This window comes from Rattus norvegicus, chromosome 18, assembly GCF_036323735.1.
Source record: "Rattus norvegicus strain BN/NHsdMcwi chromosome 18, GRCr8, whole genome shotgun sequence".
Lineage (NCBI taxonomy): Eukaryota > Metazoa > Chordata > Mammalia > Rodentia > Muridae > Rattus > Rattus norvegicus.
The window spans coordinates 78,427,734-78,499,822 of NC_086036.1; the positions used below are offsets into that span (position 1 = coordinate 78,427,734).

At 47.6% G+C, this 72,089-nt stretch overlaps 2 long non-coding RNA genes and 1 other non-coding gene across 18 annotated transcripts; all 3 read right to left on the bottom strand.

Moving 5' to 3' along the window:
* Nucleotides 1-448: 448 nt before the first annotated feature.
* On the bottom strand, nt 449-529 carry Trnat-agu23 (transfer RNA threonine (anticodon AGU) 23). Its single transcript has one exon. It is a non-coding gene; the product is annotated as a tRNA-Thr (tRNA).
* A 9,598-nt stretch (nt 530-10,127) lies between these two features.
* Nucleotides 10,128-18,210, bottom strand: LOC103694251 (uncharacterized). The gene is made up of 5 exons (XR_597081.4): nt 15,537-18,210; nt 14,269-14,322; nt 13,694-13,818; nt 12,533-12,762; nt 10,128-12,173 (listed from the first exon to the last, which is right to left on the bottom strand). It is a non-coding gene; the product is annotated as an uncharacterized LOC103694251 (long non-coding RNA).
* Nucleotides 18,211-18,419: 209 nt separating this feature from the next.
* Nucleotides 18,420-45,767, bottom strand: LOC102552357 (uncharacterized). 16 transcript variants are annotated; one of them, XR_010059923.1, is made up of 7 exons: nt 45,467-45,727; nt 29,321-29,391; nt 29,123-29,209; nt 24,580-24,727; nt 24,037-24,183; nt 23,677-23,757; nt 19,449-20,352 (listed from the first exon to the last, which is right to left on the bottom strand). It is a non-coding gene; the product is annotated as an uncharacterized LOC102552357 (long non-coding RNA). The 16 variants fall into 16 exon arrangements; XR_010059926.1 differs by lacking the exon at nt 45,467-45,727 and adding an exon at nt 31,523-32,204; XR_010059922.1 differs by lacking the exon at nt 45,467-45,727 and adding an exon at nt 30,169-31,509.
* Nucleotides 45,768-72,089: the final 26,322 nt, after the last annotated feature.

Consider the following 72,089-nt stretch of genomic DNA (forward strand, 5'->3'; position numbering starts at 1 on the left):
ATTCTAAAGAGGGTGTGACGTTAATTTGAAGGAAGGATTTTGCCACCTGGGAGACAAAACTCTTTGAGTATGGCTGTAAGGAGGGCTCGAGATTGGGTTGAGGGAAGACAAAACTCTTTCCTAAATGTGAGTAGCGCCATTCTGCCGGCTGTGGTCCCAAAAGGGGAGAACAAGCTGAGCCTCAAGACTCATCATTGGCTGCTCCCGGCCGTGGACACAGTGTGGCCACTTCTCCCGACCGCGAGCTGCCTCACACCTGCTACCACAATGCCTTCCCCACCGTAACAGACTGTTTGCTTGAGAACTGTAAGGCAAAATAATCTTCTCCCTCCTTCTACATTTTTTGCCTCATCAGTGATACAAGAGACAAAAGGTGAATTCCCATGCCTTGGGAAAAGAGGAATTTCAAGGATCTTTTTTTTTTCTTTTTCTTTTTCCTTTTTCTTTTTTTCGGAGCTGGGGACCGAACCCAGGGCCTTGTGCTTACTAGGCAAGCGCTCTACCACTGAGCTAAATCCCCAACCCCGAACTTCAAGGATCTTGACCAAGCAGACCATCAACAATGCAGGGCTAACCCAGAGCCCAGGATTCTGTGACCCTACAACTTTCTCCCTCTCCACAGACTGTTGAAGTCAGTATTGGAAACAGATTCTGCTGCGACGATGGCAGCAGGCAAGTCCTGCACCATATAGGGAGGGGAGAAAACCCAAACCACAGCAGACTAATGGGGCTGCGAGGGGCTGGGAAGTGGAGCTCACATCAATGTCAGCATTGTGAGGTGGTAATGGCTGTACATCCCGTGTATGTGGTAAAACACAGGGAACTCTGTGAATTCAGCTAACGTGGGCTATGCTTCAGTAATCCTGACTCACCCTGAAGTCAGGGTTTTTCCTTAGATGCATCATCTGCATATCGTTCCGATGATAGCCAAAACGGGACTCAGTCACAATTCAGGGTCTGTTTACTTTCTCACCCCCCACAAAAAACGTAGGTGACACCAGCTGTTGTTAAAAAGAAAAAAACTCCAAATCATAAGCCCAGTCGCCCTGAGATATGAAAGTTAAAAAGGCAGCTTCCCTTATTTCTTTCTCTTGTCTCTCCCAATTTCTCAGCTCTTCTCACAGTTACAAAAATGTACAGCACATACCTTAGGGTTTCCATTGCTGTGAACAGACACCGTGACCATGACAACTCTTTTTTTTTAAGATTTATTTGTTTGTTTGTTTGTTTGTTTATTATAAGTACACTGTAGCTGTTCGGACACACCAGAAGAGGGCACTGGATCCCATTACAGATGGTTGTGAGCCACCATGTGGTTGTTGAGCCATCTTTCCAGCCCCGACCATGACCACTCTTATAAAGACAAACATTTAACTGGGGCTGGCTTACAGGTTCAGAGGTTCAGCCCATCATCATCATAGCAGGAAGCATGGCAGCATCCAGGCAGGCATAGTGCTGGAGAAGGAGCTGAGAGAGTTCCGCATCTTGATTTGAAGGCAACCAGGAGAGACTGGCATCCTCAGGCAGCTAGGAGGAAGGAGGAGCCCAGGCATAGGGAGACCTCCAAGGCCCATCCCAACAGTGACACACTTCCTCTGACAAGGCCACACCTCCTAACACTTCTCCCTATGGACCAAGTATATTCAAACCACCAAAGCGCTGTACCGAAAACTCTTTTAAGTTTTCTCCTAAATTAGGAAACGTTACCTGTGACACTATGGGAGGAGAATGGTGACGTTGCAAGCAGGTGGTGGCAGTGCTGTGCTCCAGAATGGTGTAGGTTGAAGCAGTAGAGATACTTAGTGCTTTCAAACCGCATGGACCTCCAACAGGCAACGTGGACACTGATTATAAAACACATGGAAGGATGCCTTTTGTTCACAGTAACACAGCTCTAACAGGAGAGCCATGGCTTTGAACTATTTGTGGGAAACCCCCACATTTTGTTATATCTGAGCCAGAGGTGAACTTACAAAGAGAGAGAAGAGAAAAACTGCAACACCACAAAAAGTGGGAATAAAGGGAGCTTTGAGGGCAGCCCTCCTTAATCTCTCCAGCAACTCCCAGGTTCCCATCAACTCCCAGGGAGAAAAATCAACCTTCTCTCCCTCAGTGTAGTCATCCAGAGACTCAGGCTGGCGCTCAGGGGACTATAGATTAGCTGCACATTTTACTGTTAGTCCTCATTGGGTGTTCATTTTGGAACTCCTGGAAGAGTCCTCATGCTCAGTGCCCTAGGCTGTATCTGGCCTGAACCCCCTGTTTTGCTGTCAGGCAGCATCTGGCTGGAGAAGGCTTGTCCATTATGGTTCACCTGGGTTCCGTGTCGCCAGTGATCAGCATGTTCCTTAGGGAAAAAAAAAACCATTATTATTTTGAGAATTTCACCCGTGACTACTGTACTTACTTACTTTCCATCCCACAGTATTCCCTTCAGCTCCTTTCCACAGCCCCTGCTCACTTCCTGTCAATCTTATGACCTCCTTTTTCATCATCATCATCATCATCATCATCATCATCATCATTATTATTATTATATAGGTATCATATATAAAGACAAACTGATGAGTCCACTTAGAATTTAAGCAACAGTTCTTCCAGCGCTATGAGGCAGGAGGAAGGGATAATTTCCCTCTGGAATCAGACACAGGACTCTGGATGGTCCGATGCCCAGAGAACAGAGGCTGTGAGGGTTTGACAGGCCAAGCCAGGGCGTAGAAAAGTACCAGATTCATCCTGGGAGGCCAACGGTAGCCCACAGAGGGAGCTGAGGGCCTGCATACTGCATACTGTAACATCAGGCGATGCAAGGGCTACAAGAGATCCTGGACCGACAAGATGAAGAGCATCTTGAAGCTCCGCCCTGTGGGGGGCGGCTTCCCTGCATTCAGCCCACCCCAGGCTGTGGGGTAATGTGGGGACTCTAGTGAAGAGGCCCGACTCTGCATAGTGAAGAGGCCAGTATGGACTCTTTGGAAACTTCGCAAGGAAAAAGCAGTTCTGTGAGTGAGGAAGGGAGATCCTCAAGGCAGCCTGAAAGGATTTTGTCCTAAAAGGAAGGTTTGGGCTAGCTTGGAAGGGCGAGAGGAGGTCGGCCTCTGGCAGAGCAGGGCAGGAGGACCATGCGTGGAGGGACCTACAACTCCAGTACCCAAGGAATAAATGGGTGATATGGAGAATCATGGAGGGAACTCCCGCCTGCAGGGGGAGCTTGACCCTGCTTCTGCAGTCAGTTCACTTGGAACCTCCCTATTCAGGAGGATGGTCTTGCTATACTGGGCTTTCCAGTGTGGGTACATTATAACAAGCAGTCCCAGGAAACTGCACTCCTCTACCTTAGCACATCAAGCATGAAAACACGGACACATCTACCTAGATGTGTTACCAGCGCTTTGTCGATAGCTTTAAAAAAAAGGGGGGGGGGTGGGGATTTAGCTCAGTGGTAGAGCGCTTGCCTAGGAAGCGCAAGGCCCTGGGTTCGGTCCCCAGCTCCAAAAAAAAAAAAAAAAAAAAAAAAAAAAAGGAAAAAAAATCGTGTCTCCTCGTAGAAAATACTTAAGAAGGAAATCAGCTACTACCCATGACTTAGTGGATTGTCCAGTGTCGTCTCTCTTAGCTGAGAAAGCTGCCTGTGTCTCTCTAGGAGAAAGGCAGGGCTCAGTTTGTACTGCAGCAGAATGAGAGGATGAGAGGTAACAACTGGCTAAGGCACATGGAGAAAACCATCACAGGATGACAATGTGAACCAACTTCAGCAAACGAGGAAGACTTAGCCCTGCCCTTGTTCCTCATCTGTGACCTTGGCCATGTCACTTCCCCTGAACTCCTGTCCTTTATCTCTCAGATGGATCTTACAATGGCTTTCCAGCCTCCCAGGACTCTTTAATGTAGAAACAAATACAGAGGTTGTTTGTGGGCTGGAAAAGACAGCTCAAATCCTCATCACTTAGCCTCCTGGCACAGAGAAGAGCCACAGTGAAAACAAAGGAAGGACTGAGAGAGGTATCTTTCTTATCTGCCTTGTAGCATACATTTGGTGTGTTTCTAAAGGTGTCAGCAGTGTTTAAAACGTAGACTCTCCAGGCGTGGGCACATCCTATTTCCACCTGTGCTGGCATTGAATTGCAAATTTATATAGGAACAAGAACTCCAGATCAAGGTTGGGCTGGATCATCTGATGTCATAGAGGGTTAATTTTAGCCCCTGGTAGGAGGGCGATTTTCTTTCAACTGAGATTACTTGGACCTGTATCAAAAGGTTGGGTAATGTAGTTGTCATGATGGATAAAACAATTTTGCATTTTAGCTGGGAGTCCACAATGCACCTGGAAAACTACAGAGAGAAGTGATATTTCCCTCCCCTTCCCAGAAAGGACAGAGAGGGACTCTGGACTCAAACCAGGGCTGGCTCTACCAGTTCACCAAGAAAGGAAATGGAGAGTCTATGACAAGAGCAGACATCCCCAGAGTTTCTTTATCTGCCCGTGACGAACAGGACATCATCTCTGGTACTTTTCCCCTAGGGTCATCACTGTCCAAGACTAAGGTGCTGAGTCTGACTCAGCTTTGGCAGTGAGGATGTGGTACGGTTCCTACCCTGGGAACAGAGCTAGCAGGCTGTGGGCCTCCACGAGTGTCAATGCTTGCTGTGGACGTAAGGCTTGTTTGTATAAAAATATGTACTTTTTACTTCGTGTTCCTCCTCTGAGGAATGTCCTCTCTGCCAAGGTTAATGACACCATGATAATCAGAGACAGCATGAGTCTGGGAGGTGAAGCTGTAGCTAATGCCTCAGCAAAATGGTAAATGTCAAGACCTTCAGGACAGCCCTTAAGGCTGTGGGAAACAACTGTGAAAACTCGAGTTCAAAAATACATGATTTCTCGACTATGCAAAGTAAAAGGATGCAATATGAATTGTATAAGGAGCCTCACAGGTTGAAAGGAACAGAGGCAGCTGCACTTTGAATTAGTTTGTTGGAAAGATACTAAGGAAGGAAATAGATATAGGGAATGTTGACCACAGGGCAAGATCCCACCCAGCTAAGTTTATAAAGGCAGGGAGATCTCTGAGTTCTTTTGCAATGTTTAAAAAAAGGGGGGGTGTCTTTTGGCCTCTTCCTGAGATCATAGGATGCAAATTCATGGACTAATCTTTACCTGGGGTAATGACTGAATTGATATGTAAAAGACTGGGTTTTTTGGTGTGTAATAGATGAGCTATCGAGAGAGTTTTTAGAATTGGAAAAAAAAAAAAGCTGTACTGAACAGAGAGCTGTCTGGAGATCTCCAGAGAAGGCTGATGGGGCAAGGGTGGGGGCAGTCTGGAAAGCTCTCTCAAGCCCCCACAGTGGGCAGGGTGACACCTGCATATGTTCACATCATCCTCTAACTAGGATGTTCATTGCTGAGATACACACGTCTTCTGCTGCTTATATACAAACTTTAGGTCAGTGAAAGCAGAGGGTAGCAAGGAGCTAAGAGAGCCACAGACTCCTCCAAGGGAGGTCAGAGCCTTCGCGGCTGCCTAGGAAATGAGATGGACCCAGTGTTCTATTCTCCCATGCTTGCCTGCCTGAGGTCCCAGACAAGACAACCTGTGTCGTTTCATTTCCTGTAGGTTTATTGCCTGTCAGGCTCATCTAGCGCCAAGCCCACCTTCCTTGATAAACAGTATCTATTACTGTAGTAAGGGGCAAAGAGGCAGGGAGGGAGTGGATGCCAAACCTTGCCTGGTCCTGCTGAACACAAAGCTAAGTGCATCCACACACATGACACTGAGAAAGATTTCTGCCAGGTCTCTTTGTGAGTGCTAAGCGTATGCATAGGCAAACCATATTGCCTAGATCCCCTTCAACCTAAGAACTCAAAGAAAGCAAGCCCAGTGCCTAAATGTCTTAGTTTAGTTAGAAGGGTCTTTTGGGGAGCAATAACTGCTCACCTGATAGGAGGGGGAGTGGGAAACAACTCTGTGTGGTTGGATTCAAACAAACTAGCAAGAGGAAGCATAACCTAGATCATGTGCTTGCACTTTCGGCCTCATGAACTTCTTTTACAGTAATAGCTGACCTCAGAAACCTGGGGAATTCTGAGAGCCATACTGACAGTTTTGCCTGGTGTGAAGAAGCAATTCTATGTTTTTAAAAAAGTATGTATCAATGTGGCATTAAGGATTGCAACATTATTTTGATATACATTCTGGTTATTCTTTTTTTTTTTTTTTGTTCTTTTTTTCCGGAGCTGGGGACTGAACCCAGGGCCTTGCGCTTCCTAAGTAAGCGCTCTACCACTGAGCTAAATCCCCAGCCCCATTCTGGTTATTCTTACAATATATGCACAGGTGTTCCAACTGCTTCCGTCGAAACAGTGGATAATTAACTTTAAGATACTTTGTGATTAAAATCATGATTTTATTGATGCCTTTTAAGGCAAGATACTGTATCTTGTTTGGTTTTGATGCATTCCTTGTTCAAAAATGTAGATAGGCATTTAATTTGATGTTGCAACATTAAAACCAGATGCAAAGCACTTGGGATTCTTGAATTTTGTCCCTTAGTAACCGACTGGTTTGTCTTACAGTATGTAATTCATATGGCCACTAACCATCACTTGGGTGTAGATAAAATGCCCCACAGAAAGGCCCCCAAAATGATTGTCTTCAATAGAATTTGACAACATTGTCTTATGTTGTGACTTTTTTTAAAGAAATAAAAATGTAATTACCAGTTAGCCACATGACCGTCCTCCAGCATTTTCTTGTTGCTGGGATGATGAATTACTCTTGTGACAGTAGTTTGGAGTGTTAATAGCAGCTCGCATTGGTGTCTGGGCTGCAGGAGAGGCCGCCAGAGGGTCTCAGCTGCCAACTGGCTTACCTCTCCCATGAAGAATTACAAAGTTTTAGAAAAGAGCAGAACTGAAGGGGATACTTGGTTATGACCTCACTGTGTGCCCCTACCAAGAGATATAATAGTGCACTCTTCCAGGGCAAGAAAAGAATGTTATGTTTATTCAAAGATTTGTCAGAAGTGGGAAATCCATACCTTTCTCAGCAGCGAATGTCAAAAGCTGCCATTTCAGCACAGTCTTCAAAAAGCGAAGTCAAGTCTATAGGAATCCTGCCCTCATAGAGAATACCTACTGGAGCAGGCGACCTCAGGCCCTCTCCTTGGACAACAGAAACAACATAAAATAAGAGCAAAGTAGAAGGACAGGGAAAGAAAAAAGTTGGAATAAATGCAGAAACCAGGCACAGGGTTTTACGTTTCGTTTTGCTTTGGTTCGTTTTTAAAAGCAAAACTGAAAACAGCCTCAAACAGCCTGGTAACCAGGTGCCTTAGTTAGGGTTTGATTGCCATGAAGAGACACCATGACCAAAGCAACTCTTAGAGTGGAGAACATGTAATTGGGGCTGGTTTACAGATTCAGAGGTTTAAGCCATTAGAATCATGGTGGGAAGTATGACAGCATGTGGGCAGATTGGATGCTGGGAAGAGCCAAGAATTCTACATCTTAATTAGAGGGACAGCCAGGAGGAGATTGTCTTCCACCCTGGGTAAAACCTAACCGTACAAGAACTCTAAGCCTGTCCTGACAGTGACACACTTCCTCCAACAAGACAACACCTACTCCAACAAGGACACACCTCCTAATAGTGCTTCTCCCCGTAGGTCAAGCATTCACATACATTGGACTCTGGGGGTCGAACCTATTCAAACCACCATTCCAGCTTTAGGATGCTTCTTTCCAAAGGTCCCCCCAATCCCCCCCCCCAAAAAAAAGACTGAGTTAGCCTGGGGAGCACAGCTCTGGCACCAAGGAGACTAACAGGCCTAAACTGCATGGAGGCTTTCTGGTCCAGCTACCATATCCCTCCTCTGGTCTCTCTGGGATTAGAATACAGGCGTGTTCTTTCCCAGCTTTGGTCATGTGACAATTCCTTCTTAGACTGTGAGGCTGTTTGTAGAGAATTTTAGTTTCTTAAAGGTAGGTAGGTAGATAGATAGATAGATAGATAGATAGATAGATAGATAGATAGATAGGCAGGCAGGCATTCGAGGTTGTGTTGCCATTTTCTTAGTTAAATAAATAGCATTCCTTCTAGTGCTCAAAGCACTATCATAGAAGTAGAGACAGAGCCCTAATCAACAAACCTGCCAAAACCAAAAACCAAACCAAACCAAAGCCCAGCCGTATTGTGTGAACATGCTTTTGTTTTAGTTCCAGGTGTGGGAGAGCAGGCTGCTTCACAGCAGGTGACTATGATTTGCCTCCTACACCAGCAGGAACGTGGCCCTTGCCAGTTGCAGATCGTTTAATTCAGGGAACTCTGGAGAGAGTATAAATGAGAAATCCCTGAGTGGGCCCGCGGCGGCGGCTGCTCCTGGGTGCTGCTGTTGTGGTTCGATGAAAAGAAGAAGTTGGAGATATCCTAATGACAACGATTGGACTGTCCCCAAGAAACACAACGTCCCTAATTAGCAGGAAGGAGTCTAAAGAGGTCTACATACCCTTTCCCCTCTAACCTTTCTCTCCTACCTAGCACTGGGGGCTTGGAAGGTATCAGGGTGAAATAAGGGTTGGAAGGATGGTAGATATAAGAACCTGATAAGATAGATTAAAAAAAAAAAACCAAAAACAGGGACAACACCTTCGGACTCACATATAAGTAGTGAAACCATGGGGCTGAAGAGATGGGTCAGTGGTTAGAGCACCTGCTGTTCTTGCAGAAGACATAGGCTGAGTTCCCAGCACCCACACGGTGGCCTACAATTATCTGTAACTCCAATATTCTTTTGTTCTTTTCTGATCTCCATGAGTACCAGGTACATATGTGGTTCCTCTCTCTCTCTCTCTCTCTCTCTCTCTCTCTCTCTCTCTCTCTGTGTGTGTGTGTGTGTGTGTGTATGTGCAGGCAAAACAGTAATATTACATTAAATAAATGAATCTAAAATGAAAAAATGTAAACAGCATAGCAATTCAGTGTCAGGCAGTGCTTTATAAGTTACCTCTTGGGCTCAGTTATGAAACGCTCTGATTGCAGGGACCTAAGTTTTATTAGAATCCATAGGGTGGAGGTGTTGGTAGAAAAGAGAGCTAAGTGTTATTTCATATGCCTCATATTTCATAATACAATTCCCAGAGTGGAAGAGGTCAGGACAGCAGATTCCTGACCAGCCTAGCCTACCCAGAGGTAGCCAGACCAGCAGGAGACCCTGTATAAAAAAATAAGACGGGTGTTGCCTGAGGAGCAACACCTGCCATTGGCCTCTCGTTTCCACCCAACACGCAAACATGCACACGTATACACGTGTGAACATCCCGCATGTGAGCACCCCTACTAAAACTCACACTCTCCTTTTTAACTGCTGTTACCTGTATGGGAATTAGTCGGTGCTCCTTTTTGTGATCCATCCTGAATTGCAGAACACCACCAAACCTTCTTTGTCACCTCAGAGGAATCCATTTACGCCCTGTCTGAACATTCCCTGTGCTGTCTGTGCTCATCTCACTGTTCCCATGATCAGTTGATGTCTCTTTACCCAGGAACTCAGGAGGGGCTTACTGTCCTTGAAGTATTTAGCTGGTTTGTTTTTTTAAAACCAACTGGCACATGTGTGCGTTCGTGCGTGTGTTTTAGAAAGGAAGTTGCAAACACAGAAGAAGTCCTGAGTGTCCTGAGTGTCATCTCTCCCACTGCTGAAACCTTAACTGTGACCCGAGACCTGGAAGCTGGTGCTAGTGTCACGTCTGGGTTGTTCTGCTGGTCTCACCTGGAGTGGCTGTATACAACCCTCCAGGACTGACAATCACCACCGAGCCCACCTGCCCTGCCGACCCCACCCTGCCCTCACCTGAACACCCCAGTGCCACACGATCACTTGGCAAGGGGATCTCTCCTTGATTTCTTTTTAAAGAATGTAGTATAAATGGAATTGTGTCTTTTTTTTTTTTTTTTTTTTGAGATTTGCTTTCTTTTGTCACTGTCATGCCCTTGCATATAGCCGGGTCATGTTTTTAATCTACTCTCACAGTCTCTGCCTCTTAGTTGGCGTATTTAGAACACTTACATTTAATGTACTCATGGTTTTCCTAAGCCCTGAGTACAGCATTTAATTTTATTGTTTTATCTATTTTCTTTTTCATTTTTCTTTTCACTTTTTTGTAGGTTCCTTGTGTTTTTTTTTTAATGAGTCCTTTAAAATTTTTTTTTCTTTTTTTCGGAGCTGGGGACTGAACCCAGGGCCTTGTGCTTGCTAGGCAAGCGCTTTACCACTGAGCTAAATCCCCAGCCCCTATTTTTATTTTTATATGTATAAGTGTTTTGTCTGCATGCATATCTGTGTGCCACTTGCAGGCCCCAGTGCCTGTAGAGACCAGAGAAATGCATCAGATTCTGTCTTAGTTAGGGTTTTACTGCTGTGAACAGACACCATGACCAAGGCAACTCTTATAAGGACAACATTTATTGGAACTGGCTTACAGATTCAGAGGTTCAGTCCATCCCAAGGTGGGAGCATGACAGCATTCAGGCAGTCAGATGTGGGGCTGGAGGAAGTGAGAGTTCTACATCTTCATCTGAAGGCTAACAGAATACTCACTTCCAGGCAGCTAGGGTGAGGGTCTTAAGCCCACACCTACACCTACTCCAACAAAGCTACACCCACTCTAACAAGGCCACATCCACTCTAATAGTGCTACTCCCTGGGCCAAGCATAGACAAACCATCACAGATCCCCTAGGAGCAGAGGTACAGACGGCCATGAGCCTGTCTTGTGGGCACTGGGAATGGAACCTGGATCTTCTGGAAGAGCATCCAGTGCTCTTAACTGTTGAGCCATCTCATCGACCCCAAGTGCCTTGTCTTTTGTGTAGCTCTTGATTAGCCTTCTCTGTTTTTGAGTACATCTCCTTATTTAAACTGCTTGACCTCTGCCCTGGTATTCTGAGTGGAGAACAGAAATTGCAGCTCCCTTAGCTCTCTCCTGCCCTCTGAACAGTCTTAAGTGTTGGCTACGGTTGGCATCTTGAGTGTCTCCGTATTGGTCATTTTCCAACAGGACACAACAACACAGCAGCAAATGGAGGGCAGATTTATTTGTCTCGTGGTTGCAGTTCATGCACAGTTGGCTCCAGTTGCTTTGGGGCAGAAGTGAGGCAGGACATCAGGCAGCAGTTGGGTGTGGTGGAGGAAGCTGCTTGCCTTACAAGAGCCAGGAAGGGAGAGGGAGAGGGAGGGGGGTGGGGAAGGAACCAGGACTAGGCATCGATCAAAGACACACCATTGCCACCCTATTTCCTCTGATCAGGCCTCTCTTCTCAATCACACTGTCAGACTGAGGACCCATCAACCCACTAATGAGGTCAGAGCCCTCAGGGTAAAAGTCATTTCCCAGTGACTGCTTCCTCTAACTAGCTTGGGACCAAGCTTTCAGTATGAGCCTTTTGAGGGACATCCCCTCTTTGAAACTAGGGGACCGCATTAGTAACTCTCGACTCATTCAATATCCTCTATTGTCATGACATGTTCTAAAATCAATACACATACATACATACATACATGTTTGTGATTCATATCCAAACCATAATATTCTAACATCCAGAGCTTCCAGTGTTGAAGGCTTGCTGTCCAGAAGCGTGTCTTTTCCCTGGCCACTGTTTCTTTCATTGCTTCCTGGATGCCATGAGGCTCTCTAACTTAACCTTACTAGTACCTGAGGAACTCACTATATAGCTAACCTTGTAGATGACCTTGAACTTCTGCTCTTCCTCTCTCAGTTTCTCGAGTGCTAGCATCACAGGGCTGCATCCTGACTCCTTACGCTTCTATTATCACTTCTTCTTTGAAATCAGAGGACCACACTAATAGCTCTGGACCCATTCAGCCTCTCCCACTGTCTTCATTTGTTTCATGGGAGGTTCTAAAATCAGTGTGTGTGCGTGTGTGTGAGTGAATTCTAAATATCTATAAAAGATCAGTGCCCCCCCCAAGTGCCCACCCTCAGCTTGACACTCTGGAGTTAAATCAGCTGTCTCACCCACAGTGGGAAGCCTGATACCCCATTGGAGTTCTCTGTGCATGACCTGTATGTCATCCCTGTTTGAAGCCTTGAAGGTCATCTGTTTCTCAATGGTGTCCTGAAGGATGTCACGATACTCCTCTCCTGGTTTTCCCCTTTCAAATACAAACATATATTAATTATACATTATAATGGGTTTAATGATAGCATTTTCATATGTGTGTGTAATGTATTTGGATCATTCTCTCTCTGTCTCTCTCTCTCTCTGTCTCTCTCTCTCTCTCTCTCTCTCATCCCCTCCCCACTCTAACTGATCACACTCATCTTCCCATACAATCTTTTCTACTGTGTGTGTGTGTGTGTGTGTGTGTGTGTGTGTGTGAGAGAGAGAGAGAGAGAGAGAGAGAGAGAGAGAGAGAGAGAGAGAATGGGGGACTCAATGACTTTAACCTTGTTTGCTTTCAGGAGATTGAATGGGGGTGAGACATTATTTTCAGGAGCACAGGCAACTTACCAGTAGCTACACTACTAAAGAAAATGGCTTCCCTTCCCCTGGAGGCCACAGCTTGTCAATAGCTCATGGAAGCGGTGCGCTGGGGCCCCTGGCACATTTTCTTCTCTTTCTCCTGCTGTTTGGCCTTTGAATCTTTTAGATCTAAGAATTTTCTTTGGGGGTTGAGGATTTAGCTCAGCAGTAGAGCACTTGCCTAGCAAGCGCAAGGCCCTGGGTTCGATCCCCAGCTCCTGAAAAAAGAAAAAAAGAAAAAAAAAAGAATTTTCTTTGATTTCACTCTTACACGCAGATTTTTATCTTAACTTGAGTTACGGTGTATGAAGTGAAGAGCTTTTTACTTATTCTGAATGAATCCGTTCTGTCGCTGCTTGACCAGTGCATCGTTTGCTCATCTCTGTATGGACTTTAAGCACCGGAGAGGCGTGCTCTTGGCTTCGTGCTAGGGGTCATTTCAGCTTTGCCTTTGTTTCTGTTTGCAGTCATGTGTCTAGTAGTGCTTGTCTGGCCCCGCTTGACAACAGCTGAGACTCTAAAACCCAGACCTGCTATGTCCTAGTGGGGGCTGTTCACTGTGCAAGCCCGTGTGGTTCTCTCTCTGTCTCTCTGTCTCTGTCTCTGTCTCTGTCTGTCTCTTTCTCTCTCTCTTCCTCTCTCTCTCCCCTGATTTTCTCACTGTCCTTTTTATGAGGGACAAGAAGACTTTCCAGTACCCCTTCTCCCTACCGGCCTTTACTGGTGGCTTGTGGTCCCCTCAGCCAGAGAACCCACTGTCAGATCTTGGAGACATCAGATCTGATGTCCCCAGTTGGTGGGGATGGTGGAAGTGGTCCCTACACTGGAGTCCTCTTCAGCATCCCCGGTAGATGTGCTTTTCTGTTGCCGTGTCCCTGTCTTCCATGCATTTACTGAGATAGCCCATCACGCTTAACTTCCGTTCTCCTTACTACTGTGAATAGTACCTTTAAAACGATCTTCTAAGGTGTTGGAGGAAAGAACACAGGCATGTTGGGTAGAACATGTGCTTGCTTTCCCAAAGAGCCTTTCATTTTTCCGGGGTTTTTTTTTTTCCTGTTTAGTTGTATGTGTGTGTGTGTGTGCATGCACATGTATGCATGTGTGCGCAGGTACTGATGAAGGCCTGAGATGTCTTCCTCTTCTCACCTTCTTTGATCTCTCACTGACCCTGGACCTCACTGCTCCAGCTGTGTGAGAGGACAGTGAGCCCCAGGATCCTCCTGTCTCTGTCTCCCGGTGCTGAGATTGCAGATGCGTGGCGGCAGACCCAGCTGTTGACACGGGTAACAAAGATCAGACCTCATGTCCTTATGCTTGCGTGACACTTTCCTGACTGGCCTGTCCACCCCTAAGGTAATTTATGACCTGTAGACCTCCGAGAGATATATTTCTAAGTGCCCCATATTTATTTCCTTAAGGATCAGATTATTTAAACCCAATTCTGTTCAATCGTTCTAATATCCCGAATAAGACAAGTCTGTGACCTAAGAGCTCCCTGGTGGCCTGGGGTCAGCAAACTGTCAGACTGTAAAGGAGTGCACACACATTCAGGGAGCTGTGGCACATTGACCAAAAAAGGTCTGCTTCACCTCTTCCTCAGCCGTGTCTATAAATAGGCTTCACCGAGATGGTGCCCCCAACCTTAATCTCCTGCCTTGATCCTCTGGCTAATGGCTCTGCTTCCCCAGCATTGTCTGATTCAGTGGCTAGAGGTTACTCACCAGGTCTTGGTGTGTCCCGTCATGATGGTGCCAGGCAAGACGTTGTGGGTTCCTCTGCAGGAAGAAGGGAATTTCTCATGACAATGAAACATTGGATTTTTTGTTTTGCTTTGTTTCATTTTTTATTTTTTGTGGTCATTAAATTTTTCAGCCCTAGTCTGTTAAGACAGCTTTGAGCAGGAGGGAAGTGGAAAGAGTGGAGTCTATAATAAATGGTGTTTTGTTGAGCTTAAACATTTCTTTCCAAGGAACACTGCTTCTCACATTCTTTAGACAGCTCTGGCCGCCCAGCCTCAGGGAAAGGACGCTGTGCAGACTGCCCAGGTTCAGTTTCCCATGCTACTGGAGGCAGTGGTCACTTCCTGCACCTGCTGGGCTCCACCTCTGTAGGAGCTGGGTGTCAACTGCCTGTCTCCCATGCTCAGACACTCCAAATGCCAGTGCTGGCCGCAGTGGAGGGAAAGATCCACACACAGGTGCTCCGTGCCCTGAGCGCAGTGTTCCAACCCCAGCACCTAGACAGACGACAACCAGCAGCCAATTTCAGACAGAGACCTGGAGGGCTAGATGAGAGCTGAAGAGGGAGAAGGAAGCGTCTAATCTGACTCAAAGGGTGAGGCTGAGCTTGTCTACTTGAAGTTGGAACTCTGTGAAGGTTGTTTGAAAGAACGGATTCACACATATACAAATGACCATGCAATCTTGTCAACACACACACACATGTGCATGCACACATACACACACACTCACACATACACATACACACACTTACACACACACTCATACTCACACACTCACACACACACTCACACACACACTCCCACCTACCTATACACACGTGCATGCACACACACTCACACTCACTCACACACATGTACACACACATTCCCACCCACCTACACACACATGTGCATGCTCACACACACTCACACATACACATACACACACTTACACACTCATATACATACACACACTCATACTCACACACACACTCACACACACACTCCCACCTACCTATACACACGTGCATGCACACACACTCACACACACACACTCACACACACTCATACACACGTACACACACACTCCCACCCACCTACACACACACATGCATGCACACACACAGGCACATCGACAAGCATGCGCATGCATATGCACACTTGCACAGGCACATACACACATACACGTACAAACTCGCACATACACAGGCATGCACATGCACACACACATGCACACACATGTACACAGTCACACTCATGAATGCAAACCTGTTGCCTTGTGTCACTCTTTGTTAAGTCTGCTCACTGTGCGCTCTGTCCCAGCACGGTTAGCATGCCATCTGTGTGACTGAAGCGACGAGAACAGGTTTCTCAGCGAGCCGGGGAGAATCTGGAAGGAGATGTGTGAAGGGAGGCTGGCGGGTTCCATCCCCATCTATAGCCAGTGTATGCAGAAAAGTTCTTCCAGAAGCGGGAACAGACTTGAGCCGGTTTCTATCTCCTGACACTTTCTGAGTGCTCGACACGATAGGAAACACAATATAAGTTCAACATACAAGAGACATTTCAAAACAGCAGCCTTAAAAATAATTCAATCTCCCTGATAGTAAATGTGTCAGCAGCAGTATGCAGTCGCATTTGAAAATAAATATCTCACTTTTATGTCCAACATATAATCAGTTACTTGAGAACTAGATCATAAAATGAGCAGACAAGGAAAGAAAACAACTTATTGTTCCCGGCGGAGTTTAAAGGGATCCGGCACGCGTAGGAGAGAGCACACAGCAGGCAGAGCTGTAGGATCCTATTTCCCTGCTTATCTGGGCAGATAGCATTGTTTGAATAAAGTCAGGACCTGTCTTCTTTCCAAAAGTGTTTTCGTTTTCTTTCTGAAACATAGATGTTTATGTCCCGTTGATAAGGGGCTGTTGAATGTTTATCTTATTCCAAACTGTCCTTAGCTGGTGTACTTATTTTATGTCCAGACTTTTCCAGCGAGGGCTGGATCAAAGCCAGGTCCTTCCTAGGGCACCAGCATGCTGGTGAGCAAAGTCAATACCTGGGATATGTCCAGCCCACCGACACTGGCACCTCATGTTCTGGGACATCCCGCACCTTCTTGAAGCATCCAGTGAGCACAGGCCACGTCTCCCTGAGTAGCCATAAGGTTTAGCTGAGTATGTGGGAGGGGTCAGACGTCGCCTATAACAGCAAGTGCTCTTGTGGTTACTCGAGGGAACACACTGGTTTACACAGGTAAAGCTAACAATAGCACTGACGCTCTCTCTCTCTCTCTCTCTCTCTCTCTCTCTCTCTCTCTCTCTCTCTCTCTCTTAGTACCACACACCAGCTCAAACTCCCGTTTGCTGCCAAAGTAGACTCTAAAGGACTGGGCCATGAAGAGGCTCAGAGGTGTTGGGAATTCTGTGCTGATATCTGATGTGGATAACAGCATTTCTTTGGAGGAATCTCACCCTGGTATGACAAGCAAGGCCTTGGGGAAGGCATTTATGGAAAGAAGGGAAGGGGTCTTCTCAGGGGACGGCCTCAGCGCCATCAGCGGCTGAGTACCATCTCCGCCAGAAGCGAAATTCTTTTCCTTTTACAGAAGTTAGAGACACCGAATGAGCGTCATTAGGAGGTTATAAAGTAGATTTAGGGGTGAGTACATTCCGACATCATCCATTCATCAGGTAGGCGCAAACAGGCAAGAGCAGCATCTCCTTGCAGACAACTTGTAGAAGGATGGAGGGGGTGCTGATGGGTCCAGGGAGAAGGATTCAGAGACACAGCCATCACGGAGAAGCACTGAGAGTCTGGCACACACAGTCCCCTTCATTAGTCAGTGTCGTCCCATCGACTAGATGATGTGCGGATACTGTTGTAAGATGCTCTGTCCAAGTCTGTGATGACCAAGAGGAAAGCTGAGCTTCTGGGGACCACACGGGGGTTCTATGGGAACCGTACTTACTGAGCGCTGTCTTCTCGAAGCCAGACCCTTAGTGAGATTGCTTCTGTTTTACTTCACTCTCTGTGGCCTCTCTGCACCACAGACATGACAGCACAGAGAGGCAAGTGACATACCCAGTGTGTGGTGTGTCAGTGACTTTTCATCCCTGTTATTGGATGTTTGACTAAAGCAAACAAAGGGGAAGAGCTTGTTTTTGGCTCACAGTTTGAGGGTACAGTCTTCGTGGTGAGGAAGGAACACAGTGGGAGCAGGAGACAGCTGGTCACGTTGTAGCCACAATCAGGAGGACAAGAGAATGAATGCTACTGCTCAGCATTGTTTTATACACACACATACATACACACACACACACACATACACATACACACACAGACACACACAGATACACATAGACACAGACACACACATGCACACACAGACACAGACACACATACACACACAAATACATACATACACAGACACACTCAGACACACACACAGACACACACATACACACACACATACACACATACATACACACACACATACACACATACACACACAGATACACACACACACAAATACATACATACACAGACACACTCAGACACACACAGACACACACATACACACACACATACACACATACATACACACACATACACACATACACACACAGATACACACACACAAATACATACATACACAGACACATTCAGACACACACACAGACACACACACAGACACACACATACACACATACATACACACACATACACACACAATACACACATACACACATACACACACAGATACACACACATACACACAGATACACACACACACATGCACATGCACACACACTCACACAACACACTCACACACATATGTGTATATGTATATACTTAATATATGTATATATTTTATATATGTATGTGTTTATATATGTATATATACATGTGTATATGTAAATAATATTTATTTACTTATATATTTTCTCTCTTCTCTGTCTGTCTCTGTCTGTCTGTCTGTCTGTCTCTCTCTCTCTCTCATGCATTGAAAAGCCACACAGTGCAAATGTGGAAGTCAGAGAACAACCCCTGAGAGTTGGTTCTCTCTGTCTATCATGGGTCCCGGGGATGGAACTCTGGTTATTAGATTCGGTGACAAGTACTTTAACCCACTAAGCCATCTCACCCGCCTTTCTAAAAAGCTTTTAATGGTCATCAGTGTTATGTTTATGTGCATGTGACAGGAGGGGCACATGTGTTGTCCTGCACATATGTGGTCAAAGTCTGTTTTCTCTTCCCATCCTTCACAGGGCTTCCCCAGAGACCTCTCTCTGGACCCACCACCTCTTCTTTTTTTCAGTCAAGATCTGCAGTGCATTGGATGGTGTTGGCCACGGTGCTTCATCTTCTTGCTTTGTAGGATGATGTCATTATGCAGGTGAGGCAGGTACAGGATAGAACGAGGCCTGTCATTGGACAAGAAGGGAGGATGGGTGGGAGAAAAGTTTTAGAGAAGAGGAGAAGACTAGAGCAAAGAGGAGAGGAGCAGCCAAGAGAATACGGAGGCAGATGTTAAGATTCCTCTCTGCAAACAGGTTGTTATGAATATTCTTTTTTTTTTTTGAGCTGGGGACTGAACCCAGGGCCTTGTGCTTGCTAGGCAAGTGCTCTACCACTGAGCTAAATCCCCAACCCCTATGAATATTCTTAAGGGATGGATGTGTACAGGGCCTTGTATGTCTAGATGAACAACATATATCTTATCTAGGTGGGCGATTCTATCTTATCAATTGGATCAGAAGTTACTGTGTTTTGTGTTCTTTCATGTGGCAATTTAGTTGAATTCGAGAGAATATGTGGTAGCTGGATACACTGTGCCGCCACAGAATTTGAATATGTATGTCTGGCATGGTGGTAACATGCCTTGACAGCTAGATGGATAGAGAGATTGTCACCAGGTTTAAAGAGTAGCCATTGGCAGTGTGATAGGGGACAGAGCAAAGTGGGTGAGACACTTTGTTGACTGAGATAAAGATATCTAACAGATGTCTTGGGGCACTACGGTGCTGGATTTAGTGCAGGGGTAAAAGAAAGCCCATTGTTTTAATTATACGACAACATTGCTTCTGTTAAGTCAGCCTACAGACTCTCACATGTGCCTAAAGATTTGTCTTAGTCAGAATTTCTATTCCTGTACAAACGTCATGACCAAGAAGAAAGTTGGGAAGGAAAGAGTTTATTCAGCTTACACTTCCACATTGCTTCTCATCACCAAAGGTAGTCAGGAGAGGAACTCACACAGGGCAGGAACCTGGAGGCAGGAGCTGATGCAGAGGCCATGGAGGGATATTGCTTACTGGCTTGCTTCCCCTGGCTTGCTCAACCTGCTTTCTTATAGAACCCAGGACCACCAGCCCAGGGTTGGCACCACCCACAATGGGCCTTCCCACCCTTGATCACTAATTGAGAAAACGCCTTACAGCTGGATCTCATGGAGGCATTTCCCCAAGGGAGGCCCCTTTCTCTGTGATAACTGCAGCTTGTGTTGAGTTGACATACAGAACCAGCCAGTACAAGGTTCATCTCCTAGGTTACCCCAGAACCTGTCAAGGTGACAGTCAGTATTACCAACACATGTGGTCTGATGTTAGCGTCATCCAATGTATGTATGTTATGAGCCATATGTAATGAGACACACGAAGTTCATATGCAATGAGACATGCTCATCGTGATGGCATTAGGGCAGGGACATTGAGGTCACGAGTCTAGAGCCCCCAGAAGTGACATCAGCACACTTGTGAAAAAAGGCTGGGAGAGACCCACTGCTCCTTTGCCCCTGGGAGGATCCAATGAGGAGGTGCCATCTATGAACCATCTCAAATATGCCATGACATTACCCTCCTGAGCTGTGATTGACATTTCCCCCTGAAGTGTGAGAAGTCGAGTTCTGCCGTTGATGAGTTTCTTCTGCACCCCAGGCCTGGCGTGCTAGGCATTTGGAGAGTCGTCCCCAATGGCTGCTGCTCCTCCCTGCTCTCACTGTTCTCTGTTCACCAATGTGGCTCCTCTTCCAATGTCCTCCTCCTCCTCGCTGTATCCTGAAGCCACAAGAGCCTTGTTGGATCTGTAAAGAGGGCCATAGCACGTGTAGTCACACAGTCACAAACTTTAGGGGAATTAAGTCCCAGACAACATTGACATATGCAGGAGGCATAAAGATCTCATAAACGGGAATCCACTCTTTCTTTGTGGGCATAGCACTTCCCTCTACAGACAACAGAGGTTCAGAGGATGCCCCCATTTAATGTTCCTTATCACCAACAGCTGTGTCCTGTGCACTCTTGAATTAGGCTCAAGTCACCTCAAGAGCACATGACAAGTCACACATATCTGTAAGAAGCAGAGTTAACATGTGACGGAGTAGCAGTCATGGAAGTCACTGGACAACTGCTCCAGTAGGGTCTGACAGGTGTCAGCTCCTGTCCCAGGCCATAGCAAAGGAGAAAAATGAAGAGCCTGCCCTTTAGCCAACCACTCTTCCCGCTTCTGTGCAAGGCACACCAGGACCTGAGCTTCAAGAAATCCATGGTGGTAAAGTGATGGGGGGGGGGGGCAGGCAATCCTCCTCATAGCTTACACCACATCCACCTACCCACCTCCTGTGAGTGTTTAATAACCTCATTCTCGTCGTCTCGCATGGCCCAGGGGTTCTAATTCTCCTCTTTCCTTCATGCCAAGAACGGACATGGTCCAGCTGGACCTCCCCTCAGCCTCAGTGAACATGAGATGCAGACCTGGGCCTCTCAGAGAGTCTTAGAATTGTTTGCATTTCGAAGGAGTATGTTTTTTCAGTTGGTTTATGAGCTCTAAGGCCTCCAAGAACATGGATTCCCTCCTGTGCCTCCAGGCCCTGCCACGCCCAGCTAACACAGCCAATATGTTTCCTCCCTGTACCTAAGCAGCTGGAGCTTGGGTTTCTGTCACTTCAGCCCTAGACTTCTGTCAGTCACAGATGAAGAAGTGGAGGATACGGGTTTCTTCTGGGCAGCCCTGCCAGAGGTGAATCTCCCAGTGGCTTCTCTGTTTTGTTAGAAAGCCCACTTGTGAAAACAGAACCTTTCTTTTTTTTAAATATTTATTTATTTATTATATGTAAGTACACTGTAGCTGTCTTCAGACACACCAGAAGAGAGCATCAGATCCCATGACAGATGATTGTGAGCCACCATGTGGTTGCTGGGATTTGAACTCAGGACCTCTGGAAGAACAATCAGTGCTCTTAACCACTGAGCCAGCTCTCCAGCCCAAAACAGAGCCATTCTTACTCCAGGTTCAACATGGAGAGTTTCCAGTTACACATCTCAGCAGTTGTTCGTGTCAAGGTTGAGAGGGAGGACTCGGCACTGGCCAATGCTATTCGCTCAGTACCCGTTCCCTCCTTGCTGGTGGAATCTTGCTCCTGCTCACTGTTGGGTGCCCACTGAGGGAGCGCCGGTGGTAAGCTGGCATAGTAAGTCCACTCCCCTTGCCACTGGGGACTTTCAGCGAGGCTCATCCGTGTCTTGTTGGCCCTAATGTCTGAAATGAAGCTGTCTCTCTTCAGGAACCGACTAGCTGATTTCACGTAGTTCGAAAGTGACCGAGAACGCCATGAAGACTGCGTCAGTGACGTTTTTGCTGCTGTGGTAGAAGGAACGGTTGATTTTGGCTCACAGTTGAAGGTATGACCCAACATGAAGAAGAAGTCATGGGCTGGAGAGATGGTTCAGTGGTTGAGAGCCCCGACTGCTCTTCCTGAGGTCCTGAGTTCAAATCCCAGCAACCACACGGTGGCTCACAACCATCTGAAATGAGAACCAATGCCATCTTCTGGTGTGTCTGAAGATAGCGACAATGTAATCATAATATATAATAAATAAATAAAATATTTTAAAAAAAGTCATGGCAGCAAGATCATGAAATAATTGGTTGCGTGGTGCCCACCATCAGGAAGCAGAGGTGGGGAAGGGAGGAGGGGAAGGAGATGGAGAGAGAGAGAGAGAGAGAGAGAGAGAGAGAGAGAGAGAGAGAGGTGTCAGTGCTCAGTATTTCAGTTCAGTCTAGAACCATGGCCCATTGAGCAACATGTCCATATTCAGAGTGGGTCTTCCCTCCTCACTTTCTGGAAACGGCCCCACTGACATACCCAAATATGTGTCTCCATGGTGACTCTAAATCCTGTCGAGCTGACAGTGTAGATTCAGCTATACCAGGACCAGCATGAGCAGTTTAGCCCCAGGACAGAACTAGCTCACAGTGCAGTGCAGACTTATGGGTATGAAAAAGAACATGGTTGTTTCTGTAGGAGGAACAGCACACAGCCTCCACGTAAATGCCAGGGGAGGGGAGCAGCTGCAAGGCCATCTCCTGAAGGAGGACCTAATTGAAGACTGCCTGAGAGACCAAGGATTGCTGCTGCAGACAACGTCAGCCAGTTGGGAACTGGTGTTCAGAAGAGACACTTTCTTGGGACCTATAGGGCACAAGTGGCGGGTATTAAAGGAGCTCACAGCAGCAGGAGTTTGCTGTACCATTTCTCACCTGCTCCCAGAGTCTGTGTGGTTGACTCCACTCCACCTTACCTCCAGCCCCCAAGGGCAGGTAGGGTTGAGCAGAGAGTCGTCCAGGGCCTAGACAGCAGTTTTCTATGAGTATCGTAAGGTATCACCTCCCTCAGCCTGGTGACATCTGTTCCCTAGATAGCAGACATCTACCTAAATGTCTCTTGCTGTCCAAGGAGGCTTATGTCATCACTGTACCTTCCTGATAAGAACTTAGACTCATGGGGGGAAACCTGGAGTAGGCTGCCTAAGATTCCGTCTTCACTGTGTGGCAATGCCCACTAAGGCTCTGGGACTCTTGACTGGTAACCTCGGGTGGAGGAGTGTGTCATTGAGGGCAGCAAACACATTGGTTCACGTTCAAGGCTCTCCGCTTTTTATACTTCAAGCACTACACCGCCACCATAAATCCTCCGAGAGCCATAAATTCCACTGCACACCTCTGGTATACCGACATAATTCACACTGATTTGTACCACAGCTTCTCACAGCTCTTGAGATAGTGGCACAGGGCTGGCATCTATCTGTCACTCTCTGCATGGCGTGTGCTATCCTAAATCCCTTATCTGTGGCGGTCAATCCTCTCAGCGAGGCAGGGGTTACTCTTTTGTGGATAAGGGAACTACAGGTAAAAGAGCATAGACACACAGTTGTGGGGAGAAAGCTTTGTCTGGCACCATCAGGGCTAATGTATCATTATGGTGTATGAACCCCGGCTGGCTCCCACCAGCCAGTGAGCTGGGTCTGGACAAGAGAAATGTCCCAGGGCAGTACGGCCAGTGCTGACATTTCTGCTACCTTTCCTGTTGTCACTAAATGCTTGACAAGAAGAGTTTATTTTGGCTCACCATCTAAGAAGGAAGGGATATAGTCCACCGTGGAAGAGTAGGCATGCCAGGAGCAGTGTGAGGTAGCTGGTTACAGTGCGCCTACAGTAGGGAAGAAGAGAGCAGACAGGAAGTGAGGCTGAGCTATCAAACCTCAAGGCCCCGCTCTGAGACTTTGCCTCCTAAAGGCTCCATATCCTTCCAAAATGGTGCCACCATTTTGTATTCAAACACATGAGCCTGTGGGGCTACATCTAAACCATGGTGCTGATACTGTTTCACACCCTGGATTCCTCTCCCCAGGGTTTCATTCCCCAGGGTCTGTGCTTGCTGTTATGGTACAGGTGTCCTTTGCTACTGTCTTTCCTAGAAGATACTTACATCAAAATTAGGACTGCTAACTAGTATCCACAGTCATCCGGATGTTAAGGGAATCTGTACACGTGGCGGTGACAGTAGAGTTACCAGGCAGCTGGCGTACCCCTCTTGACAGTTTGTGAATTGGGAGAAAGCACGGATGTCTTGTAACTATGGAAACAAACTGAATTGGCTGAATTCGCCCCCACCCCACCCCTGCAAAGCCACCTTCTAACAGATTACCCTCCTCGATGGTGACCAGGGCAAAGAGCACATTAGTTCAGAAATCCCTGTTTGTGAGAATGAGTTCCCTAAAGTCTCTCCAAGTGTCTGATGGGACAGAGGGAGGCCTGCCTAGCTTGGGAGATGTGCCATGACATCAGAAGCCAGTCCTGGGAAGAGAGAACTGAGGGACGTTCCCTTCCACACTTGCCTCTTCCCGAGAGGAGTATCCCACTTGGATGCTTAAGATGGTACCTGCAACTTTCCACGGTATGGGGACATTGTGGACCAGGACACAGTCATTGCTCCTCCCCAGGAAAGAGATGCCCCCCACCTCCCTCTTACCCTGAGAATTGTCAGGTGTCCCTGAGAGCATTAGCGGGAGCTGCGTCTCCAGCTACTATTGCAACAGGTCCCGGGACCTCTTCTTGCCCAGTGTGACAAACAGCAGTGGGATGGGACCACGTTTGACTGTGACCATTTCCATAAACAGCTGGGAAAGAGAATGGTTTTCAGTTCCCACACATTCCTGACCAGGGGCCCGAGTCTTGTTTCCGAAATGGAGTAAGGACGTGGACTTTCTCCTTATTATTCTCCTCAGCCTGGCTTCCTGCAGTGCTCCAAGCTGTCTATCCACAGAGGTAAGGATGCGCTGGTAATAAGCACAGCTTCTTGGAGGGAAAACACCTCTTGTGGAGCAACCTGGGTAATCGGGCACACAGTTTGGATGACCAGGACCACAGTATCTCTGGTGAGGAGTTCTGAGGCCCTGTTGAGAAGGTCTCTGCAAAAGTGTCCAGCAAGCAGAGAGGAGAGGGAACACACTCTCACCTCCTCTTGGTCCTGCCTGGCTCTACCTCCCTGCTCTTGGAAGCAGCGGTTCCTGACCTGGGTTAACTAGGAGCAGAGATGCTCGGTTTGTGGCTGCCCGAGAGCGCAGCTCGGAAATAGCCGGCCTGCAGTAATTACGTCTCATTTGTTGCTATGGAGTTTCCATGGCCTGTTGGATCCCTGAATGTCTTGATTATTTTTCAGTGCCCATTTATAGAATGTTCTGTTCCTCACAAAGGGCTTTGGATTCTTCTTCATGGGCTACTCCTCACGACAGATGTGAGCCAGTCAAGACATTGCTGTTTTACAAGGGAGCACACTAAAGAGGGGAACAGCTTTCACAACTGAAATCAGGGGAGGCACGAGAGAAAAAGCGCTTGAATACCGTCCTGAAAGGGGCCTCATGTTAAGCATCTGACATGAATTGATGTTTTGTGTCAAAGGTTTACAGAGGCTGTGACATCTAGGTGGTGCTGCAGGAGGGAAAAATGTCATCTAAAGGATGGTTCGCTGTCAAAAGAAGGTTTGGAAGGAAGCTGAGAGAGGGCAGGAGCTCTGCCTCTCAAGTCTCTGGTTTACAGTGAAACTGTTGAAAAGAATTAATTCGTAGCTCTTTTGCGAAGTGGACTCTGTGTTCATAGAATGTGTACAGCTTATGATATACAGCAGTTGATGCGTGTGTACGTAATTACACGGGTAAATAACATTGAGATAACATTATAGTGCATGCAAAAAGAGAACAAGAAACTCCTAAACTGGTATCTTAGTTAGGATTACTCTTTCTGTGGTGAAATGCCATGACCAAAGCAACTTGAGAGGGAATAATAGCACTGTTCACTATCTAAGGAAGTCAGGACGGGAACTTGCACAGGACAGGAGCCTGGAGGCAGGGGCTGAAGCACAGGCCATGGAGGGTGCTGCCTACTGGGATGCTCCTTATTAGTTAGGGTTTGATTGCTGTGAAGAGACACTATGACCACAGCAACTCTTATAAAGGAAAACATTTAATTTGGGGCTGGCTCACAGTTCAGAAATTTAGTCCACTGTCATCACGGCAGCGAGCATAGCAGTAGGCAGGCAGACATGGTGTTGGAGAAGAAGCTGAGAGTTTGACATCTTCATCTGCAAGAATCGGGAGGCTGAACCACATTAGGCCTAGCTTAAGCATACAGGAGACTTCATAGCCTGCCTCTACGGTGATACACTTTGTCCAAAAGGCCACACCCACTCCAACGAGGCCACACCCACTCCAACGAGGCCACACCCACTCCAACGAGGCCACACCTCTTAGTGCCATTCTCTATGGACCAAGCATTCAAACACAGGAGTCTATGGGGGTCATTCTTATTCACCACATCCACTTCCTGCCCCCCCCACACTCCCCCATAGGCTTGTAGCCATACCACAATGCAGAAATGCATTTAGTCCAACCTCAAAAGTTCCCACAGTTTATAGGTCTCAGGCTTGCTTAAAAGTCTTAAATTCAAGGTCTCTTCTGAGAATCATGCAATCTCTTAAGTGTAATTCCCTGTAAAATCAAAATTAAAAAACAAAAAAACAAAAAACAAAAGGACAAAACTAGATCACGCACTCTCAATGGTACAGGATAAACATTATCATTCCGAAAGGGAACATAGTAAGGAAATACTGGATCAAAGCAAATTTGCAAACCAGCTGGGCAAACTCCAAATTCTGCATCTCCCCATCTGATGTCAACATGCTCTTCAGATATCTGACTCCTTTTAGCTTTGTTGACTGCAACACGCTTCTTTCTCTTGGGCTGGTTCCACTCCCACGAAGAAGCTCTCCTTGGCAGGTATCCCACAACTCTGGCATCTTCAAAATTTCTGGGTGTCTTCATGGCAATCCAGGCTTCACCTTCACAATTTCAACAGTGGCTTCTCCAGACGTCCATGCAGGGAGACCCCTGCCACACCTGGCCTCGGCAGGCAGCTTCCCTCAGTCTTGGAGGGAGATTCCAAAACCCCTTCCTTCTATCCTTGACTCTAAGGCCAGGGCCACATGGGCAAAGCTGCCAAGCTCTTCTGCCTGCTGGAGCTGGAAGATGGCCTCCCTCATTCAGTTAAATCTTCACCAGCTTTCTGGTTTTCATGGTTTCCTTCACTGCCTAAGTTTGGCTGCCCTGGAACTCACTCTGTAGACCAGGATAGCCTCAATTTCAGAGATCTGCCAAGCTCTGCCTTCTGACTGTTGGAATTAATGCGGCCATCACACCTAGCCCTAACCTTTTCTTTAATTCCTACTTACTCTTCCTTAATTCCCCTTTGAAAGCTGGAAGCTTAGCTGGGTGGGGTCTTGCCTTGAAGTCACCACTCCCTTAATTCCACTCAACACCCTGCTTTTCTTCAATCTTTTTATCTCTTGGACGTAGGACTTAGCTCCATTCCATTCCTGGTGCCCCCTTTGTCCTCGAATCGCACATTTTGTATTTTTCTTTGCTCAGTGCATTCCTTTCATGATAGGATCATACGAGTGAACACTAATAAATCACATGACAGAGTCAATACCAGCATGCTTTGAGGTTTTCCTTATGATGTCAAATCCAAAACTCTTCTACTTAGCCTCAGTCAAACTTTTCAGACAAGGGGGAAAGACAGCCACATTCTTTGCCAAACTGTCACGAGAACAATGTCTAAGCTACTTACTAACATCCTTTTTCCTCTGAAACCCCTTGAGCCAGACCCCCACAGACCAAATGACTCTCCTTCCACATACTTCTTCCTACTGTGGGCCATTAAGCCCATTTAAAGGATTCAACAGATTTGCTTGCTTGCTTGCTTGCTTTTCTTTTCTTTCCTTTTCTTTCGAAAGAAGGGTTTATTGTGGTTCACAGTTTACACGGTATTTCATGGCAGGGAAATCATGGCAGCAAGAGCTTGAGACAGCTAGATACATTGTATCCTCAACCAAGAAGCAGAGGGAGAAATGGTGGAGCTGCATGCGTTTTCATTCCTTTTAATAGTCAATCTGGATTCAGCCCGGGGGATGGTGCAGCTCACAGCTAGGATAGGTCTTCCCTCTTCAGTTAACCTGATCAAGAAACCCCTCATACACAAACCTAGAGTTTGCTCCCTTGGTAATTCTAGATCTTGCTGAGTTGAGAGTCAATATAAGCCATCACACTGGGGACCAGAGTGTGTGTGTGTGTGTGTGTGTGTGTGTGTGTGTGTGTGTGTGTGTGTATGTATGTATGTATGTATGTATGTATATGTGTGTATGTATGTGTATATATATGTGTGTGTGTGTATATGTATATACATATATTTTTTCTTTTTTTTCTAATCCAAAATTCCACATTCCTCTAAACAAAAGTATTGTCAGATCTATCATAGCAATACCAGAGTCCCTGGTACCAACATTCCTCATGACTTGCTCAGCCTACTTTCTTTTTTTCTTTTTTCTTTTTTCTTTTTTCCGGAGCTGGGGACCGAACCCAGGGCCTTGCGCTTGCTAGGCAAGCGCTCTACCACTGAGCTAAATCCCCAACCCCTTCAGCCTACTTTCTTGCAGAACCCAGGACCACTGGCCCAGGGATGGGATCACCCACAATGGGCTGGGCCCTCCACCATCAATCACTATTAAGAAAATGCTCTACATCCAGAATTTATGGAGACGTTTTCTCAACTGGGGTTCCCTCCTTTCAGATGACTCCAGCTGGCGTCAAATGGATATAAAACTAACCCTTGCAACGGGTAAAAAATAATGAGATTTATATGAAGGGCCTGTCCATCACCATGAAAATGAATGACACAGAGTTACATCCCCGACAGACCACATGCCAAACACGTCTTTGAACAAAAGAGTGAGTCCTAAGATCTGAGGGCTCTTATAGAAACTTCTAAAAGGTTCAAGACCTAGGTGTGGTCTGAGGCGTTATGATTATATAGGGAGGTTGTATAGGAAATTAAGTAAAATTAATACAGAATTCAGATGAGAGGGCCCAGATCCAGAAACGGCTGAGTTAGGTCACCAGCCATGTTGGTATGGTTGAGATCAAGCCCTGTGTCAAGACATTATTCCTTATAGTCTGCAATACCTTCCAGAATGTTCTCGCACTCTCATCTGCTCTTGATTTCCTACCCAAGAATCTTGGGTTTTGGCTGTTCCAAGCAAGCACTTGCCACTGCAAAACAATGGTTTGCCTAGGATTCTCCACAGTGTCCACTTTCATGGAAACTAACCACATGATAAGAGGACATGCTCTCTACAGTTTGTGTTATGGGATGAGACTCACCTCAAATGCCAAGGATTAGAACCCAGTCAGGATGAGCCAAGGAGATGCTGAGCCCTCAAACACTCCTCTGCCTAAACAAAACAGAACAAATTAAAAAAAAAATGCAATTGTGAGCCAGACACTCCCTCCTTTTTTTCCCAACAGAATGTGTTGATAAAAGCATACGAAATAAAATGGAGTGTCAATTTTCATTCCTTCCTTTATATGACTTCTCTAGGATAAAACAAAATCGAATTAGGAGCGAGTGTGTGCTACAATCTTCCCTAGCCAGATGAAAAAGAACTAGGGCATTCACAAACCACGCCTCCCAAGCATCGTCCACGCCTAAGCCCCACCCCCACCCGCCATCTCAGGGAAGGCTTCCGGTCCAGTCTCTGCTTTAGTAAGCCTGAGGAAGAGGAGGAGCCAGCCAGGCAGTTGGTTCTGACAAAAGAGCACAGATTCGAGGGCAGGAAACCAACATTCCAGCTCAAAATCTATAATCTACAGCTCCGTCCTTTATTGTCTAGGAATCTTCATTTGTGGAACAATGTGTCAAGCTCCTTAGCGAGCAGGTGGAATTCTTTTTTTTTTTTTTTTTTGGTTCTTTTTTTCGGAGCTGGGGACCGAACCCAGGGCCTTGCGCTTCCTAGGTAAGCGCTCTACCACTGAGCTAAATCCCCAGCCCCGAGCAGGTGGAATTCTTAAGCCAAACAGAAGGTGTTGGAAGTTGTCCTTGGTGGAGTTCCTGGGAGGGCTGTGTCTTTCTGAGGACACACTCCTCACCAGCCATGGCTCCTTTACCTAGGCTTTCACTACTGGCCATCTGAGCCTTCATCCTGATCCTTCATCCGCCCTGAGGGCTTTACCTTCCAGACGTGCAGGCAGGCAAATCACAAGCGACAACCTGAGCCTAGAGGACAGCAGAATAGCAAGCCGAGGGCAGCACCTCAGGCCTATAAGGGGGGGGGTGTTGTGAGTTCTGAAAGGTTCACAGGAACCCCCAGAAGACAGCTTTCTTGTTGTCCCAGGTCCACGGAGACTATTCCAGCATGGCAGGGAGCTCCAAAAGGCCCTGTGTGGAGGAGGGAGGTTAGTCTGGCTGGGGCCAAACGGCCTGATCTGCATGGTGGAGACATGGCACTGAGGTTAGAAATTCATTGGAAGGCTATGGAATGAAAAGAGGGCACGGAATGAGGGAGGACTCAGGAGACCGCCAGGAACTCCAGTTCCGGGAGGTCACGTGAGGAACTCGGAGCAGGGGAGAGGAAGCAGTTCTCTGAGTACCAGGAGGAGCAATCGGGCTCTTACTGTGTGGAGAGCCTTCTTTGGATTCCAGTTCCGGCCCACAGAATAGCTAATGGATGGGTTTGAACATCACCTTGCTTCCAACGTGAGGACATTTTGTCATTCTTCTGAACCTTCGGGTTTCGGATCAGATGTTGGGGTTCAAGTCAATGGCTTGCTACAGAATTCATCCTTCCTTCCCTCCCTCCCTCCCTTCCTCCCTCCCTTCCTCCCCATCCCCTACCCCAGTCGTGTGAGTGTGTGGGTGTGTCTATATGTGCGTGTCTGTGTGTCTGCGTGTGTGTTTTACAGAACCTATGTAGAGACCGTTTTATATTGTATGTGGACATGGCTATAGATAACTGTAGACCAGGTTGTGGATTGGTACAGATAATTTCACAGGCTAATTTCTCCCAGGCCAAATAGACAGGGTTGTGTCAAAGTTTACAATGTAGGAAGAACAGATATGCCAGAGATGTCAGCGACTCCTTCCCACATCACCCTGTGCAGTCTCAGGGTTAATCCTGTAGATAGTGTCCTCCTTCGACATGATGGAAGGTCCCAGGCCAGGTCCAGATGCCAGGGTTGATCAGTTTGCTCCAAGCTGCTAGCCCATCTTCCCCAAAGCCAGGAGTAGCCAGGAACTTAGAAATGTTCCCATGGACGAAAGTCAAGCAAAAGGCACAACGTGCTACAGACACATGAGTATCTCCATTCCTGTCAGACAGAAGCCTGCAACTACTTCTGTTCCTGTTGCCTGCTGGGAAAAAGGCTCGATTCAATCCAGAAGCCACACACTAGAGATTAGATCAGGAAGAGCTAAGGTTAAGGTTTCCTGATGGAACATGTGCTGTTTGCAGACGCCCCTGGGAACCGTCTGTCCTTACACTAACCAAAGAGGCACATGCATAAGAAGATGCTATCCACTGTCCTCACATTTCTGATGATGCTGGCGTCTTGCAAATCTCCAGGAACAAGCGTAGTGCTCTATCGATGTCATTATTATCCGCATGCGCACCTGATGCGCAGGCGCACGCATGCCTCAGCCCATGTAGAGGTCAGAGGACCACTTCCGGGAGTTGGTTCTCTGCTCCGTGACGCCCAGCAGTCAGAACTTAGGTCATCAGGCTTGGATGGCACGTGCGCTACCTGCTGACCTGGCTTGCCAGCCGGCCCTATACTACCGCTTTAGACTCACTGGCTGCAGACGGAAGGGACGCCTCAGACCTCCATCTCCTCAGCTCCGAGAGCCATCTCAGCCTTTAATTTGTGGGTGAGGGGATGCATGTGTTTCCTGTAAGTCCATTCAGTCATTCTGATTTATGAATGGACAGTGTAAAACCCTCTCTTTGTTTTGGCTTTTTTTCGGTGGGGGGAATCCCTTGCCATTTCCAAATGAAATTTAAGAACATATTTTCAGAAAATAAACAGCTAAGTTTTGGTAAGCCACAGGTACAAAACCCTGGGTCCAGTCGCCAGCACTAGCAAGGAATGGGGGTGTATATATAAGGATTGCATTGAATCCATAGTCTCTTTGCTATTTGCCCTTTTTTTAAAATTTACTTTATTGAGCATACTGTGGAAGAGGGAAAATGGGTCAAGCAGGAAGGAGGGAGGGAGGGAGGGAGGGAGGGAGGGAGGGAGGGAGGAAGGGAAGAAGGGCTGAGATGATCGTGCCTTGGGAAGGAGGGCAGTCAGTCAATCCAAAGGGGCTGGTATGTATGTAGCCTTGGTGCTTTATTGAAAAGACTCTAGTTCTGGCTTCCTTTCTGATTCCCCCAAGACAGTTTAGGAACCTTGATTTTTTTTTAACCAGTTTTCATCTAAATCCACTGAGGAATAGGACAATTTTGCTTTTGTTTCTTGGCCAGGAATCTCTTGTTTCTGAAAGTCTTGCAAGACGGCGAGACACGGAATCAGGCGCGGTGCGCACAATGGCGGAGGAAAGGGGAAAGGCATTATTCTGCCTTCTTAATAGTATTAAGTCTTGGAATCTGCGAGGCCAGGTGCCTTTTCATTTAATTAGATTTTACTTCATTTCTCTGAACAACGTCTTATAGGTTCCAGTGTACGTATGAGCATTTGTTAAATTTATCACTACGTTTATTTTAATGTGACTGTAAACTAAATAGTGGCTGGAAAGATGGCTCGGAAGTTAAGAGCCCTTGCTGCTCTTGCAGAGGATCTGGGTTTGGTTCTCTGCAAGCGTATCAGGTTGCTACACATGCACCGGTAATACCAGTTCCGGGCCCTCCGATGCCCTCTGCTGGCCTCCATGGGTTCCTGCACTCATGTTGTACATAGAGACTCATGGAGGGTCACACACATACCAATCCTTTTTTAAAAAAGAATCTTAAGATATAAATAGATGAAATGCTCTCCCTAATTTTATTTTCCGATGGCTCATTGCTAGGCATGGCAATGCAGCTAATTCTTGTGCACTGATCATCCACCTCCTGACCACATGGGTCTCCCGTGAACCCCAGCGGCTTTCGCTGTTGCTGTTGGGTTTTTGCTTTGGTTTCAGTCGTTTTTAAATGGTCGTCTGGGGTCTTGTATGTATATTGTCATTTCACCTGCACACAGATATATTTTTATTTTCTCCTACCTAATCTGCATAAATAATTACTCCTTCATCTGGCTTAATTACTGGCTAATCCCTCCAGGACAATATCAAAAGGTGGCAGGCGCTGTTGACTCTGGCCATAAAAATTGTTCGTCTTTCCGCAGTAACAAATGGCAGCTGTGGGATTCCCCAGAGAAACTCATGAAATTGAGAAGCTGCTCTTCATCCAGGGTTGACGGACGTTTTAATGGTGGAAAGGCATTGGTTTTATTAAGTAGTATTTTTTTTACATCTATTGAGATGATCGAGGTGTGTTTTATTCTCTAGTCTGTTAGCATGGTCCATTTTATTGTTTGCTCTTCAAAAATATTGATCCAGGCTAGAGAGATGGCTCAGTGGTTAAGAGCACTGACTGCTCCTCCAGAGGTCCTGAGTTCAAATCCCAGCAACCACATAGTGGTCCCCAACCATCTGTAATGAGATCTGATGCTCTCTTCTGCTGTGTCTGAAAACATCTACAGTGTACTTATATATAAAAAGTAAATAAATAAAAAATGTTGATCCAAGATAGAGTTTCTGGATAAATCTACTTAGACACTGTGAATAATTCTCTTGATCCAATCCCGGATTCACTTTGCTGATATTTGGATGAGAAATTTATGTCTACATCCACAAGGGTGGATCCACAGTGTAGACATTGGTTGGCCACCTTGTTTCCCGGAACCTCATCTGGGTTTGCCACTGCTGACCTCGTGGGAGATGTTAAGAAACCTTCATCCTCAGCCTCCAACCTGTCAGTCTACAATGGTGACCTTTCCGAATGATATGCTGGTATAAAGGTGGGGTAGAAGCTGTGGGAATTACCAATCACTCTCTGACTGGACTCAAGGTCCACTCTATGTGATGGAATCCATGCTTGGCATTGCCTCCTTAGCATGCCCGCTCCTCCATTACTGCTCTCTGATCCTGGTGTGCTCTTGGATAATGCTGGGCCAGTAGTGGTCTGACAACCAGGACCCACGTGGTGGAAGGAGAGAACTGATTTCTGAAGGATGATCTCTGACCTCCACGCATGTTCTATGGCATGCTCACGGGGACACACAAACACACGATAAATAAATCTAATTAGAGATCAAAACATTATCACAAGGGCCAGTGGTATGGCTCCATGTGTACAGGGGCTTGCAGCCAGTCTTGATGACCAGAGTTCAATTCCCCAGGACCCTCACGGTGGAAGGAGATAACTGATTCCAGAAAGTTGTCCATGCAGACACTGTGACATGCATATTTGGAAAGAAGACACGGCTACTCCTATTTCCGGTTCCATTTTGTTCTACTCTCCTGGTGAGCGGGTCCAGCTAGCCCATGCCTAGCTCCTGCTATGGTTCTCCAGCCCTCCTAGATGTAGGGGGCGCTATAAACCAGATTTCAGTGTCTTTAGAAATAGAATGTTCAAATGGGGGAGCCATTTGAAGTCTGTTCCTTGCCCTAGATTGTAAATGTCTTAAAAACATGATACAGCCGAATCCCACATCTTTCTCAGCATTTCTTCCAAATTTCAGCCGTTTTCTTCCAAAGAAAGAACCATGTCGTTCATTTCTGTATTTCTGCTCCTCGGAGAAAGTCGCGGGAAAGGAGATAACAGCATAACCCACATAGGTGCACAGGAGCAGGCCAGTCCCCGGGTTCTCAGGAGGACAGGGCAAGGGTGGGACTTAGTTCAGGACTCGGATGCAAGCCCTGTGCTCCTGAGAGGTCATTGACTAGAAGGCTCTGGGGAGTGCGGGTGCCCTTAGAACTTCTGTGAGGTTCTGAAAGCCACCTAGTAAATAGTCATAGTGCAAAACAAACAAACAAACAAAAAAACAAAAATTAAAAACACAACAACAAAACAAACAAACAAACCCACCGGTAGCACCAGGCTGCTTGCTCGCTGCTTCCTGCAGCTACGGTCATCCCTGGCAGCCATTGGCTGATAGAAACATCACTCTAATCTCTGCCCAGTCCTCACACAGAGGTTTCCTTGTGAGTCTGAGTCTCTTTACTCTTCTTACAAGGATTACCTGTCAGTGGATGTCAGGCCCACGCTAGGTGCATGACTTCATCTTAACCAAATATATCTTGAAATGCTTCGTTCCCAAATGTGCTGACATTATGGGGTTCTGGCTGAGCACGTCTCTCGGGGTACGCAGCAAAGTCCAGTATCGCCTCTGGCAGACCGGAAGTGAGGTCCTGGTCTCCTAGAAGACCCCGTAGCCCTTTTTCCTGACAGCAGCGATGTTTAATTAGGGTGGCAGTACGCCCTAACTTGCCCCGGACTGTGTCAGACATCACTTCAATGTTGTGTTCACTGAGAAGCGTTCCAGTTTGGACAACAGGTAATGGAACATGAGCGTGTGTTATTGCCTAACCTCCAGGACGTCTACCCGGGTGGCAATACCACAAAGCAAAGCGGCAGCAGCCAGCTCTAGGTCATGTGTTTGGAGCAAGGGCTGGTAACTTGAAAGGAAAGCTGGAAAAAGAAGCCAGAAGCCACTCAAGGGGTGGAGTGTGGGAAGGACAGCAAGAAAGAGGCTGATTGATGATGGGAGCATGGCCGTCGCCGGGTGGATCCTACATCCTCGGTGCCTGCAAATGTTTATTAGCCCAGTGTTGGCGGCTTCCGGTTTCCACGGACTCGCTCGCCTGCTCAGCACAGCCAGGAAGAGAGGCACAGCCTCTGAAGTGAACTGAATTCGTGGAAGAATTATTCTCAAGACAGGCTTTATTTTATTCAAGCGTGGTGATTGCAGCTTTTCTCTGTAGAGAAACACCTCTAGCTCACCTTTCTCTCCTAATGTAAAATGACACATTTTCCAACGAGCTTAAAGCCTTCCTTTGGGGCTTTGGCATTGGAACTCACAGAGTGTTTGCCAGACTTGAAGTTCCAGGGCCTGGGTTCAGACCTGTTGCCTGTGGACACTGGAATCTGGCTTTTAAATAATTTGTCTTGTAAGTCCTATGGAGAGCCCTGGCTGGGTTGAACGTTCTCAAAGGGACATGGGCTTTCTGTGATGAGGGGGTGGGGGAGGAGTGGAATTCTGCTCAGACAGGAAAAAAATCAGTTAGAACTTCCAGGGCCACCACACTGTTCCTGTCTGTCAACAAAATGTCACTAAAACGTTTTCTTTTAAGATTGCTGACAAGTCTTCTCCCTACGCGTAGTGGTGCGAAGCCATGGTGTTTAAACATCAGTTCTCAGGTGATGCTCTGTTTCTACACAGTTCTTCAACCATGCTGTGGGACAAACAGCCACTCTGTAGGAAGCCGTACTCACATTTAAATCGATTAATGAATCCATTGCCACACGTCATGGACTCAGTGGCCACCTGGGTGGCCCCGAATTTGCAGGGTAAGTGCAAGACCCTCTCAACACATCGACGGTTCCATAAATCTGGAAACTGTCATATATACGGAAAGGACCTGTGAAGTTTTAAAAAGTACCCTGGTTTTAACGTTATGAGACACAGAATCTCCAGATACTGCTGAGTTTCCTTTTGTGTTGGCTACCTACAGCCGGACTGGAGCCTACAGGATGGTTGGTTTCCCATGTGAGACTTCCTTGGAGAACACTAATTTTTTGTTTGCGAGTGGCAGTCATTTGGAGACGTCTTCTTCCTGCTTTCTCATACCACCCAGTATCACAGGCCCAAGGGTATCACTGCTCCAGTGGCCTGGGGAACTCTCACACCAACATTTATAAGAAAAATGCCCTATGACAGTGGTTTTCAACTTGCAGGTCATGACTCTTTGACAAAACCCTATCTCCAAAAAAATATTTACAGTATGATCTGAAACAGTAACAAAATTACTGTCGGGGAGCAGCGACGGAAATAATTGGGAGGGGTCCCCTAGGAAGGTCGGGAAGCACTGCTCTAGAGCCTTGCGACAGGCAATTCGATGGAGACATTTTCTCAGCTGAGGTCCCCTCTTCTCAGACGACTCTGACTTGCACCGAGTAGACAAACAAACAAGCAAAGCAATCAGACAAGGACCTGAGTTGATTCTCAGCACCCATGTCTGACACTTTACAACTGACTATGACTCCAGCTCCAGGAAATGGAATATCTCTGCAGGCACCTGAACTCACATTCATACACACACACATACTATCATACACACACCACAGACACACACACACTATCATACACACACACACACCACAGACACACACATACACACACACCACAGACACACACATACACACACACCACAGACACACACACACTATCATACACACACACCACAGACACACACATATACACACACACCACAGACACACACATATACACACACACCACAGACACACACACATACACACACACACAAACCACACACACCACAGACACACACACATACACACACACCACAGACACACACTATTATACACACACACCACAAACACACACACACATACACACACACACCACAGACACACACACTATCATACACACACACCACAAACACACACACACACATACACACACACAAACCACACACACCACAGACACACACACACACACACCACAGACACACACACTATCATACACACACACCACAGACACACACACCACAGACACACACACCCCACCTCTGTGGCCTCCATAGTCACCAGACATGGGTATAGTCCACAGACACACATGCAGGTAAAACACACACACACACACACACACACACACACACACACACACACACTCACACGCAACTTTAAATTTTTTTTTAAAGGACAAATATATCACATTCTGCCTTACATCAGGAAAAAAGTTTTATCAAATTGTTGGGACTATCATACCCAGATGAAGTGACCAGCGACTGAAACACTGGCCAGCAACAGCAAGTTCCCTCCTCCCCCAGTGATTTCTGTGACAGTTATTAAAACCCAGGCAGGTAAAAGTGCACCAGTGTCACCCTTCAGGTTTTCCTCTCTCAGACATGCTGCCCTGAGACTTCTTCCTGAGAGTCTGTTCTGCTGAAGGTGGGGCCCAGGAGTACCCCGGGAGTCTCCACACCAGGGAGGCAGAGACCGGTGAATTGCTGGGACTCACTGGCCAACCCACATACCGTAATTGGAGAGTTCTAGGCCAGTGAGACCTTGCCTTAAAATAAGATGGGCAGAGTCCCTAAGGAATGACACCTGAGGTTGTGCTGAGGAGTTCTATGTCAGCTTGACACAAGCTGAAGTCATTTGGGAAAAGGAAGCCTCAACTGAGAAAAGGCCCCCAAACAGATTGGTATGTGGGCAAGCCTGTGGTACATTTTCTTGACCGAATACTGATGGGGGGCAGCTACTGTGGGCTGGTGGTACTGAGGTGTACAAGAAAGCAGGCTGAGCAAGCCATTATGAGCAAACCAGTAAGAAATATTCCTCCATGGCTTCTGCTTCAGTTCCTACTTTCAGGTTGCTGCCTTGACTTCCACTGGTGGTGGAGTGTAATATGAACATCAGAGGAAAGAAACCCTTTCCGTCCCGGGTTGTTTTGGCCATGGTGTCACATCACAATAGATATCTTAACTAAGACAGTTGTCTGCTAGCCTCTGAATGCACCCTTGTGAACTGTATACACACACATACACACACAAACACCCACCAACGCACTGACACACACACACACACACCACAGACACACACACACACTATCACACACACACTATCATACACACACACCACACACAGACACAGACACACACACACACACACACACACACACACACACACACACACGGGAGAGGCACTGGGATAGAAAGTGTTCACAAAGTCTCTCCCACATCTCTCTGGGGCTGTTTCAGATCAGATGTGTTTGGACGTGCAGAGAGTCCTTCTGCACACGTGAGGAGCTTATTTTGATTCACTCTTCATTCCGAAGCATTTCTGAGCCATAAATGTAACCCCCTAGTTCTCCAAATCCTGAGGGGTAGAGGTCAGGGTAAGCCTACTGCTTAGATCCTGACAGCGAGTGCCCAGACTAACTTCCCACTCTCCGAGTTCGGCGACCCCTTCCCCCAAGCCTCAGTTTTTCAATTAGGAAATGAGAGAGGAAAAAGAAATACAGTGGCGGAGGATTCGGTCTCCGCCCTGGTAAGTAAAACAGATCTTTGCCCTCAGAACTTCACTCTTGGGTGACTGTTGTACTCCATTCCACAGGAGAAAACTACAAGTTAGCAGCACCCGGAAGGGCAAACTTCCACCTGACCCTGATTTCTTGTTGGTGGGGGAGGCTATTGTTTACTGGAACAAAGAGTAGTCCAGTCACAGACACCAGAAACCATTGCATTGCAGGGGCTGGCACAGATGGGGAGAGGAGGGAATCTAGTGCAGACAGCAGCTCCCTGCTTCCTCTACCCCAGCGTGGCCTCCGTACAGGAGATACTGCATGTCGCTTCCAGAATATCGGGAACATGCTGCAGGTGGCTCCAGGCCTCTGAGAAGCTTTTCATGTTTGCTTTTTGAAGACAGGGTCTCTGTTACATAGCTCTGGTTGTCCCAGAACTCATTATATAGACCAGGCTGGCCTCAAACTCACAGAGGTCCACCTGCCTCTACCCCCTGAATGCTGGGATTAAAGGTTTGTGCCACGTTCCAGTCTGATTTTTAAGAACCAGAATACTAGAATTCTGGGGGTTAGGCACCCACGGTGGCCTCAACATTTTATATCAACTGAAAGAGCCTCTGCTAATATCCAAGGCCCTTGGACATATTTGCCACGTAGGCCTCTCATGCCAGCTCGCCCTTGGATTGTGGCCTCCGAGAAGGCCACAGTTTCCTATACAACCCAAAGTCCAGGAAATACTGAGAGCTAGATCGGATAAAAGCACTGGGCTGGAGCCACAAAGGATTGGTGTGTGCTGAGCCCATTTTCATCTCGGTGATTCTGAGCCGCTGCCAGAGTCCTTCTGAAATCTCAGAGCAGGTGTTTCCTAGGCTTCCCGACCCCAGGAGGCACCTTCGCCTTGAGTCAGTCTCCCAACTAAGCTGTGCACTCTGATGGGTTTGTTTACTAAAGGAAAACAGCTGTCTGTGGGAATAGAGAACGCTGCTATTATAGGACAGGCAGGCTCTCCCTGCAGCAGCCTTCCGCTGTGACGTCTGATTGGACAGGGGCGAGTTGCAAAAAAGACACTCATGGGTCAGGGGGTTGTTAAGCCATTACATCTTTGTGTGAACAACCTACTCAGAAGAGAGCAGTTGGCTGTGAGGCAGGCAGGACCCAGGGTTCTAATCACAGAACAGAGGCAGAAACCAGAGGTCTAGTTGCTGCTCCCAGCCGGGCGGAGGCTGGTCTGACTTGATTCCTGAGGGGGATCAGTGTTTACGATCTAATTCCTAATGGAAAGTGCCTGCCTTTGAGTTTAGATACATCTTGGCCATCAGCTCTATCTGCCGTATTTCCCTCCCGGAGAGAAAAGGCTACATTTTAAAGGGTCGTTTTCTTCCCCGTGAGGTTATTTATTTGCTCTCTCCGAGAGCTGCTGGGGTACACTGAAGCATCTCATGCTTTGAGTTTCAGAAGCAAATTGCTTCTGCACACATTGTCTTGGGCCCGTAGGTTGTTTTGTTCCTGCCTGAACGTCACGATTTCATTAATCTTCTGGTTTTTAATAGAGGAGCCTTTCATTTATTGCCTCTCGAAAGCTTGGTGCATTGCCGAGGAGCAGAATCGTAGGCAGAATCGTTTCTCTTGAATATTTATTGTTCAATTTCTGAATACCCAAAACTTGCCACAGCATGGGTCATCCCCAGGCCCAGGACCTCAGAGTCCACTCACTCTCCTGAAGAAGGCCTGGGCCTCAGGATCCCATCTTGGTGCCACCTTGAGCTAAAAGGAGTCTGGTTTTCTGTGACACACACACACACCGAATCGTCAGCGATTTAAAACTCTGAGAGGCCAAATCACCAGCAAGGAAGAGAAAGCTCTCAGCTCCCAAGATCTTCCCTTACACAAAGGCCACAGAGGGTTGGGGTGGGGGGAGGGCTCTCAAGGCGCCTGTTTTGCATCCGTTTCTTTTTTTTTTTCAAATGTGCTGATGTTGCATTTTTTCAGAATCTGTGTTTTTAAATGAAATTTTGGCATTCTTCATTTAGTTCCAACAAAAGCCCTTTGGTATATTGACCTAAAACGTCCTTCAGCTGCCAAGACTTGGATAAGATCTTTGGAAAGGTTAAATGAGCCGGTTTTCAGAAGCTCTTGTCGGACACAGACGCAAAACTCTCTCGGTTGAAAAAGAATGGTTGTATGCGGCCCTTTTCTGTGTCTTCCTTCTGCGAGCCGGCCTCAGTTCAGAAGAAAACCTGCTACAGCAGGGCTCAACGCACTCCCACTTCCGTTTATGCTTTTGGTTTCATCAGAGGAAATCTGGACGACCTCTGTTGGTGTGGCCACAGCCCTGCAAGAAAATTCGGCAAACTCTTGAAGCACAAGCTCGATGCCGGGGCAAGGGCTGCCAGCAGGGGGCGCACTCAAGCTCACAGCAAAGACAAAGGCCAGAAGCAAATTGTTGTGGGATGGTCAGCGGATGGAGGCAGCTTGAAAAAGCAGGGAGCAGAATCTGGGGGGGGGGGGGGGGCAAACGGCAGCCTGGAAGAAAGTCTCGAACCATTCACCCCCCAAAACGAACACTGAAAGCACAGAAAAACAGGACTGCCCGTTTCAAGTCCTAGAAGGTGAGAATCGTTTTTAAGACGGTTTCTGTGCTCAGGACTTGGCTGGCCCAGATCTTAAGAGTACACACGCACACCCTGCACCAGCATGGATCCAGGGTGGTGGCAGCCTGAACCTCAAGCCCCACGCACACTGCAAGCCTTGGGAGAAAGCCTGCTCATTCCTTCTGCTTCGGGGGCTGGCCTGGCCTCGGCCCTGGATCCAGTCCTTTTCTTTTCAGCCCACTTCCTGTTCCTCCCCACCCCTGCCAAGCACAATCAGTGACCTCGTTCCCACTGCTGACAGTGCTTTGGGTGAAACCTTAGCCAGAGGCCACAGACAGCCCTGGCTTCCACCCTGGGAACACACACAGCGACTGGCCAGCACTGGCCGTTCAGTTTTGCTTTTTAGAAATGCCATTTTATATCTTCAAGCACAGAAACGTCCATCATTCGGCGTTTAAAAGCCTCAGGCTACGACTCCTTCCACAGTGGGGCGTTCCCTGTGCTCTAATGCAGCCTGTTGCTGGGCATGTGAAGGCTGGCAGAAAGGATGAGATTTTTTAAGGGGCACTTGGCTCTCCCTGCAGCATCGAACTAAGACAATGGATTCCAAGGAATTGGAATTTGAAGCTGTTGTCTCTAACTGGGAGAATGAGACGTCTAGAGTTCTCTTGCCAGCCAGAAAGAAAGTGTGTCTCTCAGGAAGAGATGTCACACCGTTCTGACATCAGTCAGAACACCTAGGAAGACGACAGCGGGGGTCAGTGACAGGCAGGACAACACCTTAACCAAGCCTGCTTGCTTTTGCCCACCTCTTGTCCCTGTTTGAATCTAAAGGTCATGTCAGACCCCGAAGATGGAGTTAGTGGAAAGTGTCACAGAGCCTGTTTACTTGTTCCTCTTATCAATGTGACCACCTTGAGCAAACCTTTCAGGTGACCTGCGGAGGGTAGATGGCTGAGCCTGGTTCATTTAGGCTCCCAGGGCTCACCCAGACATTGGCCCCCAACAACTCCAACAACAAGAGCACAGGGCTGGTACAATGAGACTCGTCACTAGCCCGCTAGTGTCACTTAGAAGCCCGATGTGTCCTGAGGAGTGGAGTTAAGAGTCAGAAGCCACCTGTGGGTGACTGGCTTTACTTCCAGGTCACTTGGAGACTAGCTTCTCACTACAGACTGGAGACCTGTAGCCAGGATTTCCACACAAGCCTGATTGCCCCAGACAGAGGACACCAGGCCTTGGGATCTCTCTGTCTTCTCCCCTGCGGCCCGGAATGTCAGGGTCTCTATTCTAAGTTCATCTGTCCCTGGCTACACACCCTGGCTTTTCTAAATATCCACAGAGTTGTGTGACCCTTTGTTGTGGCCTCCACTTCCTGTGTGTCTTCACCACAGAGAGAAGCTGAGGAGAGGGGATGGTGAGGAGCCCGTTTGCTCTCCTTTCATGCTCCAGTGAACCCACAACTCCCCCACCCCTCGAACTGGGAGAGATCCAGCATGCCGCTGCGGTCGGAACACGCTGTGTTAGATGCCTTTTCTTTTTTAAGATAAAAGTTTTATTTTAGAGAGAAGCACAAAGCCCTGGGTGTTGTAGCCCTGAGTGTTGTAAACTCTAGCCAGGATTGGCCAGGCCCCCTGGACTTTCAAGCTGTGCAAAACAAATTGTATCGCCCTCCCCACCCCCACTCCCATAGCTCAGAGGACAGAGTGGTTGCCTCCCAACCCAGGGTCCCCACCCTGGACCCCAGTCCTGCTCCTCACAGACTGCAGGGAGCCTTGCAGCTTTCTTCTGCCACTTAACTCTCAGGAGTAACTGCTTTCCCCATCCCTGTGTGAGAGTTAATACTGAGTGTCAGCCACCCTGGTCCTTTGGTCACCCAGTAGACAAAGCTCTGGGCACCTGTGTAATGAGGCTCCAGACTGGGTAAGCTGAGGTGGGAAAACCCATCCTAATTATGATGGCACCCTCTACCAGACTGAATGGGAAGGACAAAGGGGACCCGGGTTCATCTCTCTCTGCTTCCTGACTCTTAATGTGGTAAAATAGCCTGCCCTCTTCACCCTGCCTTCCCTGCAGTGACTTCTAACTGTGGGCTAAAAATAATCCCGCCCTTCCTTCCTTCCTCCTTCCTTCCTCCTTCCTTCCTTCCTTCCTCCTTCCTTCCTCCCTCCCTCCTCCCTCTCTTCCTTCCTCCTTCTCCCTTCCTCTCCTCTGTCCTTCTATCAATCCTGTCCTGTGTTTGTCAAATCAGGGAAGAAAGTAGCTATACCCAGCCATGTTGTGATCCTCAAGCAGGACTCAGTTTACCTTCTGTGTTCAGCCGTGTACCCCACCAGACTCTCACCCTGACACCATGTTGCCCTCCAAATGCATCCCTCCCTCTGTTCTCATTATTTCTCTGTCATAGCACACTTTCCTCTCTGTGTCCCTCCTTGGAGAAGCCTGTCCTTTCACTATCCCTGCAGGTGTGCCTCCCTCAACCCTGCAGGTGTGCCTCCCCCAGACCTGCAGGTGTACCACCACCAGATCTGCAGGTGTACCACTACCAGATCTGCAGGTGTTCCTCCCTAGACCTGCAGGTGTGCCTCCCCCAACCCTGCAGGTGTGCCTCCCCCAGACCTGCAGGTGTGCCTCCCTAGACCTGCAGGTGTGCACCTGGTCTATCTGTTCCCCTGACACAGACCTAACTCGGTGTTCCTCTTTGACTCATCATTCTTGTCGGTATTGGTGGTCCCAGCCAAGGACAGTACCTAATTTCTGGATGCTGGAAGGTACCAGATGTTTCTGACCTCCTGATGACCCACGAACACACACACACACACACACACACACGCACACACACATACATCATTGTTTCGGATGCTAGTACAATGAGGCAGAAATAATTCTGTGAAGCACAATGGGTTATGGAGGCTGAGGTCATAGCATATAAGAAACACCTTCCTCCCCCCTCCGCCATCCCTAGCACCCAGAGGGCAGAAGAAGGGCATCCCCCCACCCCTGACCTAGTCCTTTCCTTACAGCCTTTGCCCTTCTGGGTCCTGGACCCAGAAGGGCGTGTAAAAAAAAAGAAGGAGCCATTGTACCTAGCAGGGACTGGGTTTTCACTTGCTTTCTGCCTTCCCTGGTGACAATCTCATCGCTGAGCTGAGCTCCACCCATTTGGTCTTTCAGTTCCGCAGTCACCAGATTCCTGGGTCACCCTTGAGGACACAGGAAGGGTCCCCTCACCTTGGTCAGCCCCAAAAGACCTGCACCAAAGGCTTTGCCCTGTGATGTGAAGGCTGCTTGGTGGAATGTGTCTTTCCCACTCCATGTTCCTACCTCAAGCACAGAACATCACATCCCTAATGCCAGGCTCCCAGAGGCTGACCTGATACGTCACCAAACAAAAGTAGACTGAAACAAGGCCTGTCTGATGCGCCTCTGACGCTGAGATGGGGGCCATTTATACTCCGAGAAATGCGTCATTGAGTCACAAACCCTGGGAAGCTCAGGCGCATGCGCACAGGGTCTGACTCATCCCGATGCCCCTTTTGTACAACTTAGTAGAAAATGTTCTAGTGGGAATGGGGGCTGGAGGGGAGTCTGAGTGACGGCAGGGGACAGACTGCCAGATGTGCCTCCTACTCACCCAACCAGGAGGGTCTGGTTCCGTGCGGTACTGACTTGGTTTTTCTTAAGGCTTTGTGAGCATGTTCAAGGACAAAGACAGCTGTGGACAACTCATTCCGGAAGGCAGAGCATCTCCCTTTGGCTTCTCTGTAGTCACATGAGAAACCCGTGACCGTGATTGTGTTTCAATAATATCAAACTAATTGGGCGGCAGAGTTGGCTCAGCTGTTAAGAGCACTTGAGTGGACCCAGGTTCTATTCCCAGCATCCAAGGAGTGGTTTAAAACGGTCTGTAACTGCAGGTCCAGAGCGTCCACGCTGTCTTCTGCAAGCACGGAAGGGCACAGGTGTAGACAAAACACTCACACGTATAAAATAAAAATAAACACATCCTTAAAAAACTCAAATCAATTTTGCATTGTTTGGTTCGTTTCCCTGTTTTTATCTTTAGACAGGGGGCAGGAAGAGCTCCGGTCATGGGACCCATGAGCCACCGTTTGTTTCTGTGTTTATTCTAGTGATGAGGTCAACCCCAGTCCTGGCAACAGTTTAGGCAAGAGCTCTTCTACTGCCTGGACCCTCAGCCCTTGTGGCCTCTTAGTTTTGAGACGAGGCCTCACTCAGTTGCCCAGGCTTCTCTTTCAATTCTATTGCCCCAGCCTCTGTGCGGGTGGGCCACAGGGGGGCCCCACCTGGCTCAGCTTAACCATTGATCCTTTAAAGTGTGCCCATTGCTGTGAATTCAGATATCACTTTTTTTTAAAAAAAAGTATATTCTAATTTTATTTTATGTGCATATACATGCACACATACATATACATGTGCATTACGTGTGTGCATTACATATATGTGTATGTATACATATACACATACATGTACACCTACAATGTACACCACAAATGTGCAAGCAGGCTTAGGTCAGAAGAAGGCATCTGATCCCTTACAACGTGCTGGGAACTGAACCCCAGTCCTCTGCAAGAGCGGCGGGCACTCATAGCCAGCCACTTTTCCAGCCCCTAGTCGCCACTCTTATAACTCAGCACACCTAGGTTCCTGTTTCTACCATGTAGTTTTGGGAGGTCGGACTCAGGTCATCGGGAATGGCAGAAAATATTCCCACTGAGACCTTTTGACAGCCCAAATACACAGATTTTAAAATGTAGACTTGGTGTGTGATAAAAAAATAAGACGTTTGGCAAAGAGACACCTTGTTGGTGGTGGTGCCTTTCGGTCAGTCATGGGCAGAGCGGATGGGAGTCCTTTGTGCATCCTAATTCGAGGCCGGACTTGGTGATGCCTATGTGTAAGACTCATAGAAATCCAATCCCGTCCAGCACAATGATTTGATAATCCAGGCAGCACGGAGAGTCAGGAGGAAGACAGAGACCTGCGTTCTGCTATGCCATGTGGTTTAGGTGGGGAAAGACACTCCAGGATCTGCCCTCAGGTGCTCCGCACACATGCTTGCCACCACACCATGAAGAGTGAAGAGAGGCTCTGACCCAGGCCTGCCAGCTGCATGGACAGCCTGCAGCAGCAGTCACTGAGATGTGCTCTGTGGTGGACAAACGGGAGAGCAGAGGAAAGGAAGCAGCTTGGACATTATGAAGAGAGATGGAACTGGAGTCTCAGGGTGGAGAAGAGGAGCCAATCCTGCTGCCTGGGGCCACGGTGAGGTCCAGCCCAAGCTGCCACTGAAAGCTATGTGTGAGTCTGTGGCTACCCAGTGGCAAGGGTCAGTGACCAAGGCTCATATTATCACTAGAGAACACGGGGACGTCCATGGCAGGGGCAGCCGCCAGAAACCACCCTCATGGAAGTCCAGGGGCTGTGCAGAACTGTCCCTACCCCTCACTGGCTGGGGGTTCTGGAGAACTGGCCCCATCTCTCAATGTTGGCAGCACTAAGGAGAACAGATCCTATGCCTTGCCCAGGCAGCACAGTGGAGTTGGTCCTGTTGGCTGGGTGAGCTGGCTCTGAGGGTGTGAGTGTGGGACAGTTGACCCCACCACTCATCTACTGCAGGGTGGCGCTGGTGAAAAGGTGATGCCCCCTCCACCATCCCCACCCCCACCTCCAGCAGTTGGGAAAACTACCCACGGGAGAGACCCTCACCAAGACAGTGAGCCCTGTACCTCACCTGGGCAGCACAGCAGAGCAGAGCCTGGTTATAGGGGCATAGCTAAGTCGGCCCCAAGGGTGTGAGAGCAGGAGAGCTGAGGCTGCCTCCTGCTGAAGGAACATTGGGTGGGCAAGCCAGACCAGTGCTGGAGAGCTCGCCCCAGTGGTGCAGGTAAGGGAGACCCCGTGTGTTCACTGCCTCACCCAAACTACCACCCAAACCCAGATCGGAGTTCTAAGTTGGCCCACCCCAAAATCTATATCATCTGTGAACATTTGGGAGGCATGAAAGGGCAGTTCCTGCAATTCAAAGCTTTGGGATCTCCATGACACAGGGCAACGACAAGATAACCAGGAGGAGGCCCAGCGATGAGCTAATATTGATGGTGTCACAGAAGCCAGAGACCACCTCAAGGCAGACCAGTGACTCACTGGCGTGAACATTTGCAAGTGCAGATGTGTATGACACTCTATAGCTTCCATGATGAAATGTTTCCTATGCTTTGGTTTTCTCTCTCTCTCTCTCTCTCTCTCTCTCTCTCTCTCTCTCTGTGTGTGTGTGTGTGTGTGTGTGTTATTTGGGGCAGGGGGATTGTAAGAAGGAAGGGCAGATATGAGGGGACTGGGAGATAACAGGACTGGGCTACACAAGGCAAAACAAAGAATCAATTAAAAAGTTAGAAAGGAAATAAGATGTCTGTCTTCCTGATTCTATCTTATTTTGCATATGATCTCCAGTGTCATTCATTTTCCTGCAAACGACATAACCTCACTTTCCTTATGGCTGAAGAAAACATCACTGAACTTCTGTCTTACACTGTCCCTACCAGGTCATCATCTACGGGAGCTTTCAGACCTGCCATCCCTCTTACAACATTACCACAGGACGCAGACTGTGAGTCCTGCTCACTACCCCTCACTACTGCTATAGAAGCCATGGGAGCAGGGCACCCAAGACCAGAGGAGGGAGCCTTGCTCTGAAACAGCTCTAAATCACACATCAAGCCATCGTGTTTTGCTAAAGTTGAGTGAGTTCCTCTTGGTGCCTGTTCTCCTGTGTGACGGACACCTGTAACTGGCATGTGACAGGGACGAGGAGGCTGTTTGTTTGTTTGTTTTTGTTTGTTTGTGGCCCGTGGCTTTGTGTGGCCTTTGTGGTTGGTGGCCGAGCATGAGAAGCATGAGAGACAGGAGAGAAGGCTCAGTGTGCAGAGAAGCGGAAAGGGAGAAGTTGCAGGTTGTGCTTGAATATCTGAGTATCATCCCCTCTGTGATCCCACATCAATCAGCAGTCAAGAAAATGCCCTGCAGATAATGTTCACAGGCCGGTCTGATGAAGTCAGTTTTTGAATTGGGGTTCCCTCTTCCAAAAGGGTCTCCCCACAAATTAAACTTTCTCTCATTCTGATTTAGGCAGTCCCATGGAAGGGCCAGAGTTCAGACTGTATCCAGCAGTTGACTGTGTGGGACAGTGACCCTCACTTGAAGATCCAGCTTCTCGCCGTGCCCAACACAAGCTTGGGTCTCTCAGAGGTATTTGTGTGTCTGCTGTTTGGTCCCAATATCTTTGTTTACCTGGGTATCCTGTCTCAGTGGCTTTTCTCAGAGAGACCGGGAAGTAAATTTAGTAAATTTGGCCTGAGCAGGGTGGAGACAGGGTTATTGTACTGTGCAGTTAGAACAAAGATAACCCCGCCTTCTTCCATTCAGCTGTACATAAACGCTGCACCCCAGATAACACACTTCTGAGCCCCGTCACAGGCTGGCCAACCCTTCCTTCTCTACCCTTGAAATGTCCTCATGTATCCTGGGGGTCTTGGGAGCACAGTGCGTTCCACAGAACTCAACAACCAGAGACCATTTTCTTGGATGTGCCGGAAAGCAGGACAGACTACGGGTTGAGACCCACCTTGATCCTAGCGTGCTCATTGCGGGGTCTCCAGACAGGCGAGAGCCGGATGTGGCACCTGAGTCATTGGGGCCAATTGCACCCTCCCTTCCATGTAGCCCCTTGGCCTTCCTGTGGCTTAGCATCACCAAACCTGGGGCCCGTGACCATACACTTGACTCAGATACTCACTGCTCACATAAGTCTTCTCACCCTGGATTGAGGAAAGCATTCTAGTGGAAATCCCTGCTCTTTAGGAGAAGGGAAGAAGCAACTGGAAGGTAAGTGTGGGAGCCCCACACAGCAGGTCCAACCACACAGCAGGTCCAAATCCCCTCACTTTGTGAGTTCATTGGCAGTGAATTCCCATATACTTTAGGCTAACGACATTCCCAGCCTGCAATACTCTGAGCACTAGTGACAATCACTGCCTTAGCATCCCAACACACACACACATGCATACACACATGCACACACACATACACATACATGCAGACACACATGCACACAATGCACACTTACACACACATGCACACATGCATACGCATGCACACACATGTATACACATACATACATGTACACACATGCACATTCACATACACACACACTACACTCACACATACATGCATGCTGCATGCACACACAGTACACTCACACACTCACGCACATACACACATGCATATATATACACCACATAACACACCCACACAGACACACACACACACACACACACACACACACACACACACACACACACACTCCTTGAATAATTGCCTCCTTCCTCTGATTCACAACGTCTTCCCCTGGTGTATAAATGAAACCACACGCTCCTCCCATCGTGCACCCTGGGAACATAGCTCCTGAAGAGAGTGCTGGATGTTTACACGGGAAAATATGTATTCATTAAAGATACAGAGTCAGAAATAACTTATGCATTGACAGTTTAGAAGGGAAGAGTGGGAAGCCTTTTCCCCCTAGTTATTCACAAAAAAGTCTCACTGTTGCCATAGATACGCATCTACCCAAGGGCAGAGCCCTCGAGGAGGATGTACTCCACGGCCCTGATCAGGTGGGTGCACAATAGAGGCAGAGGAGACGCAGAGAGATTTGGGAGTGCAGCTTGAAGACACCTGTTGGGGCTTCAGTGGGTGTCCCAGAACTTGCAAACACAGACTCGAAGGAGCTGACACCATCCGACCTCAGAGGGAGTAGCCTCAGCTCCAAACCTGTCCTGACTGCCACCTGTGACAGGACAGCCCTCATCCACCCCCCACCCAAGGTAGTAATAAAAGTCGAATTCAATAACTAAAGATGTTCCTCAACCCAAAAATAAGAACAAGTGAGGTTTCCACATTGAGATGTATTTCACAGCAACAACGCTGTCTAAAGCCTTTGTTTGTGTTCAGGGTAAGGAACTCTCTATGAAGAAATTGTAACAAATAGAGTGAGGTGGCCACTTAGAGCCAGCTGGCTAAACACTGGGGTCAGGGGGGCCTCAGAGGATGCACAGAGAGAAGACTTTAGGAGGATAGGGATAGGTGGGCCCAGACTGTTCACTTGGATTCGAACCTGAGCCCTAAATCTTCATTCTCCCGGGCTCTGGGCTTAATCCCTTAGCTCAAAACTTGAAGCCCTTGGGGATGGAGAAGTCTCAGCAGTTAAACACACTCACTACTCTTCCAGAGGACTTGGGTTTGATTCCCAGAACACACACAGCAGTTCACACCGGTCTGAAGTCCCAGGGGATTCAACCCCTCTTCTGGCCTCCTCCAGTACCAAGCATCATGTGTACTAAGTATGCGTGGACATAAATGCAGGCAAAGCACCCATATGCATAAAATAATATTTTTTAAAAGAAAGAAAAACAAGCCCTTCATGTTCATAATGAATTCTTTGCCGTGGTCACCCACTATAGCTCACCTTTTTCCCTCTCTTGTCTTCTTGCTTAAGTCTAGGGCAGTGGTTCTCAACCTGACCCCAACCATAACATTTTACATTGCTGCTTCATAACTGTAATTTTGATAATGTTATGAATCATAATGTAAATATCTGATATGTGACCCTGAAAGTGTCTGGACCTACAGGTCAAGAGCTGCTGATCTGGAGCTATTAATGTGGCTCAAATTTGCCCTGGGAACTGATGAAAAGGTTTTGGAAGTAGCTGGAAGTGGTGGTTACCTAACGCTGAGCAGAAGCCGTGCCAGTGGATCGCATTCTAAAGCATGAAGAAACAAAGACGGGTTGCAGAACACTTACCTGGCCTGTTTCAAGCCCTGGTTGAAACACTACCCCTAAGAAGAAATGAAACAACACATTTAATGTTATGCATAATTCACCGAAAGTTTTTACATTACTTTTTGACATAATAACCTGCACGGCTAAAGAAACTAGAAATGAATTTAGTTGCGTTAACTAACAACCCGCTCAGGAAAGGAACGCAAACAGCGTGGTTAGCGCACATCTTGCTAAATGCTGCTGGCAGGGTGTCATGCTTTTTTTCTGTGGAGCTATTCGTGAAGAAAATGTTGCTTCGCGTTTGTCTACTTAATATTTTTGTAACGGGGGGTCTCCTAAGATGACCTTGAACTTCAGATCCTCCTGCCTCCACCCCCTCAGTACTGGCTTTGCAGATCTATAGCACCACACCTCGCTTATTATGCTTATTGTACGCTAGGGATGAATTGCAAGGCTTGGTGCTTGCTCGGCAAGCACTATCCTGAGCCATGGTTCTAGCCCTATTACTTTACTTTAAAAAACAAGACCCAAGTTGCCTGCGGTGGGCACCAGTCCAGGGAAATACAATGGTCTGAGGTCTGAGCTTATCAACACGGGGTACCGGGTAGGGATGTAAGATCTCAGGTGATTGGCTGAAGTCCCAAGCGACAGCATTAGCTCCTATCCCTTGGCAACAGCTGAAGATCTCTCTCTCTCTCTCTCTCTCTCTCTCTCTCTCTCTCTCTCTCTCTCTCTCTCTCTCTCTCTCTCTCACACACACACACACACACACACACACACACAAGGAGGCAGTCCAAGTCACCTTTGCCTTGGCAAAGGTAGTGTTGTCTGAGTTGTCTGAGACCGGCTTTTTTTTATAAGGGCGGAGCCAGGGCTAGGGAGGCGGAGCCTAAGACTCAAGCAGGGAAGAGGAAAGCCTGTGCCTACCGCGCATGTCCCTTTGAGCCCTGGGTTGAGTGTCACTGATCTGCTATCATTCTTTCCACCACTGGCCTGCCAAAAAGCGGGGAGAGGGGCGGGATGTGACTGGAAGTTTAAACTTACATGATTTAAATATTTAAGTAGCCCACATAGGGACCACAGTGTTCTAGATAGCTACTGGCTAAGTCTGGACGTCTAGCAAAGAAGAAAGCGGAGATAAGATCAGAGTGGGCAGAGATGGCAGGCAGCCCTCCCAGCACCCCTGGGCTGTTTACAGACTCACCTGTTGCTTCTGTATGCTTGCATTCACGCCCCACTGAGCCCCAGTGTTTGAATAGCTTAGAAACAACCAGAGCTTGAGCAACATTACTTCCTAGCACTGTGCACCCGGGACTTGCAGGATAAGCAGGGTTTGGAGAAGAATCTACTTGGTACCCGCCTCGCAGTCACCGTCACTCAGGATGGTGGCCAGCGAAGTCACCTCTGCCTTTCAAAGGGCGGTTCCAGAGCTGGAGACATGGTTCAGTTGGTAAAACTCTTGCGTTGCCAGCATGGGGACCCCAGAAACTGTATAAAAAAGCTAGGCGTGGTGGCTCTCATGTCTGTGCTGGGGGCCCAGAAACTGGAAGACTGCAAGGACTGGCTGGCATACAGCCTCGCCTACTAGGTGAGCTCTATCTCAAGAGATCCTGTCTTGGGGTTGGGGATTTAGCTCAGTGGTGGAGCGCTTGCCTTGCAAGCGCAAGTTCCTGGGTTCGGTCCTCAGCGCCGAAAAAAAAGAAAAAAAAAAGAGATCCTGTCTTAAGATTATTATTATTAATAATTTTATTATTATTATTAATAGACACCCAAATTGACTTCTGACCTTCACAAATGCACACATATATGTATGCACTACCCCCATGAACACACACACCCAAACATGCAGGCACAACCCTCCACACATACAAATATAAGAGGAACTTGACACCAACAAAGACCAGGACTAGAAGGGACCGCCATACTTAGTGGGTGTCGGTTTCTCTGTCGTCATATTTAAAGTCCCATACTTTAAAGGGACTTTATTAATTGCAGTTTCCAAAACAGACTTTTTCATCTTGGCTCACCACTCAGTCACACTGGATACCTGGGTGACAGTGGAAAACAGTAGCCCCATGGGAACAGACGGGGCTCCTGAGATTAAGTCCTTACAGCCTGTGACCCCGGGGGACCTGAGGGAAGACAGTTTTAAGAAGGTGGAAATCTTCTCCGAAATTACAATTAGCATTTGATCTCATGACTTTGAAGGGAAGAAATGTAGATTTTAGCCGTCTTCAGAAATGGCATGTCCAGTTTACTTGTATCAACTCTGCAGGCGGGCTGATAGCAATGTAATATAAGAGGAATTGCTACCAGCGTAGCTACACAAGTGATACAAGTAACAACTTGTGGTGGGGGGCGGGGAAAGTCCTTGCCCAGGTAGTACATACAGCCTTTCCGAAGGTTAATATTTGTGCAAGATGCCTTTCCTTAAGACTTGGTCAGCGGGTTGGGGATTTAGCTCGGCGGTAGAGCGCTTGCCTAGAGAGCACAAGGCCCTGGGTTCGGTCTCCAGCTCTGAAAAAAAAAAAGAAAAGAAAAAAAAAAAAAGGACTTCGTCAGCTGGAGAGATGGCTCAGCCGTTAAGAGCACTGACTGCTCTTCCAGAGGTCCTGAGTTCAATTCCCAGCAACCACATGGTGACTCACAACCATCTCTAATGGGACTCTGATGCCCTCTTCTGGTGTGTCTGAAGACAGCAGCAGTGTACTCACATACATTAAATAAATAAATAAATAAATAAATAAATAAATAAGACAATTTTGCAAAAAGACTTCGTTTCTTCCCTAATGAAAAAGGTATGCTCTCCTTTTGTTGGTTTATGAGACGGCGTACACTCCGTATTGGCATTGGACTTGAGGCCTCCTCTAATTCATTTGCAAAATGTCTTGTCAAACGAGTCAGCTTGTGAATGAGAGAGTGTGACAGAATGCAAGTACTGAGCTACCCAGGGAGGACACTCAGTGATATTTGATCTCCCCAATCTTAAAAGAGGGGCTTGGCTCTCTGGTTCCCCCCCCCCCCCGCCAAATACTGGGTTCTTGATTCTCAGTGGAGAGAGTTTAGAAGCTTGTGATTTTCATGGGCTCGGTGTACCCAAAGCTGTACAAGTGGGTTAGGGCCAGGAGGTCTTGGAATGCTGTTTATTGAGGAACTATAATAAAATATTTTGGGAGTCACTTTCAAACACAGGTTAATTGCTTAGAGTCTGAGGGCTGAGATATTCAAAGCACTGTGCCATCCTCTCTGGTGTCTGTTGTCCTCATTGTCATAGGTGTAGGCTCTGTGTCCCCATGTCAAGTCCCCCAGGGCTTCTTTATAAGCACCATACTCCGATCCTGAGGGCAGAGTCCCCCCACCTAATCACACCGCAGAGCACTGTCGCCGAAAGCTACCGCAGTTTCCAACACAAATGTGCAGTAGCACAAGGTCTTAGAATCTCCTCCACTTCGGTCATTATTAACAACGCCATCAGCAGAAGTTACAGGGAATAATTCAAGTGAGGCTGAGGAGTACTTTAGGACACGCCAGTGCCTTTTTTTCCGGAGCTGGGGACCGAACCCAGGGCCTTGCGATTGCTAGGCAAGTGCTCTACCACTGAGCCAAATCCCCAACCCCATCCGTTTGTTGCTGTTTATTTAAACCAGAGAGAGCCTCCTTGAGAGTTTCAATCAGTCAAGGAGGGAAGACGAGTTGAGGACATTGTGAATTCTTTCTACATTTTCGGTCCAGTCTAGACACAGGCTGAGACTGTTAGCTCAAATCCCACAATCCTCTGAATCGCGTCCTCAAACGTGACCAGGATATGGGGTGCGGTCTGATGGTGACCTGACTTCCATCCCCGAAGCCCCTCTACAGAGTTGGGTAATGTGCCCCTGTAATCCCAGAGACTTCTATGGCAAGACAGGAGGCAGAGAAGGGAGAACCACCCGGAAGCTCATCGCCCAGTTATCCTAGAGTTCTCAGAAGCAGAAACAGGAGGAACCCTGCCTCGACTAGGTCCAAGGTGAGAATCAACTCCCGAAATTTGTCTTCTGATCTCCACAAACTCACTGTGCATGTGAATGCCTGCATTTAGCCCGGGCGAGCGCGCGCACGCGCGCACGCACGCACGCACGCACGCACTACACAAATAAATTAATTTTAAAAATAGTGGTTATAATATGATCCAGGAATTGTATTGTGCTACATGCCTACAACCCTGGCCCTAGGGGACCAAGACAAGAAAGAGGATTGAGAAACTTGAGGGCAACCTGAATTGTACAGTGAGACCAGCTAAAAAAGAAAGAAAGAAAGAAAGAAAGAAAGAAAGAAAGGAAGGAAGGAAGGAAGGAAGGAAGAAAGAAAGAAAGAAAGAAAGAAGATAGAAAGATCATGCACAGCCAACGAAGATGGAGGGAGGAAGGGAGGGGTAGATGGGGGGAGAGTTGGACAGATAAGAGGAGTGTGGATAACTAAAGAGAGGAGTAGATAAGTAAATAGGAAGATGGATGGAGGAAAGGAAATATAGGAAGAGGGAAGGGAGAAGAAAGGACAAGAAGGAGAAGGCCTGAGGTGTGACCAGCTAAAAGAATCAATTCCTCAATGTGACCTTCCCAAACAAATGGGGGGTGGGGTATTGACATGAACTGCAGAGCCCCGAAAGCGGATCAAACAAGGAAATTGGGGGCGCCTACCACAAGTATACACCATGGGGCCGCGTCCTGAGTTTTGCCTCTCTGTGCGCGCTGACAGAGAAAAGCTCCCACAAGCTGTGAGAGAAACCAGAGAAACGGTCCCGTTTCATTGTTTGTTGTGCCTTTTGGTTTCTGTGAGTATGAAATGACTCAGAGGAGGGAGGAAAAGAAAGCAGAGCCTCCAGCTGGGAGCGCAGCTCTGTGGTAAAGGGCACCTGCACAGCATACACAAGGGGTGGCTCCTCCAGTCCACCAGCCCCTGAGCGGTGACGTCACACAGAAGCCTGCTTACCGCAGGACGGACTGAGTGGACTGCTCCGTGTGGCAGCCCGAAGACGCTTCCTGCAATTATCTGTGAATTATATTAGCAATGCCTGACGCCTCTCTGTGTGGAAATAGGGAACACTTTCTTTGTACAAAAAAAATGTGCTAAGTTAATACAACGTGAATGCGGCATCCATCGGAGGTGGCCGAGTGGGGGCTTCTGGTTCTCACGTGGCAGGGTATGCATGTCCTATGGCCTTAACGCATTTTGTAGACTTTAAAAGGGAGAGGCAGGTGTTGAATATGAGTCACTGAATCTCCTTGCAGCCGAGGGCTTCTGAGCCTTTCAGAAGTACATTCCCCGAAGGTAATGACTTTAATGCTACCATGGCCAATCTGAGCTATAGTTTAAATATTTATCCTGGAAGCCCCGACAGATGCACACCACGACAGATGCACACCATGGCTGAAGTACCCGGCTCTGACAGGAATCCGCTGATTGAACTCATCTGCATAGTCGTCATTTCCTCTCCTGCTGAAACGCTGAGTCGGTGGTGACAGTGACAGGGTCACAGGTTTCAGTGTGTGGTGTCGGGGATCTCGGGCGTGCATCCATTCTGAAAAGGATGTTTCCCTCAGAGGCTTGTGAGACACCTACCCACGAGGCTTCTTAAAAGATCCGGAGAGGCGACACTGGGCTAGGGGTGTGGTTCATGGGCAGAGTGCTTGCCTAGCCTACGAGATTACCTGGGGTTGACCCCCTGGGTGTGTGTAACACACGCACACGCACACGAACACACACACACATACACATGCACACACATACACATGCACACACATACACACACAAACACACACATACACATGCACACACACACACACATACACATGCACACACATACACATGCACACACATACACATGCACACACATACACATGCACACACATACACGTGCACACACACACACACACATATACACAGGCACACACACACTAGAGAAGTGCCCTGGGAGTGGAAATTGTTCCACATAAAACTTCAAATCAGGGGTCGGGGATTTAGCTCAGTGGTAGAGCGCTTGCCTAGCAAGTGCAAGGCCCTGGGTTCGATCCCCAGCTCTGAAAAAAAGAAAACAAAAACAAAAACAAAAAACCCCTCCAAATCAAACTCCAATTCAGTAATTAGAAAGCAAAACCCACCACATCTTTCTTAGACACGCAAGCCTTCCTCACATCTTAAGTACACCGAGATTTGGGGGTGTAATGGTTTATATCCATTAGTTACTTGACAGAGCCTAGAACCATCTAGAAGACACATGTCTGGCGCGTCCATGAAGGGCTTTGTAGATTAGGCTTGTTGGAGTAACCAGACCATTCTAAAGCCTGGGGCCTGAGGTTTTAGACTGAATCAAAGAGAGACAAATGGAGCTGAATATCAGCATTTATCTCTTTTGCTTCCCGACTCTGGGCATGACGTGACGATGTGACTAGCTACCTCAAGCTCTGACCTTCTCACCTTCCCACAGGATGGACTGTCCCCTGGAGCCACCGGCCCAGATAAACCTGTCTTTAGGTTTCTTTTGGCAAGCATTTGATCAGAGCCATGAGAGAGGGAGCAAAGACGGGATGATCCCCACTCGTCTCTGGATCTGTCTCCTTCCCACTTAGCGCTGGCTACTGATCACCTCGTGCCTGCTTCTAAGGTCACAGCTTCCTCCAAACAGCCAGGATGTGCTGATACCCAGCTGGCTTGTGAGTAGGTTAAATATCACCAGGCATTGTTCAGTGGCTGGAGAACTGAGACTTCAAGTCCTCAAATAGATGAACACCAGACATGAACTCAGTTTTGGGGATGAGGAACCTATGCCCTGACACTCTCCCCATAGCAACATGGATTCCCGAGATGCTGCCACTGACACCCACCGACCTGCTAGGGAATACCAAATGCTTGGCCTTTGAGCTTCAAATTCTCCATGTAGCCAGCTTTCGTGGTGCTGGGGAAGTGCTCTACTATGGGAATGAAAAACCTTTACTCATAAAAAAAATATTTTCTGTTTTAAAATAAAAATGTAAAAGGGATGTGGATGGTAGAAAACTTCACTAGCATTTCTAAGTCCCTGAGTTCAAATCCAAGCTCTGCAAAAATAGAAGGTAAAGACATGCTAAAATGAAAGACAAGGTAAAGACATGCTAAAATGAAAGACAAGTACCAGACAGACAAAAACTCGAAGCAAAACAAACAAAGGTTCCCAAAAAATTTAGCCTGAAAGGACCGTCTTAGGCTGTCAGCTTTGAAGAACATGATCTCACTGGCCAGCAGGACTCTTACAGTGAGAATCGAGCCATTGACCCACCGGGAGGTCGGAAGTGTGGATGCAGATGTGGGATCCGAAGGACTGGTTGTGAAGAAGCTGCACCGGGATGACCTAGGATGGTCCCACATCAGCGTGGGAGGCAAGTGGAGGCTCTGGCAGGCGGAAACGGGATCAGTGAGACAGTTGAGTCACAGCGCTTCGAATTTTCAACAGGAAAGACTTTAAAACTGAAACACATCTTTTATGGCCTAGGGAGTTAATCGGCTCCAGCCCAGGTCAGGACTCCAAAAGGAGCTTTGGCGCTTTGATCTGTGTTTGGGTTACGTGGCTCCTGGCTCCAGATCCAAAACAAGGTACCAGGAGCCAGGGAAGACCCTGGCTTTTATGGCTCGGTGTCTTATCCTCCAGGCAGACCCTGGGGAGAGACCTGGACCCACACCCTGGGTTAGGGAGGATGTCTGGGGGACGGTGGCACTGACCCTTTTACCACAGGAAGCAAAGCTGTTCAGCTCAGCAGATGCCAAGAGAGCAAGCAATACAGGCCACTGGGCCCTATCAGAGAGCAAGGATCTTTGAGGCCAGAGCCTGGTGTGATAGCGACTCTGCCAAGCCAGACTCACCCACCCATCCTTAAAGGCCAATTACACAGATAACTCAGGCAGGCAAGGGTTTGCTCAGCGTGGCCACATTGCGGGGAACGAATAAAGAGATCCAATGGCCGTCAAACCCACTTTCAGGGTCCTGACACGAAGTTTAGGTTTAGACGGAAGGCATAACTAATCGATCTTGGCTCAGGTGTGGTCTTGTCCATCACGGACCCATCTCTGTCTCAGCTCCAGTGTCTCCTGAGAGGGGTTTAGACAAGCTGCCAAATGGGTGTCAAGCCCCTTTCTGGGAGACAAACTCTCCACCTAGCTGGCACCAGGAAGTGCCGGGGAAATTCCCAGTCTCTCAGGACTGTTATTTCCACAGTTGACAGTCAAGTATGATGAGTATGTCTCCTTAGAGCATCTTCCTTCCCACTCAAACCCTTCCACTGGAGGGGGGTGGGGTTGTTGGGGGAGGGGTTAGGCAACGGTAGAGCGGGTAATTACATGGCTAGCTAGAAGAGCGATGAAGGAAAAGATAAAAAAAACAAAAAACAAAACAAAACAGAGCTCCGGATGAGGAGATAGGGCCGGCAGGAACAGAGTGGAGGAAAAGGACAGGATGCACAAAGCTGTCGTGCAGGAAGTGTCCCGGTAGCTGTCACACCTCCCGTGCTCCACAGAACCCTTCATTTCAGGATTCTTTGTCTCTCTAACCACAATGGGTACCTGCAGAATGCACGACTGGCAGGCGGAAATTACTTTGGCTGCTGATTGGTTATATTCTCTTCCCTAGGAACAGGTCAGAGGTCAGCCCCAGCACGGAAGACCCAAATTAGGAGGACGTTGTGAAAAGAGGGGAAAGGACTGGGAATGAATCACACTGGAAAGCTATATGCTGCCTGCAGAGTCGCTGCAGGACTGCACCACGGGCTACCAGATTAGCAATGGCAACCGGAACCGGAAGAAGCAGAAGGAAAGTGGCCAAGGCATCCTCTGCCCTCTGACAGCTTTGACAGCTCTGTTTGAACGTGTTACCCGCATGTGGAATATTTATATCATTATAAGAGGAATATCCACTCATAAATAATTTAAACATTCAAAAACAATGGAAATTAAACCATTTGTTCGGGGCTGGAGCGATGCTTCGGTGGTTAAGAGCGTTACCTGTGTTTCCAGAGGGCCTGGGTTTGATTCTTAGCATCCACAAGGCTGATCATAATGATCTGTAACTCCAGTTTCGGGGATCCAACATCCATTTCTGACCTCCTCCGGCACTGCACACACATATGCAGACATGCAGGCATGCAAAACACGCAAGCACACACACATGATAAATAAGTATTTCGAGACTGCAGAGATTGCTCAGTGGTTAGTAACATGTATACCCTCACAGAGAACTCTGAGCTTGACTCGGAGAACCTGGCTGGGGCAGTTCACAACTGCCTGTAACTCCACCTGGGGGAGGGGAGCTCACACCTTGTTCTGGCCTATGTAGGCACCTGTACCTGTGAGCTCACCCCGTCCACACGCATAGACACAACTAGGAATAAATCTTTATTTATAAAAAAGTAAGACAGTGGTATCTCTCCCCCTCTCCCTGTTCCCCTTCCCTCCCCCTCCCCTCCCCGTTAAATTCCCCAGCTCCCATAAACTGCTAGCACCAAGTATCGTGCGCAGAGCCCTGGATTTTCACCATCCTTTGGTACGTGTCTGTTTAGCAGTACCTGAGGCACATTGCTCAATGGTGCACAAAAGTGTGAGCGACAGTCATGTGTGTGGCTGCTCTGAACACACGTGTTCAGACATCTTTATGGCTGTGACTTGAAACTCTGCTGCAGCCATCTGCATGTTGGCACAGTGGAGATCAACTTCACGTTCGTTAACCACAGCCCAGAATTCTGGTAGGCAGGAATAGCAGAATTCATTCATCTGACCTCTCTTAAGGGAGCAATGAATTCTTCACAAAGTCCTCATGGTTTAAAAAAAAATCCTGCAATATATAACAGCACTTGTGTACATCGGCAGTGTGACTCTGTGTGCTTTGAGTGTTTCAAAAGATAAATTCTTTTCGGTGGACTCCTTTCGGAAGGACGGGTGTGTTGAAAGCTTCTGTGGAGGCTTCTCATGTTTCTGTGTGGGATATGTCACAGGGTTTGCTTAGACACATCTTACACTTACAAAAAACACTATCAGTATTTCCTTGTCTATCCGGCAGGCGAAAAGGGACATCTGCTTCTCTCCGCTTCTGTTACTGCCAAACCTCAATCAGAACTTTCCACTTCCTTTGGCCACTTAAGGGTTTATTGGTGGGGACTAACTGTTCCTCCACTTCCTCTCACCTTTGCCTGTCTGTGGTTCACACTCCACCTGTTGAAGAGTAACAAGGCGTTCTGCCTGCCACTTCTGATGTGTCTGGTCAGGGCACTGACTTTTTGCTTGTATGTTTGGTTTTTCTCCCTTCATCTTGACCTTATGCAAAAACAGCAGCAACAGCTCCCTCCCTGTGCTACTAAAGAAAATGTCTCTACACCTTCCCAGCCCCACACTGACTTATCCACACTGACAGCAGTGCCCTTCTGCTCCCTGAGATGATCAATGTCTTCTCCCGTTTGCGTATAACCGAGTATTGCTCCTTGGCTACGTTTGTAATGGAGTCTTTGTCATGCAGCCTTCATGAGTCCTGTCCTTAGCGGTCTGTGCTGCTCTTTGTCCTTCCACAAATCCTACCTCCGCCCTCCAGAATTCTGGGCGTGGAACCAGGGCAGGACGTCTAAGGCCCTTGCTCTTCCTCTGCAAACTTCCTCAGACACCAGGACATTTCCACCCTCACCCTAAGGAATGTCTTTCTGTGTAAAAATGAGGTTTGGGTTAAACCTTCGGTGTGAGGAAGAGAGACTCCTGTGGAAGATTGAACTTCGTCCTCCTGTGAGGCAGGGCGCCCCTCTCACTGCCCTTGGGTTTTTGTTAATGTTTCGATACGATTATTTAGTTTAAATCATATACACGTCTTGTTATAAAGTAAATGTTATGAGGAACACAGCTGTCACTGCTGTTGTAAATCATTACCTATGGAAGTCAACTTAGAACTGTGAGTGTAATGGAGACAATACTTTTAATACTTTTGTAACTTGCCTGAAAATTTGATCGTTTTTGCTCTTGCAATGCTTTGGGAGTTTTTATTTGTTTGTTTTTGTTTTTCGAGACATAGTTTCTCTGTGCAACAGCCCTGGCTGACCTAGAATTTACTCTGTAGCCCAGACTGGCCTTGAATTCATAAAGATCAACCTGCCTCTGCCCCTCCCAAGTGCTGGGATTAAAGGCATGCACCACCACCACCCTGCCATTTGGGGAATATTTAAACTTCGAAATAATACTCTCTAATTACAAAGATAATCTTAGCTTTTATATTTCCAGAATTTTGCATTAATATTATTATTGGAAGTACCGATCAACTTTCTAGATACATGAAAATAACACCACCAGGCCTATTTATCACCTCTCTGTTAAGTCTTAATTATTTCTGCAAACTTCCCAAGCAAGACTTTTCCTCAGGATCAGCTCCTGGATTTTAAATTGTAGTTTTTTGTTTTGTTTTGTTTTTTTGTTTTTTTTTTTTTTTTTTTTTGGTTCTTTTTTTCGGAGCTGGGGACCGAACCCAGGGCCTTGTGCTTCCTAGGTAAGCGCTCTACCACTTAGCTAAATCCCCAGCCCCTAAATTGTAGTTTTTAATATCATCGAAACCACTGCCATATTTGCCTTTGACCTATATGTTGTGAAGTCTTCAATTTCCTAGGGCAAAACCGACGTGCACATTACATGCAAGTCACATGTGTGTTTCATGCATGCTACATGTGTGTTTCATGCATGTTACATGCAATCCACAATTCACTTGACTAGTAGTCTTTCAATTAATTTTTTTGCATTCGGTTTCTGAATGACATTGGCCCCAAGTGGTCTCTCTCTCTCTCTCTCTCTCTCTCTCTCTCTCTCTCTCTCTCTCTGGTAATCGCTCATAGTTTCCACATGTAAAACGAACCACCATGTACTGAAAGTATGTAAGTAATGCAGGCAGCATCCGTGCTTGGTTTTGTAGAATTTCGCAGCTATTGGCAGTTTGCTCCATCCATCCTTGAAAATATAGGGAAATGCACACAGCAAAGATGCTCGTTGGAGCATGATTTATTTTTATTTTGAAGAATTGGGACAAGGTCAATATGGAACAACAGGGAGTAACTAAGCAGATTCGAGCTGTGGATTAGAGGGAAGTGAAGCCATTGCACAAGAGGGGCATTTCAGACACGGACTGAATGTGTCTTAGCATTGTATTCCATAAGACCTTTAGGTACACAAACGAAGTGAGTCTGTGAAGTCGCTTAATGGGGATGCACTTGCTCTCTTTAAAAAAAAAGTCAGGGGTTGGGGATTTAGCTCAGTGGTAAAGCGCTTGCCTAGGAAGCGCAAGGCCCTGGGTTCGGTCCCCAGCTCCGGAAAAAAAGAACAACAACAACAACAACAAAAAGCCAATCTCTTTATGACATCAGAGAGAGGGGCCTGTGGCTTCTTCCTATCGGACCTCTATCCTATCCTAAGTTTCCCACTGCAGGTAGATCCTGAAATCCCTCCTCTGCCTCAGCCTGTTTGTCTGCTGTGAAGATTAAACTCTCTTACACACTGATAGAAGCGCACAAAAGTGTTTCTAGGGCACAGAAAATGCCACATAAGCATGTGCCTGTTTTACCGAAAACCTTGAGTGCATGGGAGGCTTAACTTAAGCAAGAAGCCCCGAGTTTGGTTCTCTAGAACCACACAAAGTCATAGGTTGTCGCTCAAGTTTAATTCCAGCTGTCTTGCTTTCAGGTGAAAAGCAAAGACAAGAGAATACCTGGGAGCTTGTGGGCATTCTAGTCTGGAGTACCCAGCGTCCAACAAAATACCCCGCCTCAAACAAGGTCCTCTGACCTCCAGAAGTATGTCACATGAGCTACAGCGCACATGCGCGCTCACGGACGATTTTGTGAGAAGCATTTATTATTTCTTTGAGCAGGGGCTTCAATAGCAGCACCTTGCTATTTCTTGGCTAAAAGGAAACGATTGCTGGCAGAGGGATTAGGTTGGAATGCACGTCCTGAGAAGGACTCTACCAGGAAGCTGGGAAACCCCTTGTCTGACCCAGAAGCCTCTGTGACCTTCAGATGGTGAATGAAGAAAGAAGGCGGAGCCTGGCTGGAGGCTCCAGAAGAGGTCATGTGTGAAACAGGCTGCTTCCCAGAAGACTGACTCAGGGAAATTGCTTTCCTGGGCTTCTCCACCTTAGTCCTCATCTTTCGGGTGTTTAGTTCCCAATTCAGACCAACTATCTAGTCTTTGTGTTCATTTTATCAGCAGAATGGCAGGTAGAACTGAGAGCCACTTCTGAGGCCGGTGTAAATAGCTGTATTACATTTCTGACCATTACGTCAGGGGGTGGAGCTCACAGACATTTTAATTTGAGGACAGCCAGAATGTTCTTCAGACTCCGGTCGGTCAGACCTGGAAGTAGTTGCAAAATGTCTAAGTCTGTGTTTCCTATTCATTTATTTATTTTTTCCTATTTGGATCTCCACATCTCAAAACCCAATGTGTGTGTGTGTGTGTGTGTGTGTGTGTGTGTGTGTGTGTGTGTGTGTGTGTGTTGTCCCAGATTTTACAACATGCAAGAGGTTCTGATGAACTCATTTCTGCCTCTGTCCTGTCTGCCCTGTGATGTAAGATATCCTGCTATGGGTCCTGAAGACAGCACCTTGCTCCTCAGAGTTTGTTTGTGCTCGTGGGATTTTACCCTAAGTCCAGGCCAGCCTGGTTAAGCCTCAGGACTTCCCTAGTGAGAATCAGAGCTTGCTTGGTCTTGTGACAAATTTCCTTTTTAAGCTAAGTGGTTTTGCAGGAAGGAAGGAAGGTACAACCCTGAGGGAAAATCCAGACAGTACCTGACCCACCCTCCTCCCCATCCCATCGAGGTTCCAGTAGTTCATCCTCAGATCGCGGACGAGAAGACCTGCCATTACCACGGGATAGACTCAATGTGGATAGGCGTGGAAAGCAGAGCCAAGCACAGCACTGAGTCCCTTCAGCTCCCAGATGTTGCCATGGTGAAGTCCCCACAGTGGTGACAGGCATAATGTGTAAGGGTTAGGGTTAGAGGATCAGGGTTGGCTTAGAGGGTTAGGGTTGGGGTCACGGTTCCGATTAAAGGGTTAGGGTTAGAAGGTTAGAGTTAGGGTTAGAGAGGTTCTAGAAACTAGAACAGTGGAGAAAGAGGAAGGTGGGTAAGAGGCAGGGCTCGCCCCCCACTCCAGAGCCAACAGTACAGACAGAGCAGTTAGTGGTCCCTCAGGCACCTGCCACCTTGCGATCTTTTTTCTCTGTGACAGTGTCTACATATGTGCAACAATGACTTCCAACCCAGTTCTCTGTAACTTTTTCACACACCCCGAAATCTGGAAAACGTTGAAAGGTTACACTGCTTGGTACAAAGGTGGGGGCAGGGAGCTGTGTACCGCAGCTTTCACGGCTCCTGTAGAGCACTGAGGATCCCTTGTTGGGTACTGAGTGCGGGGATGAAGTAGACCCGAAGGTCAGTCCCAGAGCAGAGCAGAGCAAGATGGCAGAGTATCAGTTACTTTTCTCGTGGCTGTGACCCAACACCTGACCAGTAGCAACTGAAGGGAGGTGGGGTCTCTTGGGTTTGAGGTTTGATGATATCCATTGCAGTGGTGGAGACAAAGAGGCAGGGCTCATGCGCAGTGGAGGAGGCGCGGAGGCAGAGAAGGCGCGGAGGCGGGATGCATGCGCAGTGGAGAAGGCATGTATGCAAGCGCATGCGCAGTGGAGAAGGCGTGGAGTCAGCTACATACACAGAGGCAGGGACGCATGCACAGTGGATGCTACATTTTTCACTTCTCCTAAGATAAGAAAACAGGTCCTGGGGCTGGGGATTTAGCTCAGTGGTAGAGCGCTTACCTAGGAAGCGCAAGGCCCTGGGTTCGGTCCCCAGCTCCGAAAAAAAAAAAAGAACCAAAAAAAAAAAAAAAAGAAAGAAAACAGGTCCTAGCCATAAAGGTCAAGGACTGCCTGCCAGAGGTCTATATCTTCCAAAAGCTAAGCTCTGCTTCCCAGAGTGATGACAACCGCGGAACACATATTTAAATGCAGGGGCCTGTAGGGAACAGTTCACACTCACACTGTAACTTCAGGAGAAATTGAGGCAGAACAGCCTCCCCCCACTGCAGTTAGTAGGGAGACACAAACATGCCAGAGCATGGCGTTGATCATCCTGAAGGAAAGACACAGATGCGGGACACATGCACGGCAGCCTCAGTGGCTATGTCGCAGCGACCCCAGGTTTGGGCATCTATGTAGTGCAGTGTCCCCCACCATGCACCGTACCTTGCTTTCTGCACTTTCCCAGGCAGTCCATCTCCCTTGTGAGGACAGTCTTCAGATAGACCTACTGCTACAGGGTGGATCAGCATTGCAGTGAATGCTTTCACGGGAACCTGCAAGCTCAGCCAAACCGCCCCTCCCCACCCAAGCCCCACCCCAACCCCTGTCCACCCGCCGCCATTTATAGAGTTTGTTAGGTCCAACGCTATGAAAGAATCATATTCATGGCCTCCTAACAAAGATATTGGACTCTGCAATGATGATCCCAGGAGGAATACTCTTCACCCCCGTGTGAGTTCTTACCCCAAGAAAGGACATGGCACCTGTAAATGACCTCCTAGGGACCCTCACTCACATGTAGAAATTCCCATACAGACCCTGGTGATGTGGGGTGGGCACCCAGGATTCCCCCAAGAAGCTTCCTGTACTGACTACTGGGGAGTTGTGAGCTCACCCTGCTTCTTCTCTTTCTGGTTAGGGATGTGAGTGCTGGTCTCAGATGGTCTTTCTTCCCATTAGAGGTTCTGGTTTCACTCTGATTCAAACCAACTTATAAAGAATGGGGGTTGGAGAAAAAGACCATTGGTATATTAAGTAGCATGTATGTATGTATGTTTGTATGTATGTATTTGTGTATGTTTGTATTTATGTATGCTTGTATGTATGTATATATGTTTGTATGCTTGTATGTATGAATGCATGTATTAGAATGGCTTACAGGTTGTAGTCCAGCTAGTCCAACAATGGCTGTCTACAAATGGAAGGTCCAAGAATTCAATAGTTGTTCAGTCCACGAAGCTGGATGTCTCAGCTGGTCTTCAGTATTAACAGAATCCTGAAGCAGGCTCTAATGACAGTGATGGAGTGGCTTTGCCAGCAAAAGCAAGCACAGAAGGCAAGGGAAGAGCAAGTTTCCTTCTTCTATGTCCTTTACATAGCCTTCCAGGAGAAGGTATGGCCCAGATTAAGGGTAGATCTTCCCACCTTAAAAGATCCAGGTTAAAATTTGGTTGTCGGGGTTGGGGATTTAGCTCAGCGGTAGAGCGCTTGCCTAGCAAGCGCAAGGCCCTGGGTTCAGTCCCCAGCTCCGAAAAAAAAGAAAAGAAAAGAAAAAAAAGTTGGTTGTCGGGCTGGAGAGATGGCTCAGTGGTTAAGAGCACTGACTGCTCTTCCAGAGGGCCTGAGGTCAATTCCTAGCAACCACAAGGTGGCTCACAACCATCTGTAATGGGATCTGATGCCCTTGTCTGGTGTGTCTGAAGACAGCTACAATGTACTCTTATAAATAAAATAAATTTGATAAAATTTCTAGAAAAAAAAAGGTTGGTTATCCTACTTCAGATTATGAAAAAGAAAATCCTGCACTGCTTGCGTTTTAGTTAAGTGCAGGTGTTCACATACAGACACAGTCCAGAATCACTTAGCAAGGGTCTCAGCGAGGAATTGTTTAGATGAGGTTGGCCTGTGCAGGCCTATGTCTACAGGGCATTGTCTTGATTACACTAATTGGGGTTTGAAGACTCAACCACTTTGGGTGTCACCATTCTCTAAGCAGGGGATCTTAGGTTGTATAAGAGTGGAGGCATGCATAAATTCATGGCTCTGTCCCCTGGACAGCAAAGCAAATGCAAGGAGACAAGTTGCCTCAAGCTTCTGCCCTGGACTGACTTTCTGCCACTCTGCTCTTTGACCTGGGATTTCGAGCCAAAGAAACCTTTCTCCCTAAGTTGATCTTTTATTAGAGTTATTTGAAATGAAATTAATATACCACTTAAAATTTAAAAAAAGCCAGGTGCTGTGGCATATGCTTTCAATCCCAGAGCTGAGGGGGTGAAGACAGAAGGATCGCCAAGGTTCACTGAGATACCCTGTCTCCAAAATATATAAGGTGGAAATCAGATGAGATAAACATCTAACATCTCTGTCTTCTCTGTCTGTATCTCTGTCTTTGTCTTTCTCTCTCTCTCTCTCTCTCTCTCTTCTCTCACACACATACACACACATACACTTACACACATGCACACACACTCACACACACACTCACACACACACACATACACACACTCACAACATACACACACTCACATACACACACACTCACACACACACTCACACACACATACACATACACACTCACGCACACATACACACATACACACACACACACACTCACGCAAGAATGGGGAGCGAAGTCAAGTGCGTACTCACTGAAACAATCTACACTTGAGGACCAGCACAAACAAGTACCAGGTATTGGGTCCACCAAGGACAGGCTCTATCTAGGAATCCCACCTTGCAGTGACCATCCTGTGCTGTCCCCAGGCCCTTGTCCCCGGAGCTGAGCATCTAAGCAGATAGGCAAAGGCCTGGAGACTCCTCACTGCTCTCTCTCTCTCTCTCTCCTCCTCACTCCAGTGATGCCAGTGCCTGGGTTGTTCTGTCTCTCTTTCCTCTGGCTCGGGGGAGTTCTGCAGAGCCAGTCCTGCCTGGGCGCCTGCCTGGGCTTCTGAGCAGCAGTTAGGAATCTTGTGAGCCTGGGGAAGCTGGCCAGAAGTGCAGCTATTTTAAGACGGGTTGCTGTGCAGCTTCCTAAGAGGCTCAACAGATTTCTTTTAATACCGTTAGAGAGGCATTAGTATGCTCCAAGAGCCAATGGGGAAAAAAAAAGGCAGGCTGGGGCCCTGGAGACAGTGAAACACCTCCCAAATACCACGCCAGTCCGGGGACACCAACTGCAGTGTGCAAATGCATGCACTGACTGACAGACGGTGTTTATTTTCCCCTGGAGCTGGGATGTGATGCAAATTAGTAGTGACTGCATGTAACTGCTCACAGCCCACTCTCCTTCCTCAGAGAGTCCCTTCTACCGCTGGACCCTTGGAGAGATGCTTCTCACCGATTTATCGTTTGTCTTTTAAGAGCGGGTCTGAAGGTGATAATGAAGTTATCTCAAATTAAGTCATACCCCACTTCTTTTCTTAGCTCTTTAAATCACGTCTCACCCAGGCTACACGGTCTTGCATGTAATTGTTATCTCCTACTCTCTTCCCCAATGGCTCTGTGTCAGGGTGGGGAGGACCTCCCATCTCCTGGTCCAAACCACGGTATCGCACACCTGTGAGAGATGACGAGCCTTTGTTCTATTTCCCACTACTCTCCTCTCTGTACACACAGCCTGATGTCCACGCCCCCCCCACACACACACACCAAGCCACACCTGTGTTAACGAGTCTACACGATTGATTAATTGACGAATCGATTAGAATGTCAAGATTATAGAAAGTTGGAATGTTGCAGATCCAGAGCTGAAAGTATCTTTGGCTGTCTTTAGTCCCCCTCGTAGCCACCCATTGTCTACTTCTTGTCTGACCTAACATTGTTTTGATTATCGGGTTAAAAACAACAACTTTGGAATGTATTAGCTAACGCTAGCTTCCACCAGCCCAAATGTCATCAGATAGCTCCTGTGACCTTCAGCAGAGATTTCTGTGCTTTGCTGTGACATGCCTGTCTGATGTCCCCACCGATGCGTTTGTTACAGGCTGCAAAGTATGGCCGTCTTTTGCTCTGAGAAGGTAAAAGCTCATGTAACCACTTGTGTAAGAGAACACACCATTCAGGGGCCACTTGATTCTTTTTCTGGGCAATGATCGCTTCTATTTGACTCAAAACAAGCCAACGCTTACTTTTTCCCCCCTCTAAGGTGGGAACTGCGTTTTGTGCCCTCAAACTCAGAAATAATTGAAAACAAATTTATCTAGGACCTGGAATCCTGGTGGACTCAAGGGGAGGAAGTAGTTGTAGGTGCACATGCGTAGAACGGAGAGAAACCCAGGGAAAAGAAGCCTGCCCGGACCCTCACAGCCACGGAGATGAAGACACAGTCTCTCCACTCGCAGTGTAGGTAAAGGCTACAGATTTCAACGTTTACTAAGCCAGTTTCGGCCCAGAAGAGACAGCCTTAGAAACCCGGAGGCTGGCGTCACTTCAAAGAACAGAGAGGGGGAAATGGGGTGAGTTTTACAAAGCTCTGCCTCACGGTCAATTAGTGACCTGTCCTGGCAGACATAGGAGCAGGCCAGAGGAGGCCTGGTCTTGTAAACGTTCCAAGTGTGGGATGCTTACCCCCATCTGAGCTGAGCACCGAATTTTTAATGCCTGATGATTATTTTCCCACACCTCTACAGAGCATCTCACTGCAGCACCCCTTGAAATCTGCACCCACTGCTAATGGCTCTGCGGCTTCTAGAGAGTCCCCAGGGGAGCCAAGCCTGCTTGCAACTTTTTAATCAGGCATTGTTTGAGGCACCTTCCTTCTTATCTTGATGGGCAGGGATGCTTGTTTACAGGGCCTCTCAGAAGGCAGTGGGGCCTTTTCGTTAATCCAGTGTCCTTTCTCTGTCTGAGTGAGGATGTCATCCTGTGGAGCTCTGTCTTAACAGGCAAAGCATTTTAGATCCGCGGCCTCCTTGGCAAACCAGGGTCCATCTACCGAGGAATCCTGTCTCCTGACCACACTGCGCGCTGTAAGGCAGTGGTTCTCAACCTGTGGGTCACGACCCCTATGGAAGTCAAATAACCCAAGACCATTGGAAAACACAGATGTTTACATTAGGAGTCATACCAGCACAAAATTATAGTTATGAAGTAGCAACAAAAATAACTATGGTTGGGGGTCACCACAACATGAGGAACGGTATTAAAGGGTCACAGCATTAGGAACGTTGAAAACCATTGCCCTGAGGGGTTAAAGTCCTAGGGAACTCATTGAAAAGTGCAAGAGATTTTTTTTTTTAAGAATTTGCTGGGGTGCTGCTTTGGCACCATTTTAAAATTCAACAATCGTGTTAAGGCTAGAAGATTCCCTGATTTGAAGTGTTTGAGGGTTTTAATAATTCTTTAAAAGCAGTCCCTTGGGGGGATAGTGAATAGCTCTCTTTTTTTCCTTCTGGGCTGAGAATGGAGACCATGGCTTCAGTCCAGAGAGGCAAGTGCCTTGCCACATCCCTACCCTCGCTCTGATTTTTAAAAGTGTGTATTATATGAGTATGGACACATGAGTGTGTGTGTGTGTGTGTGTGTGTGTGTGTGCGCGCGCGCGCGCGTGCGCGCACGCATGGGCATCTAAGGATCA